The following is a 72089-nucleotide window of genomic DNA, read 5'->3' as shown; positions in this document are numbered from 1 at the left end:
GGTCGGGTCTTGCCTGAGAGGAAGAAGGCGACGGCGAGGGGCTGTTCTAGGGGCTCTACGGCTTCGAGACGGCACCAGAGGGTCTCGAGGGACGCGCCTAGGTGGCTGGTTGGGCTCTAGGAGGTCGGGGACGGGGTGGCTAGGCTACGGGTGTCGTCGACAAGCTCAGGTCGGGAACGGTGGCCAGAGGCCTGCCTGGCTGAGCTGTGGCTATGCTGCGTTTGTGTGATGGTTGGATGGTGCTGTGGGTTTCTCTGGAACAGAGGGAAGGGCTCAATTTATAGCCGGAGGGGGAAGCAGGTACGTGTCACCACCGGAGTTCTCTCAAAGACGGCAAGAGGCGACGAGGGGCATCAGCGAGGGCGTGAGAAGCTCAGCGATCACGCAGAGGCTGTCCACGCTCGCGGATGAGCACAGGGAGGAGGGGGAGAAGAAGACAGGGGCACATGTGCGCTGTGCCTTTTGGTCGCGACGCGCCCATGCTTGCTGCGGTGTCTCCGACGTCGGCGAGCACCAGGGAGAGGTCATGGGCGATGAGACGAAGGTGGTGGCGTGGTGCAGCAGTCGTCGGCGAGCTTTGGCTCGGGCACGTGCCAGACAAAGGCACTAGTGCGACGCAGAGTGCGTCGAACGCATGCCAGGCCCCGTGTCCACACGCAGTCACCGGTCTGGCATTGCCAAAATGACGCCCAAATGTTGCCAAACCTTGTATGGGCTAAAGTCCACGCAGTAATAAGTCTAAGAAAGGTGAAAACTCAAACCCAGTCCGACCAGAAGTGACTCAAGCTTGATTGCAAGTTTTTGGACAGAAACTTGGTCGCCAAGTTTGGGTAGCTTCTAGAAGGCCATTAGGGCTAATCTCCTGGGGTAAGGGTTTCTTAGGAGGGTGTCTAAGCTCAAGAAAGATGACCTCCAAAAGATTAAGGAAAAATGCACTTGCTGTACAAAGTGCATTTTTGGGCCAGAAAGGAAAAGATTTTCTGTAGCAAAAATATTACAAAAAGACATGCAATATTTTTACTATGGGAGGTGGGCCAAGGTTCAAAGAAAATTCAGGAATTATCTCAAGATTTTTGGAGCTATAAATATTGGGATTGCTTTGGAGCTCTAATTTCTAAAATGGGCTTTCAGAAAGAAAAATGAATATTTTCACTTAAGAAAAATATTCAATGGGCCATTCTAGGGTTTTGGAAAGAAATGGAGTTGGATGAGATGCAGATGGGTTTCTTGGGTGAAAGTCAAGGGCATGCCCAAGTGACAAGTCCATTTGAATTGATTCCAAAAACTCAAATCCAAGGCAAAGGTAAATCAAATCCGGAAAAAGAGAGAAGGCAAAAACCAGGCTTCCACAAACCTCCCCCACTTAGGATGAATCTCGTCCTCGAGATTTGGTTGCTTGGGAAAATAGTTCTAGGTAAGCAGTCCTTAAAAATTCCTCTCTTTCCCAGGTTGCCTCTTCCTCGGTATGGTTCTCCCATTGAACTTTGAAAAACCTGATTACTTTGCTGCGAGTGACTCTTTTGGTCTCATCCAATATTTTAACTGGTCTTTCCATATATGTCAGATCCTTAGCCAGTTCTATCTCTGCCATATCAGTCCTTTTCTCCAGTGGCGAGATACATCTTCTTAGTTGAGAGACATGAAACACATTGTGTACCTCTGACAGTTCTGGTGGCAACTCCAATCGATAAGCAACCGTTCCAACTCTGTTCATGACTGGGAATGGGCCAATATATCTGGGTGCCAACTTGCCCCGGGTCTGAAACCTCTTAATTCCTTTCATCAGGGTGACTCGGAGATACATGTGTTCTCCTAGTTCAAATCTGATCTGACGGTGTTTGGCATCATAGTAACTCTTCTGTCGTGACTTGGCCAACTGCAGTCTGTCTCGGATCTCCTTGACTTGCTTCTCATCTTCCATCATTAAATCAGTTCCGAACATACGGTTTTCTCCGGTTTGAGACCAGTTCAATGGAGTGCAGCACTTATGGCCATCCAGAGCTTCATATGGTGACATCTTTAAACCGGTCTGGAAACTGTTGTTGTAAGAACACTCGGCGTATGGGAGACAATCTTCCCACTTAGGTCCTTGAGCCAATACACATGCTCGGAGCATATCCTCGAGTATTTGATTTACTCGCTCGGTCTGTCCGTCTGTATGTGGATGATAAGCTGTGCTGTATTTCAGGGCAATCCCCAAGGCTTGATGTAGACGGGACCAGAAAGCTGAAGTGAAGAGATATCCTCTGTCAGAGGTGATGGTCCTTGGCACTCCATGTAAACTGACGATCCTAGACACATATAGTTGTGCAAGTTGATCGACACGGTAAGTGGTCCGGATGGGTAGAAAGTGAGCTACCTTGGTTAAGGTATCCACTATGACCCATATTGCGTCATTCCCTTGGTGTGTCTTTGGTAAGCCGGTGATGAAGTCCATGAAGACATCATCCCATTTCCATTGTGATACGGGTAAGGGTTGAAGGAGTCCGATGGGCTTCTGATGTTCTGCCTTCACTTTGTTGTATATGTCGCAAAAAGCTATGAAGTAAGCGATGTATTTCTTCATTCCTTCCCACCAGAATACCTGACGAAGACCTTCATACATTTTGGTGCCACCATGGTGAATCAAGTACGAAGATTCGTGTGCTTCTGACAATATCTTCTTTTTTAGACTTCCTTGGTTGGGTACGCAAATCCTTCCTCGAAACCTTAGCCTACCGTTTTGATCCTTAGAGAAATCCTTCGTCGGCTTGGCATATGATTGTAGTGAGTCTTCATATGCTTGAGCTTTGCGAATTTCTTCCTCGAGAGTAGGAGCCATTTCCAATATGCTGGCCATATGGGCATCCACTATTGATAAATTGAGCGGAGCCATTTCTTCATAGAGTCTGGGATGCAAAGAATCCAGTAGAGCATTCAGGCTGACAGGCTTGTGGCTGAGGGCATCTGCTACCACATTAGATTTTCCCGGGTGATAGTTTATCCTGAGGTCATAATCCTTAACCAATTCAAGCCATCTTCGCTGACGGAGGTTTAAGTCTGATTGAGTGAATATATACTTGAGACTCTTGTGGTCCGTAAAGATTTGACACCTCTTGCCAATCAGGTAGTGTCTCCAAATCTTCAAGGCATGCACCACCACGGCCAATTCCAAATCATGAGTTGGGTAATTTCCTTCATGAGGCCATAGTTATCGAGATGCATAGGCCACAACCTTGCCATCTTGCATGAGTACACATCCGAGTCCTTTCCTGGATGTGTCGCAGTAGACATCAAAGCTGCGGTAGATGTCAGGAAGAGTCAATATTGGCTTGGATGTCAGCCTAGTTTTTAACTCGTTGAAGCTCCTTTCGCAGTCCTTAGTCCATTCAAACTTCTTATCCTTCTTTAGGAGATCTGTCATTGGCTTGGCAATCTTAGAGAATCCTTCGATAAAACGGCGATAATACTCGGCTAATCCAAGGAAACTCCATATTTCTGAGACTGTCGTGGGTGCGGACCACTCAAGCACATCTTTCAGGTCCATGGCTATGCCTTCAGCTGTAAGAATATGCCGTAGAAATCCCACTTGATAGAGCCAAAATTCACATCTGCTGAACTTCGCATAAAGCTGGTGGTCACGGAGTCTTTGCAACATTGCTCGGAGGTGGTCCTTGTGCTCTTCTTTGCTTTTTGAGTAAATGAGGATGTCATCGATGAACACCACCACAAACTTATCCAAGAAATCCATAAATACCTTATTCATCATAAGCATGAAAAAGGCGGGGGCGTTGGTGAGACCGAATGACAAAACAATATATTCATAAAGACCGTACCGAGTGGTGAACGCGGTCTTGGGAATATCTTCCTTCCTGATTTGAGTTTGTGATATCCGGTCCTCAAATCAATCTTGGAGAATACTTTGGCCCCACTGAGTTGATCAAACAAATCATCAATTCTTGGTAGTGGATACTTGTTCTTGACGGTGACGTCATTCAACTGTCAGTAGTCTACACACATCCGAAGACTGCCATCCTTTTTATCCATGAATATAGCGGGTGATCCCCAAGGTGAAGAGCTTGGACGGATGTATCCTTTCTGCAACATTTCATCGAGTTGTTTCTTTAACTCCACCAATTCTGACGATGGCATCCGATAATATTTCTTATATATCGGTGCAGTAACGAGCACCAAGTCAATAGCAAACTCCAATTCTCTGTCTGGCGGCATTCCTTGCAATTCCTCAGTGATTCCACTTCTTCGGCCACGGCTGAGAACACCATATCTGTAACACCCACGACGCGGATATATCTCCCACGTGTCGAGCCACAACTTAGAGGCATAACCGCATTGTGGTTTTGTCGCAAGAAGGGTCATGTTCACACAATCCCATGTAATGAACAAGAAAGGGATAAATAGAGTTGGCTTACAATCGCCACTTCACACAAAGATCATATAATTCATACATCATTCAGAGTACACACATAGTCTGACTGCGGACAAATCCAAATGAAAAGAAGATAACCCCAAATGCTAGATCCCCGATTGTCCCAACTGGGCTCCACTACTGATCATCAGGAAACGAAACATAGTAACGACCAAGGTCCTCGTCGAAATTCTGGTTGAGTTCGGTAGCATCTCCTACACTGGTATCATCGGCACCTGCGACTATTTTGGTAGTAATCTGTGAGCCACGAGGACTCAACAATCTAAAAACCCGCAAGATCAAGACTATTTAAGCTTATGGGTAGGATGTGGTAATGAGGTGGAGTTGCATCAAGCGCTAAGCAAATATGGTGTCTAACATACGAGTACAAGAGTAAGATGAGAAACTACGCAATGGTCATGAAGCTAGAAGTGATCAAGAAGTGATCCTGAACTACTTACGTTCAAAGATAACACCACCGTGTTCTCTTCTCGACCCACTCGAAAAGAGACCATCACGGTTACACACGCGGTTGGATATTTTAATTCGAATCTGGTGCCAAGTTCTCTACAACTGGACATTAACAAATTCACATCTGTCACATAACCACGGGCACGGCTCTTGAAAGTTTAAACCCTACAGGGGTGTCCCAACTTAGCCCATTATAAGCTCATGATCCGTGGAGACAATCCTCCATCGCGGGATATCCGATCAGACTCGGGATCCCGGTGCACAAGACATTTCGACAATGGTAAAACAAAACCAGCAAGACCTCCCGGTGTGCCGACAAATCCCGATAGGAGCCGCACATATATCGTTCTCAGGGTACCATGGATGAGCTACGCGTATAGGTGCCAAAATAACCCAGGTTGGCCCGGGGCGGCCCCGCATAGTGCTCTAGTTCGGACCAACACTCAGAGGAGCACTGGCCCGGGGGGTTGATTCAAAATACTAGGGGGCCGGCGAAAATCCCTTTTTAAGTTTTAGTTGTTATTAGGCAAATGGTAAAACCAATGTTGGGCCTTGCTGGAAGAGTTTTATTCAAAGCAAACTGTCAAGAGGGTCCCATACCCCTCACCGTGTTAGGGGCACAAAATCAAGGAACATAACACCGGTATGACGGAAGCTAGGGCGGCAAGAGTGGAACAAAACAACTAGCATAAGGCCGAGCCTTCCACCCTTTACCATGTATAAAGATGCATTAATTAAATAAGAGATATTGTGATATCCCAACATAGTCTTGTTCCAACATGGAGAATCTTCAACTTCACCTGCAACTAGCAACACTATAAGAGGGACTGAGAAAAAGCGGTATCTTAGCCAAACAACAGTTTGCTAGGAAGGTGGGTTAAAGGCTTTACATGGCAATATGGGAGGCATGGTAATCAAATGATAGGTAGCGCAGCATAGCGATAGAACAAAGCAACTAGCAAGCAAAGATAGAAGTGATATCGAGGGTAATGTTCATCTTGCCTGAGATCCCGCAAGGAAGAAGAACGAGTCCAAGAAGAATACAAACGGACGTAGTCGAACGAATCCCAACAACTCCGAAACGAAACCGAAGCTATTGAGAGAAGCAAACCAGAAAGAAGTAAACAACACGGTAAACCAACAAGCATAAGCATGGCATGATGCACAAACAAGTATGATGCATGTACGGTGTAATAAGGCATGTCATGGCAAAGTGCAACAAACAATACTACAAATTAAGTGGAGCTCAATATGCAACAAGTATTGACGAAACACCACATCAAATTATTTAGTTCACTCCTGTTTAGGTACTCAACAATATTAAATGTTGGTTAGCATGGCAAGAAGTGAAGCATAATAAAACTACCTAGCTAGGCAATTTAAATGAGGCCGGAAATAACAAACAACAATTCTGGAAAATTCCCATGTCATTTAGCAGTTTTAATGCAAACAACAATTTTAAACATTTTAAATGTTGTTATCATGATTGAGATGGCATATGCAAGTTTTATGAAATTTTTATGAAAATCTTGACATAATATAAGATATGAAGTATTTGGTCACCATGGCGGAATGAAAGGGGTGCCACGGCAACGAATCCGAAAATGATGTGATGTGAACATATCGGTTCTAGTAGCTCACGGAGATACCGGTGCAAAAGGAAGTGGGCGTGGGCGTATCATGCAAGGATGGCGGGGTGATCCCGGTTACCGGGTTCCCACGGGTCGACGCTTGGCAAACGAGGAGGACTGTGCAATGACAATTCGGACACGATGCAAGCACAGGCATCCCATACAACAAAGCGTTCGTTCACGGGTGATCGTCTCGTTGGTTATTCCTTCAAAGCGTGCATATACGGAGCGGATCGAGTTGGTGCGAAGTAGAGGAAGTAGATGTTCTCGTGTCGGTCATAGTGGAAGTAGTTGTACACGGATCTTGTAGAATCCACGATGACGATAGTCGTACATGGTTCATAGATGTTCGGGTCAACGGTAGAGGTACTTGGTATCTTGTGGAACTTCATGGTTCGTCGTGGTACTTGGCGGTCTCGATCGGGGCAGCAACACGTAGTCGAACTTGGGGTCTCGGTACTGGCGATCCAAAGGGGTACTTGGCGGTCTTGACGAACTATAGCAGTACTGGGCGAGAAACACGGCCACGGTAGTCTTCGGACTTGGTTTTATTTAGGTGAGTTTTAAAAAAGGGTTGCATGATGACATGATGCAATGCAAATGATGCAATGATGAAATGCAACAAACAAAATAAAACCCACGAGAAACTCGGAATCCATGGAAGGCATCTGGAGCGTCGGTTGGAGCGTCGGTGTTGGGGCGTCACAACTCTCCCACACTAACAGAGTATCTCGACCCGAGAACCTAGGGATGGCACCGGAGTGAAGCAGAAAAGGAAGACGTAAAACACTCCATTAGAAGAGAGGAACAAGGAACATTACAAGAACCTTGTAGGTTGAAAGACATGAAACAAGAGCTTAACGAACCAAAAACAATATGAAACTGCATCGGTATAATGAGATAACCAAGGAACAAGACTGACAGAATTTGGACAGCACTCCAGTTGAAAAGAGATGGAAGACTTGATAAGATGAAAAGAACTTGAAAACAGGACACGACACTCTGATTAAATGGATAAGCATGAAAAGAACACGATCCTCAATACGAGAAGATGAGTGAAGAGAGCAACATCACAATGCCTCCGGAAGAAAGAATAGAAGATAGATCATTGGAATAACAGAATGGAGAAAGAAATGCCAATTTCTGCCACAACTGAGCTTGGAAAGCACCCTTCCAAGAGGGTTATAACGGAGTTGTTGGAAAACCAACAACGAAACAAATAGGCTTGTAGCGGGCTTATGGAAAACTTCTCAAAATTGAGGCAAAATTCTTCCACTACGGAAACAAGTAATATAATTGATAACACCAACGAGATGAAAAACTTCTTCCACCAAGATGATAGAGAGATAACCTGGACTATTGATAATTACCACAATAGCAACATTCCTTAGGGACGGCTTTAGGTGAACTATGACACAAGATAACTCCAACAAAGAGATTAATGGATTTAAAATACCTCATTCTTGACAACTGTCGGATTTCAGGATCCAGCAACCCGTGAGAGGTTAGAACACTGGGGTGCATGCGGAGATCTCAACCTGCCCAGCCTGCCTACTCACGATCCTCCCTAGCCTAGCGCAAAGAGCCCAAAGAGACACAAAGACACAGAGATTTATACTAGTTCGGGCCACCGTTGTGGTGTAATACCCTACTCTAGTGTGGTGTGGCGGATTGCCTCGAGGGGCTATGGATGAACTGGTTACAAAGGATGAACAAGCCTCAGGAGGTGAGGTGTTCTTGAGCTGGTGTGGTGCTCTACTTGTTCTGGTTTCTGTTCTTTCCCCCTTCTCTGGTGGTGGCTAAGTCCTATATATAGCTGCCTTGGTCCTCTTTCCAAATATGATCAGGAAGGGATTCCACAACGGCGGGATTTGAAAGGGGACAAGTAGTACAGTCTATCCTGACAAAAGTAGTCTTCGCCTGCGAAAAGCCTCTGGTCGTGACGCCGCGGTAGGCTCGGTGATGACCTCCGTCTTGCCGTCCTGGCGGTCTTGGTCTCGTTGCACCAGAATGGAAACTTTGGTTGATTCCTCGGGACTCAGCGCCTGTGGCTTGCCCCCTTGCACCAAAGAGGAAACCTGCACTTTGCACCCACCTGGCACCCACCTGGCGCCCGCCTGGCCTTGGTTGTCATGGCTCACGTCAGCTGAGCCTCCTGAGGTAGCTGCATAGAACTCTCCGCCCCTCAGGAGCCCTCCTAAGGAGGCCAATTCCTTTGGGGTCTTGGCATCACCCACCTCGCTAGGCTTGGCCCTCGCGAGGGTCTTGCTGTGTTGGTGTTGAAGCTGGGCCGTACCAGGCTGTTGATGGAGCCACGTGGTGGGCCGCAGGCTGGCAGGACTGGATACCCCCAAGTCCAGGACGCCGATAGTAGCCCCCGAGCCCAAGGCGTGCTCGGACTTGGCTTCCAGGCGAAGCCAAGGGTCAAGGGCAGAGCACCGCGGGCCCTAACCGTCTGCGGCTTGATGACGCGTGGCGATTGATTGGACGTGGGTGACTTCGTTTCCCCATGCTGCCTCGGCAACTGCTCGACGTGACAACTGCATGCTGCATGCAGAAATGGTCATCATCACTAGAAATCGTGGGAGGCCGACGATTTACCTTCTCCTAGCTCTAAACGTGTGAGCGGGTGGAGCCCCTGCTCATTTCTATTTTTTCTTGCTCCCACTCGCTTCTTTCTTCTCCATCTTGCTCCCATGGTGCCGATCAGGAGGTTTTCCGCGACAGAGAAAGGGAAGGCTCCTAAGGAGGTGCCGGACCATCTCCCACCGAAGAAGCGACTTCACCTCCATGATGACGCTGGAGCGAGGCGAGAGGTGGTCAGGCCCTGGCAATCAAGGCCTCCGCCTGGCTTCCCCCTCCCCTTGTACGCCCGGGCGCAAGGTGAAGGAGTGCACCGTCGAGCGGCGCCTCACAGAGATGGCAGGGCCGCCATTGCCCTGCCGGCCCCACCTCGGACCCACGCCTAGGATAACTCGCGCGAGTTCGTTATGTGGGCGGTGATGCCTCCCGATACCTGGATCCGATTCTCGCGGTTCTTCACCAGCGAACTGCCTCCGAGGGGACCGATGGAGTTGTGGCTGTAGCACGCTGGGTGCAGCAGCTTGGCCACCGGTGCTGAGGTCGAGGTGGTGTCGTCCAGAGACGTCTTCATGACGCGAGGATGGGGCGAGGTCGCCAGGGCTTGCCGAGCAGAGGGAGCCCTGGCGATCCACTTCGAGTACGATGGCACGGCCACCTTGTTCTTCAAGGTCTTCAACGAGTGAGGTGAGCGGCTGGAGTGCTACCCCGGAGGAGATAGCTCGAGGGACGCCGTGATGGGCGCCGGGTGTGTGGCTGCCCCCTTCAGTGCTTCGTCGAGCAGCAGCGACGACTCCTGGGAATCCAGTGATTCTCCTGAGCCCAGCGATTCTACGGAGTCGAGTGACGACAGCTACGTGCCACCAAGCTCCCGTCAGGGGAGGAATGCTGTTGCGGCTGCCGCCCGGCATCGTCAGCATCGCCGTAAGGCCCTGTAGTTGTCTCTCCTCTGCGAGATGAATATCAGCCCCTGTGGGGCTTGTAAGGACCGAGATGTATTCAATAGTATCGTTTGTCCTTTTGACTTTGTAATGGATGCACGTATTCCAGTCCGGCTAAGTTCGTCCCTTTTCTCTTCCCTAGACAGCATGTCGCTCTATGCTGGCAGGACCCAGTCCCCAGGCAGGCTTCAGTCGTCGCTAGTATGCCAGGTCGTGATGACGTGGTCAAGGCTAGGAGGTGAGCGGCCCAAGGTCCGGTAAGAGCTCATGAGACGCGATGCTCACGAGGTCCCCCTTGGCATGCAAGCAGCTGTATAGAAAATTGAAAAGGGGAGTTGAACCGCCCAAGTGAAACTGCGGGGTGAGGAGTGTGGACTGAAACTAGTGCCGTAGCGAGCCGAGACTTATCTTTTGCGGTCCGAGCACGTCGGAGTGGCAATGCTTGCCGTCTCACCTGTGGTGCCTTCAGGAGCATCCCGTCTTGGCCATTCCTTCCTCACTTGCCAAGGTGCTCTACGTCCTCGGGACCCGGCCCTCGAGCGAGCTCAGCCGCCGCTGGTATGCTAGGTCACGATGCTGTGGTCAAGGCCAGGGGGTGAGGGCTGGAGAGCCAGTAGGAGCTCCCGAGACGTGATGCTCGGGAGGCCCCCCTTTAACGTGCAAGCGACTCGCGAGGCTGGACGGTGGTCATCCGGGCCGACCCTTGTCTCATTGTAGAGTGATCCTGCAAGTTAGATGGCAAGGGGGGCGAGAGCCCTAGGCGTGAGATGGAGGCACCGAGGAATCTGTGAGGTGGTGTATGCGAAGCAGGCCGTGAACCAGAGCTCGATCACCGGGTTTATCAGCGTGCAGGGACGGACCCGAGCACAAGCGCCATGCCAATGTGTGTGTGTGTTGTTAAGAAATAGAGTTAGTCAGATGCATCAGGGCCATGAGGCGGAGGTCACGAGGTGACAACCATAGATAAATTCACAGAAATTATTAGATAGTCCTGGTGAATGCAAAACGGTACACACCATAGGTACGGACACATACGGACTAGGGATGATGCAGCCCGAGGGGCGCCCCCAAACTGAACGAACTAGGGAGATGTCACCTGATACCGTTGCTGAAGAGTTGTTGAAGTAGCCAAAAAACGCGCGCTGCTGAAGCCGTTCCTCATGAGCCGCTCCGGTGCCGGGCCTCGGGAGGCTCGGACGGACCGGGAGGCTCCTGAAGGTGCTCCTCCATATCCACCAGGATTGCCTGGTACCTGGCTTCGTAGGCCGCCTGAGAGTCCCTCATGCAGCGCTGGAATGCCTCAGCCGCACCCGCAAAGCCAAAAGGCATGCTGACGTAGCTGTGCGGCGGTCCCTCGCGTCGGTCGACATGAGATGGCAACATGAGCTGCCAAGACATGGCCCTGTTGAGCCCGGGGATGTCGATGTAGACGCGGTACTCCTTACCCTCGCTAGGGCAGCGAGCTCGGCCTCACGGCAGGTGACGGTCGCCTTGCAGAACCCTTCCTTCCTGAATCTCCTCGATCGCCTCGCTAATGAACTCCTGAACGCCTGATGACTCACGCCTGCTGCCTTCTCATATGAAGCGCGCTCTGAAGAGCGACTCCACATGGTGCCCGAGCGCCACTCTCACGACATGGGCTAGGTCTGAGGCCCTCCAGAGGAGAGCCCCCGAGCCCAGCCTGAGGGGGCGTCGGGCGTGCCTTCCTATGCGATAGGTGAAGGCACCGTGTCTGGAGACGCGAGGCTTAGCGCTGCATCCTCGGGTGTTGCTTCCTCACAAGATCCCTGGCCCAGCTGCAGCTTCTTTGTCTTGGGGGAAACCTCAGGAGGGAGGGCGCCGTCTTCGTCTTCAGGGTTTTCATCTGCTGCAGCCTGGAAGGCGTGCTCGAGGGAGCACACTGCATCCTTCTCCTGGCAGGCGACTGTGATGATGCCGCCGCTTCCTGTCATCCTAAGGATGCTGTAGCCGTGGTGCATGGCTGCCATGAACTTTGCCAGTGCTGGGTACCCTAGGATGGCGTTTTAGGGCACGCGAATGTCGGCAACGTCAAAGTCGATGAGCTCAGTGCGGTAGTTGTTTTTCTCGCCGAAGGTGACAGGAAGGCGCACTTGCCCGATCGGGTGTGTCGATACGTCGGTCACTCCTGAGAATGGCTCGGTGGGGTGCAACTGGTAGTATGGCACCTGGACTCTGTCGAACGTCTGGACGGAGAGAACATTGAGCCCTGCTCCGCCATTAATGAGAGTCTTGGTGACGGTTACGTTACTGATGACAGGGAAGCAGAGCATGGGGAGCGCGCCAGAGGTGGCCGAGGACTTGAGCCGGTCTGTGGAGTCGAAAGTGATGGCGACTTGATAACTTGAGATGGCGTGTCGCCTCAAGATTGGGGAGCTCTGCATTGACCTCACGCGCAAACTGCTTGAAGACACGATGAGAAGCTGGGGCTTTTGAGCCGCCCAAGATGCAGGCGATGGCTCGCGGCTCTTGAAAGCCCCCAGCCCCCTCATCCTGATGGTGATCTTCGTTCCTTCTTGGTGGTGGAGGCAGAGGAGGCAAGGCTACGTTGCCCTGAGGACAGTCCTCACGAGGCTGCTCCCTCCAGTTGCCCTCACGAGGCTGGTCGCGCCACTCCTAACGATGTTCGCGTCGGTCCCGGCGGCCTCCGCCTTGGCCACCTCCGCGACCGTAGCCCCGATCGTTGCGCTCGGGGCGTCGACCAAGGCGCCCATCACAGAGAGCCCTGAGTTCATGGTAGTCGCTGGTATTGTGGCTGTAGACGTTGTGGATGGCCCAGAACGGCCGCTTGCCCTTGGATGACTCGGGTTAGTCGCATCCGCGCTTGGTCTCTGGCTCTGTCGCAAGCACGGCTGGCCCCTTGCGCTTCGTGCCCTCGGTCTTGGTCTTCTTGTCTTCTGGATCAACGTCAGGGAGCTCGAAGAGGGAGAGGCGTCCCTCCTCAGCCCTCGCACATTTGTTCGCCATGTTGAACATCTCCAAAGCAGTGCAGAGGTCCTCGTGGATGGTGATCTCCTTCTTCATCTTGACATCACGGACGCCATCGGTGAACGCAGAGATGATGGCCTCGTCAGACACCTTGGGAATCTTGAGGCGGACGTTGCTGAAGAGTTGGATGTATTTATGCAGGGTCTCCCCAGGTTGGTGCTTGAGGCGGCGCAGGTCGCCCGTGGCCGGCGGACGGTCACGAGTGCCCTGGAAGTTGGCGATGAAACGGCCGCACATCTCCTCCCGGGAAGAAACCGACCCCTCGGTCAGGTTCAGGAGCCAAGAACGTGCGCCATCCTTGAGGGCCATCGGAAACCAGTTTGCCATGATCTTCTCATTGCCGTTGGCTGCCTCGATACTCAGCTCGTAGAGTTGTAGGAACTCAGCGAGGTCTGCGGTGCCGTCGTAGCGTGGAGGCAGGTCAAGCTTGAACTTGCTCAGCCAGACGATGTTGCGGAGCTCTGCAGTGAACACACGACATCCTGCCGTGGCCATCGGAGGACGTCGAGGGGATGGAACATAGTCTTGGTGCATGCGCGCTGCCACATCTTGTGGTGGCTCGCGAGCCTGGTGCTGGGGCGCTGGAAGCATGCGCGCCTCTCCTGGGGGACGTTGCACCACTTGCCAGCTCACGTCATCTCGAGCCGGTGCCAGGCGCTGCGGGTCGCGCCATGGAGCCATACGCCTTGGCTCGACGATGGTGCCCCGGGCCGGAGGAGGAGGAGGAGCCCCATGCACGACGTCACCCGCTGCAAGTGGTTGCTGAGGCAGCAAGAGGGCCAGCCCGTCGGAGCCCCCGTGCGCGACGCTGATGAGCTCGGTGATGCGCTCGAGCCACTCATCATAGAGATCACCCACGGGATGGTAGCAAAGGAGCTCCCGCGTCGTGAGCAGGGCGGCCTGCGCGTCCACCTGGCCGCGGCGCGCGTGCAATGATGAAGCTGCTGGGGTGAGCGACGGAGTAGCGGTGCGGCCATCACGACGCACCGACGGGTCCAGCGATGAAGCTTGCTGCTCGTGGCCGGCAGGGCCTGTGGCGACGTTGGCCACCGTAGAAGGAGCACGGCGGGCGCAACCGTCACCCATCGGAGCCGTCTGAGCGACGCGGGCGGACACCACGGCCCGACGCTCGGCGCAAGCCCTTCGCGCGTCGGCCATGGAGATGTCGGAGCAGAGGCAATTCGAACGACGGAAGAGAGGATCCGATGCACCCCTACCTGGCGCGGCAAATGTTGGATTTCGGGATCTAGCAACCCGTGAGAGGTTCGAACACTGGGGTGCGTGCGGAGATCTCAACCTGTCTAGCCTGCCTACTCGCGATCCTCCCTAGCCTAGCGCGAAGAGCCCACAGAGACACAAAGACACATATATTGATACTAGTTCGGGCCACTGTTGTGGTGTAATACCCTACTCTAGTGTGGTGGATTGCCTCGAGGGGCTATGGATGAACTGGTTACAAAGGATGAACAAGCCTTTGGAGGTGAGGTGTTCTGGAGCTGGTGTGGTGCTCTACTTGTTCTGGTTTCCGGTCTTTCTCCCTTCTCTCATGGTGGCTAAGTCCTATATATAGCCGCCTTGGTCCTCTTCCCAAATATGAGCGGGAAGGGATTCCACAACGGCGGGATTTGAAAGGGGACAAGTAGTACAGTTTATCCTGACAAAAGTAGTCTTCGCCCGTGAAAAGCCTCTGGCCGTGACGCTGTGGTGGGCTCGGTGATGACCTCCGTCTTGCCGTCCTACGGTCTTGGTCTTGTTGCACCAGAATATACATCTTTGGCTGATTCCTCGGGACTCCGCGCGTGTGGCTTTCCCCCCTTGCACCGAAGAGGAAACCTGCGCTCTGCACCCGCCTGGCGCCCACCTGGCACCCGCCTGGCCTTGGTCGTCATGGCTCACATCAGCTGAGCCTTGTGAGGTAGCTGCATAGAACTCTCCGCCCCTCAGGAGCCCTCCCGAGGAGGCCAATTCCTTCGGGGTATTGGCATCGCCTGCCTCACGAGGCTTGGCCCTTTGCGAGGGTCTTGCCTGTTGGTGTTGAAGCTGGGCCGTACCAGGCCATTGATGGAGCCATGTGGTGGGCCGCAGGCAGGCAGGACTGGATACCCCCAAGTCCAGGAGGTCGACAACAACAAGTGAATCGCGAAACATGAATGAAAATTGTCAAGAATGATATAACACCATCTCAAAAGATAAGGTAGAAGGGATTGCACTTTGGAATGCAAGATGAAGAATACTTGAGCTTTTCCAAGAATAATCTTGAAGAACACTTCGAGAATGAGTTAAATCTTTAGCGAACCACAATGTAGAGCCTCCATGAAGAACTCTGGTAATAAAAGAATGATCAAACGAAAGGAAAGTTGAAAACACAAGATGAATCCTTGCGATGATCTAGATGGAGCTTCGCGACGAGATAATGCGGAAAACTTGGAACTCCGGAAAAGAATAGATGAAGTATCTCGAACCGAGAAATGTGACATGATGAACAACTCTGGAAAGAAGAAACTAGATCATTTGGATGAACCAATAATAAGAATTACATTATGCGTATCCTTCACCAATTTAAATTGATGACAAGCAACGGATTTGGCATACTACTTATTCTCGAAGAAAGGATTAAGAGGGATATAGCGTAAACTTGAGAAGGTATTAATGGACCCACCGGTGGGATTTGGAAACAACGAATGAATTAATATGATAACGAAGGAAGTGAAATCTTGAACGAACCACCATAAGAATTTAAAATGAAAGTAGCAAAGGTACAATTACTGGGAAGAATTGGAAAACGAATGAAGATAATTGAGGGGATTTAGATACCTGAGAACGAAGAGATCATGAACTGATTAGAGGGTATTTGAATGATTCATCGGTAAGATTTGGAGAACGATAGCTACACCTGAGAATGAAGAATTATGACATGATGGCCTTCGGAGGAAAGAAATGGAAACAACTCATGAAATGCTCCGGATGGTAAGAAAAGAATTGTCACAATCAAAAACAATTATGAGGATGGCATGAAACTAGAACCATGAATCTTCAAGAGAATGGACAAAGATTTTTGGAGAAATCTCTTCCTCGGTCTTCTGTGCTGAGAATGACAATGAGAAACACCACCATGAATTGTTGAGATACTCCGGGAGAATGAAAAACAAAGAGGTTGAGCCAACACTGAAAATTAATTTGAAATCAATCTTGGAAAACATCTGAGTGATGAGATTCATTCTTACGTCAAACTTCGAAAAGAATTTGGGAATAGCTCCGGGAAAATTAGAAGAGTCAGGTAAAATCCTGTAAAAAGACCTGTGGGTTAGGGCCCACTAAAAATATACACGGATGAATGATTGATTGAAAGGGGGGGGATTGCACTCGTTGAATTAAATGTCTTGAATGAGATAACAACCTCAAAATAACTTGAACGGATTGAGAGTGGAAACACGAATCTTCCAAGATATCTTCAACACTCTGGATATGAACTGGGAGAGGTGAATAAATAAGAGAGCCTTGGATAAGAAATTCACATGGGAATATATGTGAAACAAAAGGAAGAGATATGATCAACACCGAAGCTTGAAATTAATCCACCGGAGAAGAAAAGAGACGAAGAATAATCAACTTGAAGCTTCATTAGTATCTTCCTGAGAATCACCGGATAAGAACATTGATGGAAAAGAATAGAGAGACTTCCCATCAATAAAATGGATACCCGATTAAGAAATATGAGTCCTTGAAGAAAAGGGTGGGAGAGCGGGAAAAACAAAGGCAACTTCGGGCAGATGGAGTGGATACCATTGAGAAAACTTAGAATTGATCTTGCGACTGTTGAAATGATCGGATCCACTTGAAAAGAAGCACACTGGTTGGAAAGAATTAACATGAAAACCTCAATGATCAAGAAGGATTAACACTCGCATAGAAATATGAGAACACCATTGATAGAAGGTATGGATCAACACTTGACATCGAAGCAACTCGAATACCACAACTCAAAACAAAACAAAGGATTTGGCTTGCAGGATAAGCCGGAAACAAACATATGATAGATATCTCGTCCGAAGTTTTCGTGGTGGGGCCCACATGGGCTCGATCGTACAACACCATCATGTACAAGGCAGTGAACATGACATACGAAGCGTCCCTGAGTCAGCATAGCCAAGGCCTCCTTAAGACACAACGAGACCACTGTAAAAACGACCGTGGATAGGCGGACCACTAGACGTCGAACCCCAATCTCATATCATGCATCTGTTGGAAAGAAAAAACTAGAGCTACTTGAATTCCCACTTATAAAGTCCCGAAACTTTCTGGTTATGAAATCCCGTGTTGGCGATACATGGGAAGCAATATATCTGACCCAAACTAACAATCCCTACATCCAGCTGTATCCATCCGTCAACACATAACCAAGAAAACTTCGGAAATCATGTACCTCAACCTTCGAAAAGCATCCGTTATACGAGCTATGGAAATACTCCCAAACTCTCGCCCCAGTACTGGGTGGCATCGAGGTTATCTCACCAACAACTGCATAAAAGAAATTTTCGATGTCGGCGAAAACTCAGGTATTCCAGAACTGCAACGATAAAATTATGATGACAACACCTCGGAGCTCAACTCCCCGGGACACTGCCACAACCCCGAAATGTCAGGAGGCACCAAGAACAATGTTCTCGTCATAAGAATATCGGAATGATCGCAAGATACCCGCGTTATCCTAAATTTGTTTTAGTGGAATTTGAGGAGAGGAAAGACAAAACATCTATGTCAGGAGGCCTCAGCAGAGCAATGAAGGGACTGCGGAGTAAAAAGAATCCTACTCTCCGATATATATAATCCTAAGGCTCAAAAGCTTTTTGTTCTAGACTCAACAACGTCAGCGATTCGATCAAGCAGGGAGCTCCTAAGTCGAGGATGGCTCTGATTACCAACTTGTAACACCCATGATGCGGCTATATCTCCCACGTGTCGAGGCATGACTTAGAGGCATGACCGCATTGTGATTTTGTCACAAGAAGGGTCATCTTCACACAATCCCATGTAATGAACAAGAAATGGATAAATAGAGTTTCCTTACAATCACCACTTCACACAAAGATCATATAATTCATACATCATTCAGAGTACACACATAGTCCGACTACGGACAAATCCAAATGAAAAGAAGATAACCCCAAATGCTAGATCCCCGATCGTCCCAACTGGGATCCACTACCGATCATCAGGAAACGTAACGATGAAGGTCCTCATCAAACTCCCGCTTGAGTTCGGTAGCAGTGCCTGCACTGGTATCATCGACACCTGCAACTATTTTGGTAGTAATCTTAGGACTCAGCGATCTCAAAACCCGCGAGATCAAGACTATTTAAGCTTATGGGTAGGATGTGGTAATGAGGTGGAGTTGCAGCAAGCGCTAAGCAAATATGGTGGCTAACATACGAGTACAGGAGTAAGATGAGAAACTACGCAACAGACGTGAAGCTAGTAGTGATCAAGAAGTGATCCTGAACTACTTACGTTCAAACATAACACCACCGTGTTCTCTTCTCGACCCACTCGAAAAGAGATCGTCACGGTTACACATGCGGTTGGATATTTTAATTCGAATCTGGTGTCAAGTTCTCTACAACCGGACATTAACAACTTCCCATCTACCACATAATCGCGAGCACGACTCTCGAAAGTTTAAACCCTGCAGGGGTGTCCCAACTTAACACATTATAAGCTCATGATCCACGGAGACAATCCTCCATTGTGGGATATCCAATCAGACTCGGGATCTCAGTGCACAAGACATTTGGATAATGGTAAAACAAAACCAGCAAGGCCTCCCGATGTGCTGACAAATCCCGATAGGAGCCGCACGTATCTCGTTCTCAGGGAACCATGGGTGAGCGACGCGTACATGTGCCAAAATAACCCAGGTTGCCACGGGGCGGCCCCGCACAGTACTCTAGTTCGGACCAACACTCAGAGGAGCACTGGCCCGGGGGGTTGATTAAAAATACTAGGGGCCCGACAAAAATCTCCTTTTTAAGTTTTAGTTGTTATTAGGCAAATGGTAAAACCAATGTTGGGCCTTGCTGGAAGAGTTTTATTCAAAGCGAACTGTCAAGAGGGTCCCATACCCCTCACTGTCTTAGGGATGCAAAATCAAGGAACATAACACCGATATGGCGGAAACTAGGGCGGCAAGAGTGGAACAAAATACCAGGCATAAGGCTGAGCCTTCCACCCTTTACCAAGTATATAGATGCATTAATTAAATAAGAGATATTGTGATATCCCAACATAGTCTTGTTCCAACATGGAGTAATCTTCAACTTCACCTGCAACTAGCAACGCTATAAGAGGGGCTGAGCAAAAGCGGTATCTTAGCCAAACAACGGTTTGCTAGGAAGGTGGGTTAGAGGCTTGACATGGCAATATGGGAGGTATGGTAAACAAATGATAGGTAGCGCAACATAGCGATAGAAAGAACCAACTAGCAAGAAAAGATAGAAGTGATATCGAGGGTAATGGTCATCTTGCCTGAGATCCCGGAAGGAAGAAGAACGAGTCCAATAAGAAGACACACGGATGTAGTCGAACGAATCCTCACAACTCCGGAACGAAACCGAAGCTACTGAGATAAGCAAACCGGAAATAAGCAAACAACATGGTAAACCAACAAGCATAAGCATGGCATGATGCACAAACAACTTTGATACATGTCCGGTGTAATAAGGCATGGCATGGCAAAGTGCAACAAACAATGCTACAAATTAAGTGGAGCTCAATATGCAACAAGTTGCATATTGACGAAACACCACATCAAATTATTTAGTTCGCTCCTGTTTAGGTACTCAACAATATTAAATGTTGGTTAACATGGCAAGAAATGAAGCATAATAAAACTACCTAGCTAGGCAATTTAAATGAGGCCGGAAATAACAAACAACAATTTCGGAAAATCCCCATGTCATTTAGCAGTTTTAGTGCAAACAACAATTAACAACATTTTAAATGTTGTTATCATGATGCGGATGACATATGCAAGTTTTATGCAATTTTTATGAAAATCTTGACATAATATAAGATATGAATTATTTGGTCACCATGGCGGAACGAAAGGGGTGCCACGGCAACGAATCCGAAAATGATGTGACGGCAACATATCGGTTCCGGTAGCTCACGGAGATACCGGTGCAAAAGGAAGTGGGCGTGAGCATGTTATGCAAGGATTGTGGGGTGATCCCGATTACCGGGTTCCCACGGGTCGACGCATGGAAAACAAGGAGAACCGTGCAATGATAATTCGGACACGATGCAAACACGTGCATCCCATACAACAAAGCATTCGTTCACGGGTGATCGTCTTGTTGGTTATACCTTCGAAGTGTGCATATATGGAGCGGATCGAGTCGGTGCAAACTAGAGGAAGTAGACTTTCTCGTGTCGGTCATAGTGGAAGTAGTTGTACACGGATCTTGTCGAATCCACGGCGACGACAGTCGTACATGGTTCGTAGATGTTCGGGTCGACGGTAGAGGTACTTAGTATCTCATGGAACTTCATGGTTCGTCGTGGTACTTGGCGGTCTCGATCGGGGCAGCAACACGTAGTTGAACTTGGGGTCTCGGTCCTGGCGATCGAAAGGGGTACTTGGCGGTCTTAACGAACCATAGTGGTACTGGGCGAGAAACACGTCCACGATAGTCTTCGGACATGGTTTTCCTGTACATGACTCCACGAGTCCTGGGGGGACTCGGCAATGGCCAAGGCAAAGAGGCAGAGGTAGATGGTGAAGCAGGGAGCAGCAGCTTGAGTCGTGGCAGCAGCAGTCGAAGGAAGCGGCGACGGCAGCTTGGCCCAAAGACGACGGGAAATGGGGGCGTCGGCCCCTGGTTCGAAACAGAGGAGAGGCGCTGGCCTCGAACCATGATGGTGGCAGCAGGAACTCTGGTGAGGGTGCTGCTTGGGGAGGCGGAGAGGAAGGAGGCACGATGCAGGACTGGATGGAGGCATCACGGATGAGGAGACATGAGAGGCGAGGCCCTCCTCGAGCGGTGGCGGGGCTCAGCGAGGATGGCGAGGGCGAGGCGACGAGGCAGGCCGACAAGGTGCGGGACAGGGGCGCCGCTGCATGGGGCTTGCGGAGGGGAGGAGAAGCATGGGCGAGTCGCGGGACTGCTCGCGGTGGAGGGACGATGCGAAAGGGTGGCGCTCAGGGTCACCAACGTCCGACAGGGCCACGGCGGCGGCCTCCTGCGAGGGAGCCGAACGGAGGTGGGGCGACGGTGGCACTAGAGGGATGGGGTGAGGGAGCAAGGGGGTCGGGCGCAAGGTAGCGGCGCTATGGGATCGAGAGGGAGAGGGGTGATGGGATTGAGCACGTCCTCCTGGCGCTAGCTGTGTGTGGCGGCAGCGGGCAGAGTGAACGAGGGAGAGAAGAGGGGTTCGAGCAGGGGAGGCTAGGGTTTATAGGTGCGACTGGGTCTTGGGCCAAACGGACTGCGAGGAAGCATGCCGGCCGGCTGCTGGGCTCTCCTCTCTCTCTCAAAAGAAAAAAAACAAAACAGAGATACGAAATAGAAGAAAGAGATGTTAGGGGTGGATCTTGAGTAGGAGGGTTTTTTCCCGAACTCATAAAAATGGGCTTGATCCAAGAAAAATAGAAGTGTGCATGTGTGAGAGGTTAGAATTCGAACTCATTTGAATTTAATTCAAATGGTCTTGCATAGGAAGTAGGTGCTAGGGAGGTCCAAAAATGTTGAGACTTTAGGAGGAGCCTCGATAAAAGAGATAAGAATTGATGGCAAAATTTGGGGACCAAACTTGAAGTAGAATGGGCATGCGAATTTTGCAAGTGTGTTACGGTTAATTCCAAGCTAATGGGATATTTTATAGTAGCTCCCTAAATATTGGGAGGATATGTTATAAAGAGAAATCACCATTTGAATTCCCTCGATTTAAATAGATCAATGATCTATGCAATTTATTTAGGTGACTTTTAAAAAAGGGTTGCATGATGACATGATGCAATGCAAATGATACAATTATGAAATGCAACAAACAAAATAAAACCCATGAGAAACTCGGAATCCATGGAAGGCATCTAGAGCGTCGGTTGGAGCGTCGGTCTCGGGGCGTCACAATATCCTTCTTGGGTATACTTCTGCGGGCATAAAAACTTGCTATGCGACCTTCCTGATTTACCATGGTGACTTCTCTAGTCGCACAGTTGATGCATACTTGGTATTGGGTCAACCAATTCATTCCCAGAATAATTTCCAATTTATCAGATTCAATGACTATCAAGGCTGTTGGAAACTTGACTCCATTTATCCCAATTTCCAAATTTTGGCAGACCAGATTACTTCGGAGCTCCAATCCTAGGGATTATACCATCATACTTTTCCCATAATCGAGCAAGGAAACTTGTTTTGGGCAGCAAAACTCCACGAAATAAAATAGTGGGAAGCCCCAGAATCAAATAAAATTACTGCAGGTATGCTATTAACAGGGAACATACCAATGACGACTTCCAGGTCTTCTTGGGCTTCGTCAGCGGAGATATGATGGATTTGGCCTTGGATGGCCCTCGGGTTGGAATATGAATCCAGATGGTTGACTTGTGGACGGTAGGAGGCTATTGGTTTGTTGTTCTTGGGATATTATCTGGCGTAATGTCCAGTTTGTCCACAGCTCAAGCAGGCGTTCTTGCACTGACAATCTTCACGCGCCAGACTGGTTACAACATTCTTGACTTGAGTAGTGATCTTGTTGACATTCTATTGCCAGTTGGGTTTGTACTCCACCTGAGTCTGTTGCCATGTATGAGCCTTCTACACTGGTTGCCTATCCTTCTTAGGCTCGATTTTGCGTTTGTGGTCATTATTTGCATGCCTGCTATCGTGCATGAGCTTGTGTTCCCTTTCTGTGATGAGGGCCTTGTTCACCAGAGTTTGGAAGTCCGGAAAATCAAACATGCTGAGAGTACACCTGAGGTGCTGGTTCAGTCCGCCAAGAAATCTATCGACCTTCCTTTCTTCGATGGCCACATCATAGAGAGAATACCGGGCCAAATGGTTGAATTTATTCAGGTAGTCACTGAATGACATGCTTCCCTGAACAAGGGAGAGGAATTCGTGCTTCTTGACCTTCATAATTCTGGTGGGTATATGATACTTGTGGAAATGATCCTTGAATTTGGTCCACGTAATTTCCTCTTCCATGGGCCACATAGCTTTAGCATTATCCCACCATATAGCGGCAACTCCTTCGAGATAATGCGTTGCGAACGGAACCTTGTCTCCTTATTCAGTGCGAGCAATTTCCAGCTTCCTCTCAATGGTCCTCAACCAATCATCGACTTTCAATGGATCAACAGCTTGACTGAAACTAGGAGGCTTGGTCCTTTGAAAATCTGACAACTTGGAGTAGTGACCTTTGTGATTTCCATTCTATCCAACCATAACTTGCACACTTTTCAACATCTCCATCAGATCGTTGTTTCTTCTTTCTTCAAACATTCGCATGATCTGTTCAGTGGAGGGCGGATGTGGCGGTGGAGGTGGTGGTGGCTGGTATGGCTCGGGGGAATGTCCTGCTTGCTGGGCGAAGCGACAAACAGGGACATCCTCACAAGCTTGGCTGCTGCTACCTCACCGCATCATCCTATTATTTATTTTCCCAGTACAAGGCAACCTTGACGAGAAATATCCAAAAATGGGAGGGAAAAGCCAGTGACAAACGCAGAAAAACACGGCGAAAAAAAACCAAGGCGAATAAAAAGGTTCCAACATAATTATACATAGACTCAGCATAAAATATAACATCATGCCAGGTTCACTACCCTCATACATGAAACTAAACATCATGACGGGTAAGACTACATCCATACATCATACTCATGATGAAGATGATACTCTAGCGATCCATTGCTCGGCTGGTGCTGCTGCAGGCTCCTCTCCTGAGCCGGACTCAGACCCTGAACTGCTAGTGGAGACCTCCAGATTAAAAGAAATGCGATGACGCTGCCTCGAGGACTCTCCCTCAGGGGCAGGTGCGGGACGGGACCTAAGCATAGGAGCTGCAGGAGTAGAGACGAGGGAAGACCACGCAGCAGGAGCACTACGAGGTGTCACTGCTGAAGGGTTGGTGGTACCCTAGGTGGACACCGGGGTACTAGAAGTGGGAGGAATGTATGGAGTGAAACCGACAGTGGGTAGAGGGTTCCTATTCCGAGCTGCGGCAAGGGCTATCCGAGCTCGGATTAGCTCTCGAGCTAACTCATAGATCAAGAGATAGGTGGCAGTGATATAGCGAGAAAGGTGGCTAGAGGGACGATCGCACGCCGGATCAATAAGAGGGAAGAGAATACGCCCATTCTCGTACAGAGATGGGTAGTAGTAAAAACCTGGGTGGGTGTGCATGCGAACCTCGTTGTAGTGCAAGTCTACAAGAGCCTCGATAGCAGCAAACTGGACTGCCTGAGATGGCATAGAAGCAAAACCACCCTTAGAGGAACGAGTGTAGGCGCCGGAAGGGGAACTGTGGTGTAGAGTGACCTCAGCATAATACTCATATAGCGAACCGACCAGCTGCTCCTGATACACCTGATACACTGGATTAGCACCCTCTGGATAGAGTCGTCGCCACAAGTTCTGAAGCAGGTGTGGCAATGTGTACGGAGCTAGATCCGGATGGTACAAGATCAGAACTGGTGCCATCTACACTCACAATCACCAGATGATTAGTAATAACAACAAATAAACATGCATGCAATGCAACAATCAATTTCTATGACTACCGACACTCATACGCAACTATCTACCATTTTACTAACGCGCTAACGGTCTAGCGTGTCCTACAATCAGCACGGCTCTGATACCAAGCGTTGTGGCACCCCGGCTCAGAGTAACCAGTTTACCTTGCATTGCCATCCAAGAGATCAAGTCTTCTGGCAACACACAATAACATGGTACAGAAACAACCGCTTTATTGATGCTAGTGGATACATAAGTCTGATATTACATCGAGATAAGAGGCCAAGCGGCACACACGATGCAGCCGAATAGTATGTACATTATTTAATGAACATGAAAGGGGCCTCGATCATATCAACTACGCGGCAGCGGAATAACGACGAACTGGAACTCCATAGTACAGGGACACCGACGTGGACATGATGCTAGACGCGGGATGCTCTCCAATCCAATCAGTCTTGCTTGAAAGCTGGCATGACACGCCAGGTCAGTACATTGAATGTACTTGCAAGCTCACAACAAACATAAGAACAATGACAAACAATACCATGACAATTAATCAGGTTAAATGCAATGCAAGTGATACTACGAATCCAATTAAACCAACATGTGCACCGAGTCCCTCCGACTCGCTTACCAGACGAGTTACCACTGTAACCGAACGGTGATCATACCCAGATCAACTGAAGCCAACCACTTACGATCATCGCATGATCCACAAATCATCATGAAACCAGTGCCACAATAAATACTAAGTGTGCAAGATTAATTAAAATTGTTGATCCATGGTGTGACTTACTACCAAGTTGTGTTCATAACCGAGGACGCGGCTATCGATAGATTAAAATACACTCTGCAGAGGTTAGCACACTTTGCCCACACTACGGAACTCAAGGGCTTCGCACTCCCATTCGGGTGGACCACGGAGTTCCGACGAAACCCTTCCCTTGCCATGACACTCTCCTGGCCACTCCGACTCACTCCCTCTCAGGGCTAAGTCATGGGTGGCCCATGCCTACCAAAGGCATCTTTAGCCACCGTCATGGCAAAACGGTCCCAAACAGGGACAAGGTACCATAAAAACAAACGAGCACACAAGGTTATGTCTTCTTACCGGACCAGGGTACCCCACGCCCATAACCTTCCCTCGTTGGAGGTACCAGTAATAGGCATGACAAAGGACAGAATCAAGACCCCCCATAAAGGTAAATGTGGTCGCACTGAAAAGAACTCGATTCAGAGGCACCATGACTCGATCAACTTAATATTCAAGTTGGATTATCATCAGGTTTAACTTGAAAATAAACTCACTACAAGTCATACGATGCCATGATCATGCAACTATTCGATATGCTCAGCATGCAACTCCTAAGAACGGGTCAACATCATAGAAAGAACTTTCTTGCACTACTCATCAACAAAACTACTGATGTCACTACACTGGTTATTATCAAACCTAATTTCTTGTCACTTATCTATTATTTGAAAATTTACTTATCAAAATAAACTACTGTTATTTATCAAAGCATTATCATACAGCCAAAAACTTTACTCTACTTGATTAAACTACTCCATGCAATCAACCAGTAACTAGAACATTCATAACAAGCATGACAAAGTAACTAAGCATTAAATCATAATTATTTAACTATTTTAAATGCATGAAAATTAGCTCATATTCAAGTAGAAATCATATATATTGAGATGACACCATCCAATCGTTATTGTGGCTTGCCTTAGTGCAGAGGAGGTTCACACTCCTCCTGGATAGCTTCAAGACAAGTCTCTCCCTCTGAAAATATTTAAAAACCACAAAACAAAATATGAAGAACCACTCTGAAAATCACCAGAAATTCCAGGCAGCAAGGAAAAATTCACACTTTGGTGTGCTGCTAGAGTTTTCTGAAACAAACCAAATGCAAAAAGAATCAAATCATTTTGACTTATAGGCTAGGAGATATTCATGGTCAAAGTTTTGGTCAAAAATATTTGAATTAAATTGAATTAACAAAAACCAGGGGGTGACGTTGATGGCGTAAAGCCAAAAGACGCCTCCACTCGTACCGCTTCATGTGCGAATGGAGAGACTGACATTAGGCCCCACCAGTCAGGACAGAGGGGAGGGGGAGCAAAACAGAACGCGGCGGTGTTTCGCCGGAGCTCACGCCGGCGAGGAGGAGTCCTTGGGAAAAACTGTGGGATAGAATTGGAAAGGGACTACGACGCACCTGCCTGTACCCGCGACACGATGAGAGACGGCCAGAGCTGCTCACAATCAACCTCGCAAGCGGCAACGGCGGTCAGGTCTTGACGGAGAGGAAGAAGGCGACGACGAGGGGCTGTTCTAGGGGCTCTGCGGCTTCGGGACAACACCAAAGGGTCTCCAGGGACGCGCCTAGGTGGTTGGTTGGGCTCCAGGAGGTCGGGGACAGGGTGGCTAAGCTACGGGTGTCGCCGGTGAGCTCAGGTCGGGCACGGCGGCCAGAGGCCTGCCCGGCCAGGCTGCGGCTATGCTGCGTGTGTGTGAAGGTTGGATGGTGCTGTGGGTTGCTCTGGAACGGAGGGGAGGGCTCAATTTATAGCCAGAGGGGGAAGGGGATACGTGTCGCCGGCGGATTTCTTTGGAATACGGCGAGAGGTGACGAGGGGCGTCAGCGAGGGTGCGAGAAGCTCAGCGATCATGCGGAGGCTGTCCATGCTCGCGGACGAGCACAAGGAGGAGGGGGAGAAGAAGACAGGGGCACGGGTGCACTGTGGCTTTTGGCCTTGACGCACCCGTGCTCGCTGCGGCGTCTCCGGCATCGGCGAGCGCCAGGGAGAGGTCAAGGGCGATGCGATGAAGGTGGTGGCGTGGTGCGGCAGTCGTTGGCGAGCTCTAGCTTGGGCACGCGCCGAACAGAGGCACTAGCGCGACGCAGAGCACGTCGAACGCAGGCCAGACCCCATGTCCACACGCGGTCACCGCCCTGGCATTGCCAAAACGATGCCCAAATGCTGCCAAACCTTGTCTGGGCTAAAGTCCACGTAGTGATAAGTCTAAGAATGGTGAAAACTCAAACCCAGGCTGACCAGAAGTGATTCAAGCTTGCTGGCAAGTTTCTGGAAAGAAACTTGGTCGCCAAGTTTGGCTAGCTTCTAGAAGGTCATTAGGGATGATCTCCTGGGGTTAAGGGTTTCTTAGGAGGTTGTCTAAGCTCAAGAAAGATCAGCTCCAAAAGATTAAGGAAAAATGCACTTGCTGTACAAAGTGTGTTTTTGGGCCAGAAAGGAAAATATTTTCTGTAGCAAAAATATTACAAAAATCCATGCAATATTTTTACTCACGGAGGTGGGCCAAGGTTCAAAGAAAATTCAGGAATTATCTCAAGATTTTTGGAGCTACAAAAATTGGGGTTGCTTTGGAGCTCTAATTTCTGAAATGGGCTTTCAGAAATAAAAATGAATATTTTCACTTAAGAAAAATATTCAATGGGCCATTCTAGGGTTTTAGAAAGAAATGGAGTTGGATGAGATGCAGATGGTTTACTTGGGTGATAGTCAAGGGCATGCCTAAGTGACAAGTCCATTTGAATTGATTCCAAAAACTCAAATCAAAGGCAAAGGCAAATCAAATCTGGAAAAAGAGAGAAGGCAAAAACTAGGTTGTCACATATTCTCCTTGAGCTAAAGTCACATAGACCTCTTCCAACACTCGTGGTTAGTCTTCACAGGTGACTTCCAAACCTTCATAGACTTGATCACTCAGCGATCCACAATTCCTCTTGCATGCTCAGACCATGATGCCTAACCGTCTGGAGGATAGACAATCCTCGAAGGTAACAAGCATCGGTTCCACACAGGAACAATCTCTTCACAGGTGACTTCCAAACCTTCACAAACTTGGTCACTCGGCGATCCACAATCTCTCTTGGATGCTCAAACCATGCGGCCTATCCGTCTGGAGGATACACAATCCTCAAAGGTAACAAGCGTCGGTTCCACACAGGAACAATCTCTTCAGTGATGCTCAATATCTTTGGGTTTGTAGGTGTTTGGGTTTGGGTTTTGGGTTTTCCTCACTTTATGGTTTTCGCTCAAAGTCCTTGGAGGATGGGATGCTCTCAATGATAAGTGTTAGTTTCTCTCGGAGAAGCCAACCAGCTAGTGGTTGTAGGGGGCGGCTATTTATAGCCTAGGGAGCAGCTAGACATGATAAGACATAAATGCCCTTCAATGATATGACCGTTAGGTGGTAGGATATTTTGGACAGCTGGCGCGTAGCACAACAACGGTCGGATTTGAGGTATCAAATTCCTCAGGGCTATCATGTTCCTCACTTTGTAGGCAACCCGCACCGGCGAATTCCTAACTCCTCAGTCAAAACAAATTCCTTAGAGACCAGAAGAACTTCATCTCTATCACTGAAGAAATTGACTGAACTAATATGAGATTTCCAACGGCTTCACTCAAAAGGATTGGGTAGGTGTAGGATTTTGAGATGAGAATCACTTGGAAATCAGTTTCCTTAGTATTACCTTGACCCCCTTTAACAGTACGGTGTTTCCTATGACTCAAGAAAGAGAAAATGAAACTACGAAAACAAAAGTCTTCACGGTTCATAATCCTTGCATGAATATCCAAGTCTTCAAGGTCACACCAATTTCTTCACTTCCAAAATCTTCAGGAGAACGAAAGTCTTTAGCTGAAGACATACATTTTTAGGGGTCGACATTCAGAGTATATATCAAACTCCTCATCGACTTATAGAGCCTTTGTACACTCACAAACATATTAGTGCCTTAACCTATAAGGCTTCAATACTCCAAAATCACCAAGGGGCACTAGATGCACTTACAGGTTCCACTCGGATACCCCAATTCCACTCGACCGCATGAAGAAACACGCGGAGTATAGAAGATCTCTAGTCATCCTAGGATGGCAACGGTCAGGCGTTCACTCTGTAGTCTTAATGGTCATTTATGGCAGGCATTACGAGTAACGCCCCATCTTAACTCACATTGAACCCTGTGTAACGGAGGTCAGAGAGGGTCCTGGCGCACTCTATATAAGCCACGCTCCTCCTATGGCACAAGGGTTTGCACCCCTTGTAACATTCACGCATATCCAGTCGACACAGCCTCAGGGCACCAAGACGTAGGGCTTTTACTTCCTCTGAGAAGGGCCTGAACTCGTAAACTTGCGCGTACAACCTCATCGTAGCTAGGACCTTGCCTCCTCATACGTACCCCCTATTCTTATTGTAAGACTTACTCCCACAACAGAGGCCCGCTGCACAGGTACCGTAACGCTTGAAGTAGTGTTCGGATCTCCGGATAACTTCCGAACTGAGGACTTGATCTTCGATAATGCACCTTTTTGCAGCGGTTATCACGCCCTCCTCGCCCGAACAACGTTCGCCAAATTCAATGCTGTTCCGCATTACGTGTACCTCAAGTTGAAGATACTTGGTCCCTCGAGCATCATAACTTTCAACGGCAACATAGAATGCTCACTTCGAACAGAAGAGCACACTGCGGTCCTAGCGGCTGAAGACCACACCGACCCGTATAGGCCTGGATGCCGACCTGTCATAAAGGCCGATGACAATAGTAAACGGGTTCGAACCCGTTCCCAGTCATGGGAACCTGCATGCGTTCGCCGCAAATAGGGACGCGTGGCCCATGGCACACCCGCATGCTTCACACTCTATGTGCCTCGCCAGCACAAGTTCACACTCAAAATACCATGGGCAGCCATGAGGCATATATCAACAAATCCAAAATATATGTTCTGCTAACCCGAACTTTGAAACTACCTCGCCCTCGGACGAACCGGGGCCAAATCTAGAAACCCCCCAAGCTTAAAGCTCATCAAAGATCCTCACCCCTCAAGGTCTCATCGAAGGTCCCAATCCCAAACTCCCAGAAGAAAAGGTGCAGACGTGCAGCGGGACAAAGTGAAGGCTTCAACTCATGCATTGAGGCCCTACATAAACCTTTACTCTGTAAAACTCTTCTATTTTTAATAATGCTTTGGCAATTCTAATTGTACAGTTAGATGACTTGAGATCACGAGAAATAATAAAAGCACCCTTTATGGTGTTTGGATATCCGCATCTTGCAATTCTTTTGATCCCCTTTCTGATTCTCCACTCGCTTTTCGAACAGCCTGGCATGATAATATATTAACTAATCAAGAGTTTGATTTATATATCAGCTAAATATCTTCAAGTCCAGCACCGCTTTCCGCTAGGTGTTCGGCACCTCAGATATTGCATTATATGCATCTGTTTTGAACTATGTCTTGGGTCAATAGTTGGGTTTCCCGGCTCCTGTGCTTGCCTCTTATGTTCCGCACATTCGGCTAAGAGGGCAAAGGGATAACCCCTGCAATTGTACTTCTAGTTAGCCCTGTCAAGTACCTTAGGAGGAAAAAGCCGAAAACTGACCGTCATAGTAAGCGCGAACTGGTCTGCGATCCGATGATGAGGTTTGACTCCAAAAATCTTTTGCGATTTCGCCGTGTTACACAAAGGGTTCATCTTAACACAAACCATGTGATCGAAAAGGGCAGGTTTTGATCCCCAAGTACATAGCAATACACCAAGGGCTAGTCCCTAGTCCCCACCGTTAAGCTCCTAAGGCTAAGTGAAAGCAGTAAAACTGAATAGTCTGATTGCCTACTTTCGTTCCTGCAGTACCGCCTCCGGGTACCAAGATGTTGGCTGAGGGTAACAATGTGGAGATGAAACACCCCTCGTGATATTCACTTGGGGCTGAAGCCAACGACTGGTAGCTTTCGGAATAAACATACGACTGCACATGAGTCAAAATTAAATCATGAAAATATAAAACAAGTCAGGCGGGAGCATGATAAAGCACAAGGTCCACTTGGTACATACTTAATACAATCACTCAATCATTACATCTTTTGAACACCAGCCTTCTATTTGCCGTGCGCCGGTCATCATCTGCGCGAAGTATTGCTCAGGGCGGCGATGCTCCTTTCCCTTGGGTCGAGGACCAGTGGCCATGTCCATTGGATTAATCTTCGACCAATCCACCATGGTCTTTGCAAATGCAAGCCTCACCCCCTCAAGGCACGCTAACCGCTTCGCATCATCAATCTGAAGTAGTGCTTCCCGCAGCTTCTGTACAAGGCCGAAGTAGGTGTCCTGAATGGGTTCGGCAGGCCACGGACTGACATAGAGGTCCTTCACAGCTAGCTCGGACATCTGATGCATCTCCATCAGTTGCTTCATCTGATCATTGAGGAGGGGAGGACACCTGGAATCCGGAAACTCTGGCCAGAAAAGCGGTTGCGTGGAGTCCTCCTCAAGGGTGGCATAGTGCCTTGCTGCGGCCGCCACATTATTCGGAAGTTCGACGAATATGCCTGCGGAGCGCCAGACCCGCGTCAACAGGGTGACATGTTGCCTCCGAACACACTCTACAGTAAGTATTTCTTACCATTTGCAATTTGCATGACTTGGTGGAGCTCTTCCCGGACACCTCGCACGTCAGTCCTCGCCTCCTGGAGCCCCTTCCCTGCCATGGATAGCCAGGAGAATTGCTCCTCCTGCCCCTTCACAAGGGCCTCCAGCTTCTCGGCGGCATCCTGGAGCTCCACTTGGACTTCGATCACTTGAGCCTCGTGCCGCTTAGCAGCAAGCTTGGCCTCCTCAAGCTCGGCCACCACCTTGTCAGCGGTTGTCTTCTTCGCGGCCGCCTCGGCCCCGGCTTTCTTCAGGGCCTCCTTCAAGCCCTCCACCTCGGCGGTAGAAGCTACCGGATCATGAAGGTAAAGGATTAGCATAAATTCCGGATCGTCAATATCCGACGTCAAGCAAGTACACATCTTCTCACAAGGCTTACCTTGCACCTTGTCAAGCCGTTTGTTGACCAGGTCAAGCTCTCTATCGGAAAGGTTGAGCTTCCGACCCATCTCCTCTAATGTTGCGGCATTCGTAGCCGCAGCCACGGAAGATGCCTGCGTCAGCAAAAGAAATGTCAACATTATTAATTGGCCTACCGAATTTGATCCTCTGCAGGTCTCTCCGAGGTCATGGTAGAGTCTCGGGGGCTGCTATGTACATGGCCTACCCAAACTAACAATTACAACCGCATTATGAGGAATGAGCATTACTTGACTTACCTCAAAGCCTATTAGAAGGCCTTGGACAACATCGTTTAGTCCGGATTGGATAGAGCTAACACCCTGCATAACCGCACTCATAAGATTGCGGTGCTCGTTAATGATGGCGGAGTTGTCCACCAGCTCCTTCAGCATGTCCGGCCAGCCAGCCGCCTCCCATGTAGAGGTGTTTGGTGCTGAAATTGACTCCCCGGCCCCATCCCCGCTGGGAAGAGCATGTGCCATTGAGGGCCTGGGAGGCTTGGGAGCGATCGACGGATGGGTTCTAGACGGTCCGGACTCCTTTCCCATGTCATCCAGGAGGGACGCTCCCTCCTGGTCTTCGGTGACCGAGGTGTTAACCTCGGCCATTATGCGTCGACCTCTCCCTTCGTGTTTGGAGGGGGAGGAATCCTTAGGGAGCACACCTCCTCAACCTCTTCGGGGACCAGAGGGGGCGCAGAGTGCGCCATAGATCCACTATCCGCCAGAGACGTCCCCTCCGAAGTCTGCTCGGTGGGGCGTTCATGTGGGGGACTGCAATTCAGAAGGGTTAGCCAACTAAAATGAGTTACTGAGAACAGGATAGCTAAAGATATGAATGCCTTACTTGCTGGCTAGGGGATTGACCCTGGGTCCATTCTTCGGGATCTCCTCGGACGCCTCAGACTCCTTGTCGGAGTCTGAGCTATCGGACAGGACCATCTTAGGCCGGCATCGTCTCCTCGGGGCCAGAGAAGGTTGGACCTCCTCGACGTGCTCAGACACCTCCCTCCTTTTGGACCGCGAGGAGGGGCTCTCCTCCTTGTCCTCATCCTCATCCCCATCCTATACGGATGAGGCTGTAGCATCTTCGGACCAGTTGCCCAGATGAACCCTGCAGCGGAGGCCCTCCCTGTCCTCCGGTGCTTCTTTCTTCCTGCCCTTCTTGACGAGCACCTAGTAGGGCACTATGACCAGCAGCTTTTACAACTACTCTGATCAGTGCTCTTCTGGCAGTGGCACTAGGCCAATGATCTTCTCTTCCTTGGCAAGCCAGCCCTGTAAAATCTGCATATAAGGTCAGGCCGAATCAAGCGCAATACGAATATCCAAACACTCCTTAGAGAAGAAACCTACTCACCTCCTTTGGGGGGTTCGCGACATCAAGGCCGATGTCGTTCCCCTCGGCCGACCACTCCTTCTGGGGCTGGAATAGTTGGCCCCATATTTTGTGAGGAATCGTGCCGTAGAAGTGTCTCACGGTGGCCGAATCCTCGGGATCATGCTCCTACATAGGCTTGGCCCTCTCTTGGCAAGGGAGGAGCCGACAGTTGAGCATGATCCGGACCACATCAACTAGCTTCATGCCGGTCTCTATTATGCTGTCGACGCGCTTCTGCAACACCTTCGTGTGGGCAACACACCCGCAGTCCGCGCCCTTGGTCGTCCATGAGGCCATCCTAGTAGGGGTTCCGGACCTGAATGTAAGAGTCGGTCCCAGGAGGCCTCCCTCGGCTCGGTGATATAAAACCACTCCTTTTGCCACATCCTGACCGTGTCGACGAAGTGGCCGTCCAGCCACAGGACCCACGTCAGTTTACTGATCATGCCCCCGCTGCAGTCCGCATGCTCACTACCAACCACTTTGGGCTTTACATTGAACACCTTCAACCATAAGCCGAAGTGTGGTCGGACTCGAAGGAGTGCTTCACAAACGACGATGAAGGTGGAGATCGTGTGGTTAGATGAAGACGCCATTTACACTTGAATGATATTTATTTATTCTTGCCTTCGGTGTTAAGTAAAACTGCCGTTTCAGATCCAGGACATCACTTGGTTCCGAAAATGGGTAAAACATACTGAAGAACTCACCTCGCAAAGCCGAATACTGGTTGGATGAGCTAATGGCGGATACATGCCTTGGCGTTGGAGGCAAGTTCGAGGGCTACTGAGGGAGTCATGGACTAAGGGGTCCTCAGGGTGACAGCCCATTGTACATGGGTCGGACTGGCAAAGCCATATAGTGACAGGACATGTATGAAGCCGTGGTGTGCCCTCCAAGTCAAGAAGGCGCGGGATCTCTTTAAACCTTTATTGTAATCTATCTTCCGTAACCCTAACCCTACCGGTGTCTATATAAACCAAGGGTTTTTAGTCTTAGGGCTAGAGCTACATTCATCACCTCATCTCCTTAGGGTTTATCTCATGCTGATCTCGAGGTAGATCTACTCTGTAAACCACATTATACATCCAATACAATCAAGCAGAATGTAGGGTATTACCTCTTCGAGAGGGCCTGAACCTGGGTAAACAATGTGCTCGTCATCCCTTATTCCACATCAATCCTAGATCCACAAATCGGGACCCCCTACCCCGGAGTCTGCCGGTTTTGATAGTGACACAGACCATCTATGCTGGTTGATGAAGAAGAGGAGGAGGAAGAGAAACCAGTTGCACCTCCTGCCAAAACTCAGAAGCTCATGGCAGATGCCATGAAGTCTGCCGTTGCTCCCTCCAAGCCAAAGCCAAAATCCAAAGCTGCTGCACCCAAGAGGTCAACTAGGTACATCCCAGCTGCTCAGAAGAACAAGGTCCCAGGGCCAGAAGTTCAAGAGGATGATGAGCAACTAGTGCTCAGAAAGTTGAAGCCCAAGATCCCAGATGATGATGATGCTCATCCAGTTGCAAAGAACATGGAGCTCAGGAAAGACAGTGGTCTGAGAGAATGGAGGAAAATGGATCTGTATTCAATGAGGAGGAGGAAAGCTTGTGATTATCATTTTTGTACCCATGAACAACAAGATTTCTATGAGACAGTGCTACTTGACAACAATCCCATCATAAGCAACATGAAGTGGGTGGATTGGAAGTATATTGATGCAAATGAAGACTACTTCCCCCATGTTCATGAGAGCTTTAGACTTGCTGGAGTTGATCCTTTTGTTGGACAAAAGCTTACACAATGGAATGATGAGGTTGTCATGCAATTCTATTCCACAACACATTTTTATCCGAATGGGATAATTGTATGGATGACTGAGGGCACCAGATACCAATCATCTATCTCTGAGTGGGATGCTCTCATTAATGCACCAAACGAAGATGAAGATGATGTTGATATCTATGGGAAGCCCAGGATGGACCACAACACTATGGCAAATATGTACAAGACCATTCCTAACAAGGATTTGGAAACTCATAAGCTTGGATCAATATATCATTTGCTAGCTAGTTTGGCCACCACAAACTACATTTTGAGGCACACTCTGTTGCCCAAATATGGAGATGAGAGAATGATTCGTGGCCACACTGTCAACCTACTTCACTTGTTTGACTCCTGTAACACCCACGATGCGGCTATATCTCCCACGTGTCGAAGCACGACTTAGAGGCATAACTGCATGGTGGTTTTGTCGCAAGAAGGGTCATCTTCACACAATCCCATGTAATGAACAAGAATGGGATAAAGAGTTGACTTACAATCGCCACTTCACACAAATACTTAAATAAATCATACATCATTAGAGTCCGACTACGGATGAAGCCAAAAGAAAAGAAGATAACCCAACTGCTAGATCCCCGATCGTCCCAACTGGGCTCCACTACTGATCAAAATGAAACGAAACATAGCAACGACCAAGATCTTCGGTGAGCTCCCATCTGAGCTCGGTTGCATCACCTACACTGGTATCATCGGCACCTGGAACGGTTGTGATAGTATCTGGTGAGTCACGAGGACTCAGCAATCTCAAAACCCGCGAGATCAAGACTATGAAGCTTATGGGTAGGAAGTGGTAAAGTGGTGAGGTTGCAGCAGCGACTAAGCATGATATGGTGGCTAACATACGCAAATAAGAGCGAGAAGAGAAGCAAAGGAACGGTCGTGAAGCTAGCAATGATAAAGAAGTGATCCTGGACTCTTACTTACGTCAAACATAACCCAAAACCGTGTTCACTTCCCGGACTCCATTGAAAAGAGACAATCACGGCTACACACGCGGTTGATGCGTTTTAATTCGGATCTGGTGTCAAGTTCTCTACAACCGGACATTAACAAATTCCCATCTGCCGCATAACCGCGGGCACGGCTCTCGAAAGTTTAAACCCTGCAGGGGTGTCCCAACTTAGCCCATCATAAGCTCTCACGGTTAACGAAGGATATTCCTTCTCCCAGGAAGACCCGATCAGACTCGGAATCCCGGTTACAAGACATTTTGACAATGGTAAAACAAGACCAGCAAGACCACCCGACTGTGCCAACAAATCCCGATAGGAGCTGCACATATCTCGTTCTCAGGGCACACCGGATGAGCAGTCCATACAACTAAAACCAGGCCACAAGTTTCCTTGAGGGGGCGCTGCAAAGGGCTCTAGTTTGGACCAAAACTCAGAGGAGCATTGGCCCCGGGGGGGTTAAAATAAAGATGACCCTTGAGTCTGCAGAACCCAAGGGAAAAAGGCTTAGATGGCAAATGTTAAAACCAATGTTGGGCCTTGCTGGAGGAGTTTTATTCAAAGCGAACTGTCAAGGGGGTCCCATAAATCACCCAACCGTGTAAGGAACGCAAAATCAAAGAACATAACACCGGTATGACAGAAACTAGGGCGGCAAGAGTGGAACAAAACACCAGGCATAAGTCCGAGTCTTCCACCCTTTACCAAGTATATAGATGCATTAATTAAATAGGAGATATTGTGATATCCCAACATAATCCTGTCCATCATGGAGCAATCTTCAACTTCACCTGCAACTAACAACGCTATAAGAGGGGCTGAGCAAAGCGGTAACATAGCCAAGCAATGGTTTGCTACGAAGGGCGAAAAAGTTAGAGGCTGACATGGCAATTTGGGAGGCATGGTAAACAAGTGATAGGTAGCGCATCATAGCGATAGAACGGAGCAACTAGCAAGCAAAGATAGAAGTGATATCGAGGGTAATGGTCATCTTGCCTGAAATCCCACAAGGAAGAAGAACGAGTCCATGAAGAAGACAAACGCACGTAGTCGAATGAATCCTCATAACTACGGAATGAAACCGAAGCTAACAAGAGAAGCAAACCGGAAAGAAGCAAACAACATAGTAAAACACACAAGCATAAACATGGCATGATGCACAATCAAGTATGATGCATGTCCGACTTAATGAGGCATGGCATGGCAAAGTGCAACAAACGATACAATAAGTTAAGTGGAGCTCAATATGCAACGAGTTGCATATTGACAAGACACCACATCAATTATTTAGTTCTCTCTCGTTTAGGAACACAACAATATTAAATGTTGTTAAACATGGCAAGAGGTGAAGCATAAGTAAACTGCACATTTTAGGCAATTTAAATGAGGCCGGAAATAACGAACAACAATTCCGGAAATCCCCATATGTTATTTAGCAATTAAATGCAAACACAATTTTAAACATTTTAAATGTTGTTATCATGATGCGGATGACATATGCAAGTTTATGCAATTTTATGAAAACGTTAACATGAGCATGATACGAGGCATTTGTCGCCATGGCGGAAGGAAAAAGGTGCCACGGCGGTGAAACGGAAATGGTGCCACGGCACCATTTCGATCCCGGTAACTTGAGTGAGATACCAATGCAAACGAGAAGTGTGCGGATGTGTGGAACACGCAAGAGATGGGGAGTGATCCCGGATACCGGGTGTCCCACATAACGGTGGCATGGCTTTACGGCGAACATGCAAGGAACAATTCGAACACGGTCCAAACATAGGGTCCATCTCATACAACAAATGCATTCGGTCCACGGACGTCGTCTCGGGGTTATACCTTCGAAGCGTGCATTTTCGGGGCGGATCGAGTTCGATGCGGTGTAGGGGAAGTAGACGTTCTCGGGATGGTCGTAGTGGAAGTAGTTGTACATGTTCGTTTCGAAGAGGTACTTGATGAATCCAACATCTTCGAGGCGACGGTAGTGGATGTAGTGGTACACGTCGGCGGCGGTAGTTGTTCAGGGTCTTGGCGGGTCGTCATGTAGCCGTACATGTTCGTCGTGGTACACGGTATCTTGTGAAACTTCATGGTTCAATGTGTAGTCGTACACGTGGTCTTTGGCAAAGATGGTCGTACACGCATGTAGATGAACTTGACGGGTCATCAACCTCCTGCTACTGGGCGTCATCTCGGCCTTGACAAAGATGGAACGGAATGCGACGGTTGTGGTACGTGGCAAAAATCTCGAAGATGGCCTTGGCGTTCCTGGTTGGGTGGTTGTGGAGTCGAGATCAAGGACCTTCTGGTGGAGCAGGGAACTTGGCACGGCCGTGGTTTCACCTTGAAGACGAAGTCGAGGCAGTCGGCCACCAGTGAGACGAAGGCGAGCTTGATGACGAGGCAGCCATGGTCGCTGGCGCACGAGGAAGAGAAGAAGGAGGCGAGAGGGAGGTGGCTGTCGGAGGAGAGCATCTCACCCTCGGGAAGGAGGTGACAGAGGCAGGGCTTGCTGGCAGCATTGCAGCACGAGGACGACGACGCGGCTGCTGATGGAAAGGGGGCGCGACGGCGGCGAGGAGGCCGACGGGGCTCCGGCCTGGTTCCCTTCTCCGGCGAGGGCGGAGCGTGGGAAGGGCAGCGGCAGCAGGGCAAGCCAGGGAGCGGGGACGGCTCGGGCACGGTGGTCGCGGGGGCGCTCGATGCAGGAGGCGGTTTCAGCAGATGGCATCGGGGGAGGGTGCAGTTGCTGCTGTTGTCGACCCTGACGAAGGCGGGATCTGGTGGCGGAGCTGATGGGAGGCGGCCGAGGAGCCTGGCAGGAGAGGAGGAGGGCGCGACGGGGATGGCTGCGGGGTGGAGGAGGCGCTCTGGGAGATGTGGATCGGGCGCTGGGTTCAGGCGATGCGGGTGCGTGGCGGCGCTCAAAGGGAGCGAGGGAAGGAAGAGAGTGAACAGAGGGGATCGGGCTAGGGTTAAAGGGATTAGATGGGCTGTGGGGATGGATGGGCCAGCCTGGGCTGGCTCTCTTCTCTCTCCCTCTAATTTTCTAGCAGAAAATAAATAGAGAGAGGAAAAGAAAGAGAGGGTTAGGGAAAGATTTTGCGCATGGGGATAATTTTCAAGTGTGTTATGGGTGATTCTGAATTAGTGGAATATTTTATAATAGCTCCATAAATATTGAGAGGATATGTTATAAAGAGAAATCACCATGTGAATTCCCTCGATTTAAATGGATCGAAGATCCATACAATTTATTTAGTTGAGTTTTATAAAGGGGTTGCATGATGACATGATGCAATGCACATAATGCAAGGATGAATGCAACGAACAAAACAAATCACACGATGAATCTCGGAATACAAGGAAGGCATCTGGAGCGTCGGTCTTGGGGTGTTACAACTCCCCACCGTAGAGATTCAAATTCATGAGCTTAATTGTAGAGACTATAAAAGGACAGTTGCTGACCAAAAAAGGTCATGTGGATACGCACCACATATTCAGATGCTTATCAACTCCAAGGTTGGTACAGATACATATCTACTCGATCGTGAGCACCTTCCTCTTCAGCCAGAGTTTGAAGACAATGAAGTTGTGATGGATGCTTCACACCCTACTTCAGTTGAGGCTCAGGAGAAGGCTCGGGCAACAACAACAGCAAGAGCAGAGAAGGAAGCCAATGAATCCAATGCACCAATAGCAAATCTCAAGTCCAAGCAAGACCAAATGACATATTTGCTGAATCAACACTAATGATTGAGTGAAGTCTGGCCAACTTAACCAAGAACCAGGAGAGCTTAGAGCGGATTGTGGAGAACAAGATATACAATCTTGATGTCAAGGTCACTGAGATTCAGTCAATTGTTGAATATCTTAGAGATGATGCTGAGAGTGGAGATGACAGACAGACTACTGAGAAGTATCCTACTGTGCCAAGGTGATGTAGGGTGGAACCCTAGATTCCCGATCTTTCACGGTTGGAGGGGATCCTACGACGAACACGAAGAACACGAGGGGAAAACGAGGGGAAACACAAGAGAAATCACTCAACCAACAAGATCCGGTTATACATGTGCTAGATCCTCGAAACACAAAGAGATACAAGATCCGAATCCAACAAGGGACGATACAAGTGGCGGTAGTTCTTCTCTGTGAGGAGGTCTTGAAGGTCTTCCCATGATGGGGTCTTGAATCCGCTTGGGGGATCTTCTCCGAAGAGGTCATGAGCTCCGAGGAGAAGTAACCAAGTGGATGAGCAAAGCTCTATCTCAAATATGAGCTATCACAATGCTAACCCTAGAAAGAGGGCAGAGGAGGAGTATTTATAGTCTAGGGGGAGAAGGGATACATGGGCTCGGCCCTTTACACTGTGCGCAGACAGGGGTGGCCGGACGTCCGGCCGTCGGGCCGGATATCCGGGTGCTCGCGAGGTGCCGGATGTCCGAGCTGGCCTAGTGCCGTCTTGGAGCTCCTGGATGGGGCTGGTCCAGATGTCCGGGCGTCGACCGGATGTCCGGGGCGTCGTGAGGGGCCGTTTATCTGGGGTTGTGGCCGGATGTCCGGGCTGGCGGATCGGGCTTCGATACTCCTGGACGACTTGTTCGGATGTTTGGGCTGGGAGCCAGATTTCTGGGCCTACAGGCCAGATGTCCGGGCTGGCCGCTGGATGTCCGGGTCCCGCAGCTTTGGCTGCTGGTCCTTGGCTGCAGGAGACACCTCCAGGGGCCGAATGTCCGGGGACATGGCCGGATGTCCGGGATCTGGGAGCTGTTCTTGTCTCCTTCCGTTGGTTCTCTTTATACGTGGACTTGGGAGCTTGACCATCTTCATGTGCATCATCCGGAGGGCTCTCTTGGTACCTAATCATGCACAACATTCCAAACTTAGATAGTAGCCATTTCTTGAGTGAATCATATGAGATATCACTAAGGAAAGAAGTCACCTTGGTCTCGAGAGCTATAGCTTGTGCTCGTGTCATGGGTCCTCTTCGCACTTGGTGAGACGATGGTAGGTCCATGGGGATGACTATAGGATGCTCCGCATCATCTCCCCTCCCTAGGGAAAGATCCGACCTCTGATCGAAATCATCATCACCATGGTACGGGGAGAGATCTTTGATGTTGAAGATGTCGCTCACGGAGTACTTGTCGCGTGGGCTATCAATCTTGTAGGCGTTGTTGTTTAGGCTTTCAAGCACCTTGAAGGGTCCATCAACTCGTGGTAGAAGTTTGGACTTGCGTTTGTTGGCTAAGCGCTCCTTGCGAAGGTGTAGCCACACAAGATCTCCAATGTTGAATATCATGGGTTGCTTGTTGATGTTGAGCTTTGTCGCGAGTCGTTGTACTTGGCGCTCGATGGTGTGCCTTGTATCTTCATGCATCTTCTTGAGGTAGTTCACTCAGGCACTCCCGTCCATGTTGATGCGCTCTTGTAGTTGTAGAGGAAGAATGTCCAATGGGGACAATGGGTTGAAACCGTAGACGACCTCGAAGGGGGACTTGCCGGTAGTGGAATGTCTTGCGCGGTTGTAGGCGTACTCGTTGATGGGTAGACACTCCTCCCACTCCTTGATGTTCCTCTTGATCAACACGCATAGTAGAGTGGAGGGTGTTCGGTTCGTCACTGAGGGAGTCCTGGATTAGGGGGTATCCGGACAGCCGGACTATCTACAATGTCCGGACTATTGAAGCGTGAAGATACAAGACTCAAGACTTCGGCCCGTGTCCGGATGGGACTCTCCTTGGCGTGGGAGGCAAGCTTGGCGAGCCGGATATTATATTTCCTGCCTTGTAACCGACTCCATGTAAACCCTAGCCCTCTCCGGTGTCTATATAAACCGGAGAGGTTGGTCCTTAGAAGGCCGATCACAATTACAACCATACCATCATAGGCTAGCTCTTAGGGTTTAGCCTCTATGATCTCGTGGTAGATCTACTCTTGTACTACCCATATCATCAATATTAATCAAGCAGGAAGTAGGGTTTTACCTCCATCGAGAGGGCCCGAACCTGGGTAAATATCTGTGTCCCTTGCTTCTTGTTACCATCAGCCTCGACGCACAGATCTGGACCCCCTACCCGAGATCCGCCGGTTTTGACACTGACTTTGGTGCTTTCATTGAGAGTTCCTCTGTGTCGTCGCTGTCAGGCTCGATGGCCCCTTCGATCATCATCAACAACGCTATCCAGGGCGAGACTTTCCTCCCCGGACAGATGTCCGTATTCGGCGGTTTCGCACTGCGGGCCAATTCGCTTGGCCACCTGGAGCAGATCGATAGCTACGCCCCCAACCACCAGGTCAGGTTCGGAAACTTGAACTACACAGCAGATATTCGCGGGGACTTGATCTTCGACGGATTCGGGCCAGCGTCAGGAGCGCCGAACAATCACGATGAGCACGACTTAGACCTCCTATCAGACGATGCTCGGGATATCACCCCGGCAAAAGCCTCGGATTTAAATCCGGGACAGGTTGCATTGCCTAAGGATGGAGGGCTGGACCCCGCCCCGCAGGCCGTAACCTCATCGGCGATGGAGCCGAACACAGGCCTCACTTCTGAGGGAGCCTGTGACTCCGGACCCCCTGATTCATGTCCGGTTGTAGATTCCAGTCCGCGCGTCCCCGAGCCCGCCGAGCCTGGTTGGGCTCCGGTGATGGAATTCACCGCGGCGGACGTCTTTCAGCACTCGCCCTTTGGCGACATGTTGAACTTATTGAAGTCTCTCTCTTTGTCAGGAGACTCTGGGCCGAACTATGCCCGGCTTGAGTGGGAAGCAGACGACGACGGAATTCGTTGCCCACCCACCACCCACTTCATTGCCACGATCGATGACTTAACCGACGTGCTTGACTTCGACTCTTAAGACATCGACGGTATGGGCGACGATGTAGGAGAATTACAGGAGCCACCACTCACAGGGCGGTGGACGGCCACCTCCTCATACGATATTTATATGGTGGACACTCCGAAGGAAACAATAGCGATGAGGCAACGGAGGATAACCCCTCGGGAATAAAAACAAAGCATGGGCGTCGTCGGCGCCGCTCCAAGCCCCGCCACAGCAATACCAACCCCGGAGACGAAAATAATCCGGATGGCGCTGAAGAAGAATATGACCTTGATCAGCCCGCCTTCGAGCAGGCCAAACAGGAAGATGAGCAGGTCAACCCAGAAAAACAGGTGACGGACGGATACCCGGAGGAGGACAACTACATGCCCCCCTCCAAAGATGAGATTAGCCTCGGTGACGACAAATTCGGCGTGCCTGAGGACCCCGTGGAGCAGCAGCGCTTCAAGCGTAGGCTTATAGCCACTGCAAGGAGCCTGAAGAAGAAGCAACAGCAACTCCAAGCTGATCAAGACCTGCTCACAGATAGATGGACTGAAGTCCTGGCAGCCGAGGAATATTGACTCGAATGCCAAACGGTTGACCGACCACCCTATGGCCGGGATAAAACGGGATATCAACCCGGATACCAGCCCGCACCCCCACGCCGATACACTACGGCCCAGGGCAACAGGCAAGACCTGCAAGATATTCTGGAAAACAAAGCAGGACAGCCAAGATCGATCTACGGATCGCGAGGGCGCGCCCCAGCGCGCGACGATGATCGTCGCGCCGGATACATCATCAACAAGTCCGGCTGGGCCGAACACAGCAACCCAGACCAATTCGAGATGCGTAGCCACAAAGCCTGACACAGAGGCGCCGCACACCCCCTCTGCTTCACCGACGAAGTGATGGATCATGAATTCCCAGAAGGGTTCAAACCCGTAAATGTCGAATCTTACGATGGCACAACAGACCCCGCGGTATGGATCGAAGATTTCCTTCTCCACAATGACATGGCCCGCGGAGATGATCTACACGCCATCAAGTATCTTCCCCTTAAGCTCAAAGGACCAGCCTGGCACTGGCTGAATAGCCCGCCAGCAAATTCCATTGGCAGTTGGGAAAACCTGGAAGACACATTCCTCGATAACTTCCAGGGCACATATGTCCGACCACCAGATGCCGATGACCTGAGTCACATTACTCAACAGCCCGGAGAGTCAGCCCGGAAATTCTGGACTCTATTCCTTACTAAAAAGAACCAAATTGTCAACTGTCCGGACGCCGAAGCCCTGGCGGCTTTTAAGCATAATATCCGTGACGAGTGGCTCACTCGGCACCTCGGCCAGGAAAAACCCAAGTCCATGGCGGCCCTCACAACCCTAATGACCTGCTTTTGTGCAGGTGAGGATAGCTGGTTGGCTCGCAGCGGCACCACGCCACATTCCGGCACTTCGAACGGGCGCGATGCTAACGGCAAGCCACGGGTAACAGACATAAGAGGCGGAACAACGGCGACAGTACTGAAGACACGGCGGTCAACGTCGGATTCAGCGGATCTAAGTCCGGTCAGCGGAAAAAACCGTTCAAAAGAAATAATCAGGGACCGTCTAGCCTGGACCGCATACTGGAGCGCTCGTGCCAAATTCATGGAACCCCGGACAAGCCAGCCAACCACACCAATAGAGACTGCTGGGTGTTCAAACAGGCTAGTAAGATAAACGCCAAAAACAAGGACAAGGGGCTGCACAGCGACAATGACGAAGAGCCCCGGCGTCCGAATACGGGGGGACAAAAGCAATTCCCCCCACCCCCCCAGGTGAAAACGGTCAATATGATCTACGCCACTCACATCCCCAAGCGGGAACGGAAGCGAGCACTACGGACGTCTATGCGATGGAGCCAGTCGCCCCTAAATTCAACCCATGGTCAGCTTGTCCAATCACCTTTGATCGTAGGGATCATCCTACTAGCATCCGTCATGGCGGCTCAGCCGCATTGGTCTTAGATCCAATCATCGACGGATTCCACCTCACGCGAGTCCTTATGGACGGCGGCAGCAGCCTGAACCTGCTTTATCAGGACACAGTGCGCAAAATGGGCATTGACCCTTCAAGGATCAAGCCCACTAAAACCACCTTTAAAGGTGTAATCCCTGGAGTAGAGGCCCGCTGTACGGGCTCTATAACACTGGAAGTGGTCTTCGGATACCCGGACAACTTCTGGAGTGAAGAGTTAATCATCGACATTGTCCCTTTCCGCAGTGGTTACCATGCACTGCTCAGACGAACCGCATTCGCTAGATTCAATGCAGTACCACATTATGCATACCTCAAGCTCAAGATGCCAGAACCATGCGGGGTCATCATTGTCAATGGAAATACGGACCGCTCCCTTCGAACAGAAGAGCATACGACAGCCCTCTCGCCAGAAGTACAATGCGGCCTACTCCGACAAACCAATCCGGCGACAACTTTGAGCACAGTCAAGCGAGTCCGGAGCACCCCGCAACAGGATCATCAGGAACGCCCAGAACATGATTAGCAGTCCGGCCTCTGCCCAAGCCCCTTCAAAGTAGCATTCGTGCCACGCGCACACAATTACGCACTCAAGATACCATGGGCATAGGCGGAGGCGCATCAACGATTCAGTCAATAGTGCAGGTAGCCACCAAATACCTTCATACTCTTTCCCTCTTACCTTTTAGGACACCGCGTTAGTGCAGCATCCTCAAAAGAGCCGAATTGCCGGGCTTATATGGAAGAGACATCCAAGGAGGCAACAGACGTTGTGCACAGAAGCAAAATACCCAGGTGCAATCTATTTACGATCATTATACCTGCTTTATCTATCTGTACACAGCCTGCCCCTGGATAGGACATGTCAAATAGTCCTATTTTTATCTCAGCTTAATGCATCCATTGTAAACATACGCTTAAACGTATTTTTTGTCAATGGGAGATTATATATAGCGTCAGCTTATTATTCTTATTTGAGCATTTTTTTTCTCTTATAAATATTTATTTGATATTGCATCCATACACCTTGGTGCGGTCAGTTTGCCAGGGGCTTCTCATGGCACCCCGTAATATGGCAAATATAGTCCGAACAATTTCAACAGCGCGGCACCCCGAACTTATAGCACTATATGCATCAGCACCAAATCTTGTCTTGGGTCTACAGTTGGGATATCCCGGCTCCCTTGTTTTGGTGCCTTACGTTCCGTTATATCGGCTAAGGTAGCGCAGGGAGAACTACTACGATTGTGTCCCGGTTCTTCCGGACGAGCACCTCAGTAGAGAAAGCCGAAAACTGACCGGCATGATGTGGCGAGAGCTGGTCGCTGTTCGAGATGTCTTAAAATCCTTAAAGATTTTCTGCTTTAGGCGATATATCGGCTTCGTCCGATCCAGGTGTATATAGAGCCCCAATTCGGCCTTCCGGATTCTAGGGGCTTCACCGAAATTTAAAATTGTAGATTTCTATGGATAAGTGAAAGTTATAAGCCGCATAGTCCGATTGCCTTGTTCACTGTGCCGGATACCTCCTTAATGGACCAAACATTTGGATAAAGAGTGTCCGGGTTTTCCACGAACACCCCAGTACTAGTTACGTGGGGGCGGAAGCCGACGACTGGCCTACTTTCAGAATTTTATAAAAAGCCGCACAGAAGGTAATATTTTAAATAACAAAAGCACTACATAGTGCAAGTAACTTCGTCTTTAGATTACAAACATGACAGAAGTGAATTCATTCTAAAATGGCGTCCTTGGTACACTCATCGGCGACGAGACGAGCACCCTTCATCACGCCATCATAGTACATCTCGGGATGGTGATGCGCCTTGCCCTCCGGCGGCCCGTCCTTGACCAGCTTCTCCGCATCCAGCTTGCCCCAATGCTCCTTGACGCGGGCAAAGGCCTGGCGGGCACCCTCGATGCAAACGGATTGCTTGATCACTTCAAGCCGCGGGCAGGCATCCACCATCCGCTTGATCAGGCCAAAGTACCTACTGGGCAGGAGCTCACCAGGCCACATCCAGACTATGAAGCCCTTCATAGCCAGTTCGGCCGCCCTATGGAGTTCGACCAACTGCTTCAGTTGGTCGCTCAGAGGCATCGGATGTTCGGCCCCAGCATAGTGGGACCAGAACAGCTTTTGAGCTCCCCTCCTGGGCACGGTAGAACTCCGCATCGTCGGATACGCTGCGTGGTAGATCTGTGAATGCCCCTGGAGAGCTCCGAATTCGAGTAAGTAGAAGAAACACCTCCTCCACATGTTTGCTTTGCATAAAGAACTTCTTACACGTTGCTATCTTTTTGGCCTCCTGGATCTCCTGCTGTGCTTTCCCGGCTTCGGCCTTGGCGTCTTTCAAATTCACAAGGGCCTTCGCAAGCTCGGCCTCTTTCATCTTCAGATCATGCTCCACGGACTCGCACTTCTTGCTGAGGTCCTGGAGCTCTTGTTGTACCTTGCCTACTCTAGCACTTTGCTTTTCACGCTCCTTGCATTCCAAGGCCGCTTTCTCTTCGGCCTCGGATAGCGCTTTCTTCAGGGACGCCACTTCGGCGGTGGCCCCTGTTACACAGTCACGACGCTTTGACGTTAGACTGACCAATTTTGTCTATCTTGAAATACATGCGAGCAGGGAATCTCTTACCTTTATTCTCCTCGATCTGCCTCTTCTTGAGGCCGAGATCTCCCTGCGCCTGCTCCAGATCCCGCTTCAGTTCGGCAACCTCGGCCGTACGGGCAGCAGCAGCAAGTAGCACAGCCTCCTTATGCACATGATTATTTATTGTTAGACTCTTGCGGATTATAATTGACCCTCCGTTTGGTTTTTCGTTCCGAACACCAAACAGAGTATCAGGGGCTACTACCTATCGGGTGGTAATTTTACACATATTTACTACTCACCTCAAAGCCTATCAAGAGGCTGGTGCAAGCTTCGGTTAGTCCGCTCTTAGCAGACGAAACCTTCTGAATCACCAAACTCATAAGAGATCGGTGCTCCTCATCCATGGAAGCGCCGCGAAGCGCTTCTAGTAGACAATCCGGCGCCTCGGGCGCACCGGAAGTCCTCGATGGGCTGTCCGCCTGAGTTTGGAACCATTGAAGGTTCCGAGATAGTGTTCGGCTGAGAGCCCGGCCTATTGTGGCTCTCATCGACACGATCCGCGGGGACCTTGAACCCCGCGTGTCCGACATCTGGGACCCCGCCTCGGGGCATCTCCAGAGTCACCTCCCCCCGCTCTGGAAGCCTCCAGGACAACACCTCCGTGTCGTCCGCGGGTTGAGGAGTAGTTGCTGTCGGAAGCGAATTCATCTTCGATCGCTCAGAGACCCAAAGGAAGATACCTCAGGGTGATCCCTGGCCGGACTGCACATATGTTCGGCGTTAAACAAAAGCTATAGAATGAAGTTATGATGGAGTGCAGACACTTACGATCGCACTGGGGGCTTCCCTCTCGGCAGCCACCCCTTCTCGCTTAGAGCGGCCGTGGCGGAGTAGTCCGGCAGGGACATCTTCCCCTTCTTGGATGCCCCAGCCTCCCCTCCGCGGGAGGAATCTGTCTCGTCATCGTTAGACGACAGGGGTATAACGGCCTTGCGCCAAGGGCCTTTTTCGGCCCCCTGGTCCGGCTCCCCGGGCCCCTCATCCTTTTCGGATGGGGCGTCTTCTTCTTCCTCCTTTCCTTTGTGGGAGGAGTCTGCCTCGTCATCTTAGGACGAGGCTTCTGGCACAACCTTACGCCGGAGACCCTTTCGGGTCCCCGGAGCCTTCTTCTCGGCCTTCTTCTCCGGCACCTTGTACGGTGCCGGGACCAGCATCTCCGTAAGGAGAGCATCAGCTGGGCCTTCTGGCAGCGAAGCCGGACAGTAAACCTGCTCCGCTCTCTCCATATAATCCTGAAGCGAATATGCATAACTACTTAAGGCTCTCCTATGGATATATTGGGAAGAACCGGGTCTAGTGGCAGTCTGAGAACTCACCTGACTAGGAGCCCATGCGGCGTGAAGCCCGCGGTCCTTGGATGTGGGAGGAGGTACTTCAGAGGCGTTGAACAACACCTTCCATGCGCCTTTGCGTCATGTCATAGAGCTTCCGGAGCGTCTGATGTTCGGCCAGGATGAACTCCCACAGATTGACTGCCCGCCTTTGGCAGGGCAGGACCCGGCGAACGAGCATGACCTGGATCACATTGACAAGCTTGATGTTCTTGTCCTTCATGCTTTTGATGCATGTCTGGAGTCTAGTCAGCTCCGTGGAATCACCCCAGGATAGGCCATTCTTTTCCCAGGAGGTGAGCCGCATGGGGGCTCTGGATCGGAACTCGGGGGGCCGCTGCCCAGTTGGCGCCGCGTGGCTCGGTGATGTAGAACCACCCCGATTGCCACCCTTTCACGGTCTCTGCGAAGAAGCCATCGAGCCATGTGACATTAGGCATTCTACCCACCATGGACCCTCCGCACTCCGATTGTTGGCCGCTTACGACCTTTGGCTTCATGCAGAAGGATTGCAACCATAGGCCGAAGTGAGGCCGGATGCGGAGGAAGGCCTCGCATACGACTATAAATGCTGAGATGTTGAGGACGAAATTCGGGGATAGATCATGGAAATCTAGCCCATAGTAGAACATGAGCCCGCGGACGAAGGAATGGAGTGGAAATCCTAGTCCACAGACGAAGTGGGAAACGAATACGACCCTCTCGTGGGGTCCTGGGGTCGGAATGACCTGCCCGGCGTCCGTTAGCCGGTGTGCTATGTCCGCGACCAAGTATCCGGCCGCCCGAAGATTTGTGATGTGCTTCTCCTTGACGGTGGAAGCCACCCACTTGCCTCCTGCTCCGGACATGTTTAGCTATGCGAAGGAGACTTGGGCTTGGGTGCTAGAGCTTGAGGGGGCAAGAGTGGGCGAAGGAGGAAGAAGGCGTGGGTAAAAATGAGGAAATCTTATCCCTTTATAGAGGCGCCGAAAGCGGTACACCTCCCCACTTGCCCGTTGGGAAACGCTTGCTTCCCAAGCGCCACGATTGATGGCGTGGTGGGATTAACCATACCCATATTGATGAGAATCACGTGATAAGGGGACATGATCTCTGCTTCGACAAGACGTGTCAAAGAAACCGCCTCGTAATGTGCGGTATAGCTGGTTGTGGGAAAATGGTTCGAATAATGATCCGACCCTAATAACAAGACGCGTCATCAGAAAAAGTTGCCAGCAGATTGCATTTGTGAAATATCATTCTCTCTACGGTGGCATATGAAGATCATCTCGCAGATCCGGACAGGGTCTAAGTGTTCGATGATTAATTTGGAGTATTCGGAAAAGGAACCCACCTTGCAATGCCGAAGACAATACTACGCGTCGGACTCATTGTCATTGAAGCCTGGTTCAGGGGCTACTGAGGGAGTCCTGGATTAGGGGGTATCCGGACAGCCGGACTGTGTACAACGTCCGGACTATTGAAGCGTGAAGATGCAAGACTCAAGACTTCGGCATGTGTCCGGATGGGACTCTCCTTGGCGTGGGAGGCAAGCTTGGCGATCCGGATATTATGTTTCCTTCCTTGTAACCGACTCCATGTAAACCCTAGCCCTCTCCGGTGTCTATATAAACTAGAGAGGTTGGTCCTTAGAAGGCCGGTCACAATTACAATCATACAATCATAGGCTAGCTCTTAGGGTTTAGCCTCTACGATCTCGTGGTAGATCAACTCTTGTACTACCCATATCATCAATATTAAGCAAGCAGGAAGTAGGGTTTTACCTCCATCAAGAGGGCCCGAACCAGGGTAAATATCTGTGTCCCTTGCTTCCTGTTACCATCAGCCTCGACTCACAGATCGGGACCCCCTACCCGAGATCCGCCGGTTTTGACACCGACAGTCACCTTTGTTTGGCTGTTGGTTTGAGGATGGTATGCCGAAGAGAATAAGAGCTTGATTCCAAGCTTGGATCATAGAGTCTTCCAAAAGTAACTCAAGAACTTGACGTCGCAGTCCGAGACAATCGTCTTGGGCACTCCATGTAGGCGTAAGATTTCCCTACAAAAGATATTTGCAATATGTGAAGCATCGTCTATCTTGTTGCATGGGATAAAATGAGCCATCTTATAGAATTGGTCCACAACAACAAACACAGAATCCTTTCCATTTTGAGTTCTAGGGAAACCAAGTACAAAATCCAAGCTAATGTCTTCCCAAGGTTGATAAGGAATAGGAAGGGGCATGTAAAGACCATGGGATTGAGCTTTTGACTTAGCTTTGCGACATGTAGAGCATCGGTTGGTGAAGCGTGAGAGGTTGCGGAACATCTTGGGCCAAAAATAGTTCTTGGAGAGCATAGCGAATGCCTTGTCGCGTCCAAAGTGTCCCATGAGTGCGCCTTCATGAGCCTCCTGCAAAAGGAGCAAACGAAGAGAAGACTCGGGGATGCAAAGTTCGTTAGCTCTCATAAGATAATCATCCTTGATGTAATATCATTCCCAAGATGTATGTGTTGAACACTTAGCATAAGGAATAGCAAAAGTAGGAACATGCGCATACAAGTCTTTGATGTGCTCAAAGCCAATGACATTCAATTCAAGTTTAGTGACAAGCATGCATATGTGGGATAGAGCATCCGCCACTACATTTTCCTTACCTTTGATGTACTTGATGACATAAGGAATAGACTCAATGAATTAACTCCATTTAGCATGATGCTTGTTCAACTTAGTTTGACCCTTTAAGTACTTAAGCGTTTCATGATCAGTATGAGTGATAAATTCATGAGGGCGAAGATAATGTTCCCATTCATGCAAAACTCGTAATAAAGCATATAGCTATTTTTCATAGATGGGATAATTGAGTTGCGCTCCGGAAAGTTGCTCACTAAAATATGCTATGGGGCGCTTCTCTTGTGTTAACACACCTCCAATGCCATTACCACTAGCATCACAATGAATTTCAATATGTTGTCAAAGTTGAGTAATGCAAGCACGGGAGCATGAATAAGCAAATTTTTAAGCTCATTAAATGCGGTATCTTGGGATGGTCGCCAAACAAATGGCACATTTTTCTTACTCAAAGAATGCAAAGGTGAAGCAATGGTGCTAAAATCCTGCACAAATCTACGATAGAAACCGGCTAAACCAAGAAAACTACGCACTTGTTCCAAGTTGGTTGGTTGGGGACAAGTTTTAATAGCATTGATCTTATATTCATCTACATGAACAGCCTTAGAAGACACAACGAAACCAAAGAAAACAAGTTTATCAACACCAAAAGGCAGTCGTCCATATTAGCATAAAGTCACTCTTCCCTAAGGGTTTGCAACACAGTTCTAAGATGGGTGACATGATCTTTGAGAGATTTGCTAAAGACAAGAATATCATCAAAATAGATCACAACAAATACACCAATATAGGGACGAAGAACAAAGTGCATAACTCGCATGAAAGTACCGGGTGCTTCGGATAAACCCATAGGCATAACTAGCCATTCATATAAGCCAAATTTGGTCTTAAATGCGGTTTTCCATTCATCACCTTCTTGGATGCGTATTTGATAGTAGCCACTCTTAAGATCAATCTTAAAGAAAATGATGGCTCCGCTAAGCTCATCAAGCATATCATCTAAGCGTGGAATAGGGTAACAATATCTAACGGTGATAGCATTGATGGGATGGCAATCAGAAACCATGCGATAAGTACCATATTTATTTGGAACAAGAATGACCGGAATGGCACAAGGGCTCAATCTTTCACGTACTTGACCATTATCAATGAGTTGTTGTACTTGCCGTTGGATCTCCTTAGTTTCCTCGGGGTTGACATGGTAGGGAGCCTTGTTAGGTAGAGGTGCTCTGGGGAAGAGGTCGATTCGGTGTTCAATGCCTCGTATTGGAGGTAGACCCGGAGGTAGCTCGTCGAGGAAAACATCTTGGAATTCCTGCAAAAGAGAAGACAACACTAAAGGTAGATTGTGAGAGGTGTTAGTTTTTGGTGCTTCGTCCTTGCACACAAGGACATAGTGCATACCACTTGATGGGTTCTCACACACTTCTCTCATCTCACTTTTGGTGGCAAATAGGACTAAGTTTTTCTTGTCGCTCATCGCGGAGGCACTCGATTTTGGCTTGTGGCGCTCACTCTCTTTTGGGTGGGTCACTCTCTCACTCTTTTCTCCATGATGGGTGACTTTCTTGTCGGTGATCACTTGACTTGGAGACATAGGTCGTAGCACGTACTCCTTTCCTTTCATCTTGAAGCTATAGTGATTGGTACGCCCGTTGTGGATGGCGTCGTGGTCAAATTGGCATGGTTGACCAAGAAGGAGGTGGCAAACGGACATCGGGATGACATCACACTCCAAATTGTCTTCATATGCTCCAATTTTGAAGGAAACTTTGACCATATGGTCAACTTGTATAGTGCCGGAATCGCTTAGCCATTGGACCTTGTATGGGTGCGGGTGCTTTATCTTGACCAATTGGAGCTTGGAGCATAGTTATTCACTTGCCAAGTTGTGACAACTCCCTCCATCGCTGATGACCTTGACGGACCTTCCATTGATGCCGGCCTTGGTGTGGAAGATGTGGCATCTTTGGTCTTTGTCTTGTTGATGTTGAAGAGTCAAGACTTTGGAGACAACGAGAGCGGGGCTCGAATCCTCATCACAAAAGACTTGATCATCTTCATCTTTGTTCACACATCGGTGCACGGCCACTCGCTCAAGGGCTTCCATCTCCTCTTCACTCATGGAGTCATAGGTTCCGTCATCATTGAGGATCATGGTGCGCTTGTTGGTACACTCAAAGGACTTGTGGCCTTGGCCGCCGCATGTGAAACACTTGATGGAACTTGTCTTGACGGTCTCATCGGTTGGAGTAGATGATGAAGCACATGGCTTGAAGTTGCTTGTAGTAGGAGGACGACTTGAGGTTGTCGAAGTTTTCTTGTAACTCGACTTGTCTCCTTTGCTTGTAGATGGTTTGGTTGAGGTAAGAGTTGTTGGAGTCATTGAAACTTGGGTGTTGGAGAGGCGGTAGCTCTTCAAAGAGTACTTGGCGTACTTGAAGTCATCTCGCACTTGGCGTTCCGCGTTGGTAGATTTATGCATGAGCTCGATGAGGTTTGAGTATGGTGGGAAGTCGGCAATCTTCTTGATGGGATGATTGAGGCCATTCAAGAAACGTGTCGTGGTTTTCTCATCATCTTCCATGACATTGGCTCTTATCATGGCAATATCCATTTCCTTGTAGTATTCTTCAACACTCTTTGTTCCTTGCTTGAGGAGTTGGAGTTTCTTGAAGAGATCGCGGTTGTAGTAGGTTGGCACAAAGCGTGCGCGCATGACATCTTTCATTTCCTCCCATGTGGTGATTGGTGGTTCACCTCTTGCTTCTCGGCGCTCAAGGACTTGTTCCCACCATATGAGCACATAGTCTTGGAACTCAAGGGATGCCATAGCGATCTTCTTCTCTTCCTGATAGTTGTGCAAACGAAAGATCTTGTCGACCTTCAATGCCCATGAAAGGTACTCTTTGGGATAATTGCTTCCATTGAGCTTGTGCATGGTGAACTTGAGCTTGCCGTAGCGTTTCTCTTCATTGTGTTGGGGTCGAGGGTGATGATGATGCCCTTGACGTGGAGGATTGTCAACCTCATATTGCTCTTGGCTTGGAGGATTTCCCAAGTCATCTTGCTCTTGATGAACTTGAGGTTGTGGAGGAGCTTGAAGAACTTGACTATGCACTCTTGCTTGGTAGTTTCGCTCTTGAACTTCTCCCCGAAGTGCTTCCTCTTTATTGCGCCTATCTCGGTTGTGGTTGGCAATGGCTCGACTTGATTCTTGATAGGCACATTGCGCCTCAAGAGCTTGTGCTTCACGTTGTTGTTGTTGAAGACGTTGACCCTCGGCGTCTTGTTCGTCTTGATGTTGTCGCGCTTGCTCTTCCTCTTGGAGACATTGACGTTGCTGTTATTGAGCTTGTGCAAGAGGAGCTTGGTGTTAGCGATGACGATGTGGTTGCTCGTTGAATGCTCTTGTGGATGATTGCCGTGTATAGGATTGCGAGTTGCTTGATGGTCTTGGCGCGCGGCTCGACATAGAGTGTTCGATATCGGTGTACTTGAGCCGAAGAAGGTGTCATCGGAGTGTCGACTCGAGCGGCTCCATCTTGAGTAGGATGAAGTGGAAGAATGGCGGTTGACCGACAAGGCACGAATCTCGTCCACTATCGCATTGTTCTCTTGTTTGTGAGCGTTGAGCTTGTTGTCGAAGTAGTCTCATGTTCGTTGCTCAGAGAGTCACAAGTCGGTGGCAAGATTGTCGATGCGGTCGCTCATTGCTTGTTGTTCTTGATGCAAAGCTCGTTGTGCACTGAAGAGGTGGCTCTTGGTGACATAGGATGACATGCCGTCGTCTTGCTTGATGAAGAGTGGGTTGGTAGAAGAACTTGTCCTATCCATCATTCCAAACAAATATGTGAGTGGGAGAAAGAGAAGAACTTATACCAAATGTACCTTGACCGATGTTGAAGATGGATCAATGATCACTCAAATGTGGAACAAGGAAATAGCACAATTGGTACCAATTCTTGTCGGTTCTCACACCTACACAAGTAAAAGCTTATGGTGGAGCTCGGTTAGGATGGTGGCACAAAATTTGATGCAATTGTTAGTGAGCCGAAATAATGTTGGAAAAGATGCACAAATTTGCAAATGCAACAAGTAGACCAATAGCAAGATATGGTACACGGAAACACACACGCAAATAGATAAATGGGGTCGTGCAACCAAGGAATGAGCCAAAATGTGGAACCACGGAAAATGCTCTTGTTGCAGAACACTAGAGAGACGCTAGCATGATTGCACAGTAGGCGGATACGGAACTTGTGCACAACCTACTAAGCAAAAATGCAACGACTTCTATCCCAAGTATGCTATATGTATTGTATTCCGATGGTATGATCGAAGATGATCGGATATGACAATCTTAATGTAGTATGATGCTATGGTTCTTGCTTATAAGCTCTTTGCTTACCTTTCCTTCTTGCTTAGAAGCTTGTTTGGCTCTTTCTCTTTTGAGCTCTTTTCTCATGCAAAACTTCATGAACCAAGATAGCAATTGTGTATGCGATGACAACTTTGTGAAAAAAAGATGATACCAAGATATGCACCACTATGATATGGTATGTATGCTATAGAAAGTATGATCACTAATGCGCACAAGTCACGTTGCCGGAAATACTCAAAGGCTAGTCTCAACGGGTAAGCAACGCAAAAGTAAGGCTATGGTGGTTATCAATGCAATGGCAAGGAATGTATCATGAAAGGATACCATGATACCAAGATGAAATAGAGGTTACTGTTCTTGCTTACGGTCGAGGTGTCAAAATTTTATAGCGTTCGATGTCAGAGATGATGAGTCCTTGGCGAAGATGAGCGGTGGTGATGTTGATGTTGCACCGTACCTATATAGCCGAAACACAATAGGACACGGGAACCACAACTCAAATGCCCAAAGACCAAAATGGGTCAAAATTGTTGGAGTTGATAGCGGGTGAGCGATGATGGTGTTTGTGGAAAGCGGTGGTGGTATGTGGAAGTGTATGTGGGCACCCGAAAAAATTTGGAGAAAGTTAGGCGGGAAATGGTGCAGTGGATGGAGTTTTGCTGACAGGGGCCGGATGTCCGAGGTCGCTGGATGTCCGGGGTTCACGGGCCGGATGTCTGGGCTCGGGATCCATGGACGAACTCGATGAACTCCGCAGGGAAAAAGTCAAATCCGGGCAAAAATCGGGGGATTTTGTGGGTGGAAATTGCGGAGAAGATGGGGGAAAGCTAGATCCACACGTAGCAAAGCAAATCCATGGATCAAATCCAAGAAAACTTCATCACACCAACAAATCACAAAAAAATTTAGGGCTATTTTTGGTGGGGATTTTCGAAATTAGGCAAGAACACACAAAATCAAGCTAGAAAACAATGGGTAGGGGCTCCAAATATGTGATCAACATGGCTCAGGATACCAAGATGATGTAGGGTGGAACCCTAGATGCCTGATCTTTCACGATTGGAGGGGATCCTATGAAGAACACAAAGAACGCGAGGGGAAAACAAGGGGAAACACAAGAGAAATCACTCAACCAACAAGATCCGGTTACACATGTGCTAGATCCTCGAAACACAAAGACACGATTCGAATCCAACAAGGGACGATACAAGTGGCGGTAGTTCTTCTCCGTGAGGAGCTCTCGAAGGTCTTCCCGTGATGGGGTCTTGAATCCGCTTGGGGGATCTTCTCCGAAGAAGTCGTGAGCTTCGAGGAGAAGTAACCAAGTGGATGAGCAAAGCTCTATCTCAAAGATGAGCTATCATAATGCTAACCCTAGAAAGAGGGCAGAGGTGGAGTATATATAGTCTAGGGGGTGAAGGGATACATGGGCTCGGCCCTTTACACTATGCGTAGACAGGGGTGGCCGGAGGTCCGGGCAACGGGCCTGATGTCCGGGCGCTCGCGAGGCGCCAGATGTCCAGGATGTCAGGCCGGATGTCCGAGCTGGCCTGGCGCCGTCTTGGAGCTCCTGGATGGGGCTGTTCCAGATGTCCGGGCGTCGGCCGTATGTATGGGGCGTCGTGAGGGGCCAGATGTCCGGGGTTGTGGCCGGATGTCCGGGCTAGCGGGTCAGGCTTCAGTACTCCCTGGACGACTTGTCCGGATGTCCGGGCTGGGAGCCGGATTTCCGGGCCGACGGGCCGGATGTCCGGGCCTGCCACTAGCTGTCCGGGTCCTGTAGCTGTGGCCGCTGGTCCTTGGTTGCAGGCTACACCTCCAGGGGCCGGATGTATGGGGCCATGGCCGGATGTCCGGGACCTGGGAGCTGTTCTTGTCTCCTTCCGTTGGTTTTCTTCATCCGTGGACTTGGGAGCTTGACCATCTTCATGTGCATCCTCAGGAGGGATCTCTTAGTACCTAATCATGTACAACATTCCAGACTTAGGTAATAGCCGTGTCTTGAGTGGATCATATGAGATATCACTAAGGAAAGAAGTCACCTCGGTCTCGAGAGCTCTAGCTCGTGCTCGTGTCATGGGTCCTCTTCGCACTTGGTGAGATGATGATAGGTCTATGGGGATGACCATAGGATGCTCCGCATCACAAGGGCTCCCAGGTCTTCAACTGTGCCAATTGTAGACACGAGGCCTACTCACTCTGCACCTTCCACTACTGTTACCACGCCATCCCCATTATCTACACCAGCTCAGCAGACGTCAGCTGAAGCAGTTGCAGAGGCAGTTCTCTTGACGCCACTACGAACACTAGAGCGACAAGTCAGAAGACCCCTGCAGGAGCTCCAGAGGATCGTGCCTAGAGTGTCGTATAGCACTATACTTTTTCAAGCTTTTTGGTAAATTTTTGCCAAAGGGGGAGAAAATGTATAGATCATAGGCTGAGAGAGAGAGAGAGGGAGAGAGAGTCTCGTTCTTTTGCTCGTTGGTTTTTGTTGCCTGTTGCTACTTTGTCCGTTTTACTTGTGCTACTTATTGCTTTATGCTCGTTAGATACTACATTTGGTTGTGTGATTAATCATACTATGCTTAATGTGTGATTTATGCTTATCTCTATGATTATATATGTGTGATCATTAACTTACGTATTTGGTGATGTGTGCATGTTATTTCACTCTTATCATTTTGTGCACTCCGCAAGATGTATGTGACATGCAAGAGTGACTGAGGGAGTCCTGGATTAGGGGGTGTCCGGATAGCCGAACTATCACCTTTGGCCGGACTCCTGGACTATGAAGATACAAGATTGAACACTTCGTCCCGTGTCCGGATGGGACTTTCCTTGGCGTGGAAGGCAAGCTTGGTGATACGGATATGTAGATCTCCTACCATTGTAACCGACTCTGTGTAACCCTAACCCTCTTTGGTCCCTATATAAACCGGAGGGTTTTAGTCCGTAGGACAAACAACAATCATACCATAGGCTAGCTTCTAGGGTTTAGCCTCTCTGATCTCGTGGTAGATCTACTCTTGTACTACCCATATCATCAATATTAATCAAGCAGGAGTAGGGTTTTACCTCCATCGAGAGGGCCCGAACCTGGGTAAAAACATCGTGTCCCTTGTCTCCTGTTACCATCCGCCTAGACGAACAGTTCAGGAACCCCTACCCGAGATCCGCCGGTTTTGACACCGACATTGGTGCTTTCATTGAGAATTCCTCTGTGTCATCATCATTAGGCCTGATGGCTCTTCCGATCATCAACAATGATGCGGTCCAGGGTGAGGCTTTTCTCCCCGGACAGATCTTCGTATTCGGCGGCTTTGCACTGCGGGCCAATTTGCTTGGCCATCTGGAGCAGATTGAATGCTACGCCCCTGGCCATCAGGTCAGATTTGGAAGTTTGAACTACACGGCTGACGTCCGCGGAGACTTGATCTTCGACGGGTTCGAGCCATAGCCAAGGGCGCCGCACTGTCACGATGGGCATGATCTAGCTCTGCCGCCGAACAGTGCCCTGGAGGCCGCACCAGTGTCCGCTCCGACCCTTAGCTCGGAGCCGATTGCGCTGATCGAGGACGGGTGGTTGGACACCGCCTCGGGGGCGGCAATCTCTATGGTGATTGAGCCAAACACCATCCCTATCCTTTGCAAGGCTCGTAACTCCAAGGTGCCGGACTCCTCTCCGGACTCCGAACCTTCTGCGCCCCTGCCAATCGAATTCGATTGGGCGCCAGTCATGGAGTTCACCGCCGCGGACATGTTTCAACACTCGCCCTTTGGCGACATCATGAATTCACTAAAGTCTCTCTCTTTATCAGGAGAGCCCGGGCCGGACTATGCTCAGGAAGGTTGGGATGCGGACCACGAAAAAACTCAAAGCCCACCCACCACCCACTTCGTAGCCACTGTCGATGATTTAACCGACATGCTCGACTTCAACTCCGAAGACATCGACGGTATGGACGGCGATGCAGGAGACAACCAAGAACCAGCGCCTACAGGGCACTGGAAGGCCACCTCGTCATACGACATTTACATGGTGGACATCCCAAAAGATGGGAACGGCGATGGAACAACGGAGGATGACCCCTCCAAGAAACAGCCTAAGCGCCGGCGTCAGCGGCACCGCTCTAAATCCCGCCACAGCAAAAACGGTGATTCTGGCACGGGAGACAATAACACCTCGGAAAGTGCCGAAGAAAACCCCCTCCAGCAGGATTCAGCATAGGAGGATGGAGAAGCCAGCCCTCATGAGAGAACGGCAGATAGAGAGGTAGAGGACGATAATTACATGCTTCCCTCCGAAGACGAGGCAAGCCTCGACAACGACGAATTTGTCGTGCCTGAGGATCCCGTCGAACAGTAGCGTTTCAAACGCAGGCTTCTGGCCATGGCAAGCAGCCTCAAGAAAAGGCAGCAACAGTTTAGAGCTGATCAAGATTTGCTAGCTGACAGATGGACTGAAGTCCTTGCGGCCGAAGAGTATGAACTCGAACGCCCCTCCAAGAGCTACCCAAAACGCAGGCTGCTACCCCGATTAGAGGAGGAAGCACCCAAACCTACATCACCAGCGCATGATGCGGCTGACCGGCCACCTCGTGGCCGCGACAGAGAGGCCTATCGGCCCTCCACCCAAGCCGCACCCCGGCGCAGCTCAAGAAATACCAAGGCACGGGGAAGTGCGCCAGACCTGCAAGATATATTGGAGGACAAGGCAAGGCAGACAAGATCGATCTACGGATCGCGTGGGCGCCTCACTACACGTGACGACAACCGTCATGCCGGATACAACAAATCCGGTCGGGCCGAACACAGCAGACAAAACCCATTTGAGCTACGTCGTGATATAGCCCAATACAGAGGCACCGCACACCCACTATGCTTCACAGACGAAGTGACGGATCATCAAATCCCTGAGGGTTTCAAACCCATAAACATTGAATCATACGATGGCACAACAGATCCTGCGGTCTGGATCGAGGACTATCTCCTTCATATCCACATGGCCCGCAGTGATGATCTACACGCCATCAAATACCTCCCACTCAAGCTTAAAGGACCAGCTCGACATTGGCTTAACAGCTTGCCAGCGGAGTCAATTGGTTATTGGGAAGACCTGGAAGCCGCATTCCTCGACAACTTCCAGGGCACCTATGTGCGACCACTAGACGCCGATGACCTAAGCCACATAATTCAGCAGCCAAAGGAATTGGCCAGACAATTCTAGACACGGTTGCTAACCAAGAAAAATCAAATCGTCGACTGTCCGGATGCAGAGGCCCTTCCAACCTTCAAACATAACATCCGCGATGAGTGGCTTGCCCGGCACCTAGGACAGGAAAAGCGGAAATCCATGGCAGCCCTCACAACACTCATGACCCGCTTTTGCACGGGAGAAGACAGCTGGCTAGCTCGTAGTAACAACATGACCAAGAGCCCTGGTAATTCGGATACCAAGGACAACAGCGGCAGGTCGCGTCGCAACAAGCACAAGCGCCGCATCAATGGCGATAATGCTGAAGATACGACAGTCAATGCCGGATTCAGAGGCTCTAAACCCGGTCAGCGGAAAAAGCCATTCAAAAGAAATACTCCGGGCCCGTCCAATTTGGACCGAATACTCGATCGCTCGTGCCAGATACATGGCACCCCCGAAAAACCATCCAACCACACCAACAGGGATTGTTGGGTGTTCAAGCAGGCAGGCAAGTTAAATGCCGACAACAATGACAAGGGGCTGCATAGCGAGGACGAGGAGGAGCCCCGACCGCCAAACAATAGAGGACAGAAGGGCTTCCCCCTACAAGTGCGGACGGTGAACATGATATACGCAACCCACATACCCAAAAGGGAGCGAAAGCATGCACTAAGGGACGTATATGCGATGGAGCCAGTCGCCCCAAAGTTTAACCCATGGTCCTCTTGCCCGATCACTTTTGACCGAAGGGACCACCCCACTAGCATCCGTCATGGCGGATTTGCCGCATTGGTTCTAGACCCAATCGTTGACGGATTTCACCTCACTAGAGTCCTGATGAACGGCGGCAGCAGCCTGAACCTGCTTTATCAGGATACAGTGTGCAAAATGGGCATAGCCCAAAAAGGATTAAACCCACAAAGACAACCTTTAAAGGCGTCATACCAGGTGTAGAGGCCAACTGTATAGGCTCAGTTACACTTGAAGTGGTCTTCGGATCCCCGGATAACTTCCGAAGCGAGGAGTTAATCTTCAACATAGTCCCGTTCCGCAACGGCTATCACGCACTGCTCGGACGAACCGCATTTGCAAAGTTCAATGCGGTGCCGCACTACGCATACCTCAAGCTCAAGATGCCAGGCCCTCGAGGAGTCATTACGGTCAACGGAAACACCGAACACTCTCTCCGAACGGAGGAGCATACGGCGGCCCTCGCGGCAGAAATACATAGCAGCCTCTCAAGGCAATTCTCGAGTCCGGCTATTAAACGTCCGGACACCGTCAAGCGCGCCCGAAGTAACCTACAACAAGACCGCCTGGCACGTCCCGAGCACGCGTAGCAATGCAGCCCCAACCCCAGCGCTCACGAAATTGCGAAACCAGTACTACGCGTACATAATTACGCTCTGGAAATACCATGGGCATAGGGGGAGGGGCACGACCACGGCAGGCCCAAAATGCGGCTCAACCACAGCAGGGGCTCCCAATTGTGTCATTCTTTTTTTTATTCTCTTACTTTTAGGACTCCTTTCTTATGAAGCCCTGTCCGGCAGTAGAATCGCCGAACGCACGATGCAACAGCCAGGGAAGCAGAAAGCTATGTCGAGTGTCCAGGTGGTCTCTATAACGAGCAGTATACCTGTTTTACATATCATCCCACAACTCGCTTCTGGAGGGGGACATGTCAAATAGTCCCGTCCCTTGCTTATCACACTATTTGTATCGTTCTGCTTTTACCACAGCTTTTTTGAATAAACAATGCATAGCTTTTGCCTATTACTGCACTCCTTTTTTTATCTATATATGTTCACTTGTGACATGTTGCATCCGTACGCTTTGGTACGGCCAAATACCCCAGGGGCTTAAGTACCCCAAAATATGGTGTGATAAGTCCGAACACTTTCACAAGTGCGGCACCCCGAACTTATAGCATTATATGCATTGGCTCTGAATCATGTCTTGGGTCAATAGTTGGGTTTGCCCGGCTCCCATGTTTTGGTACCTTACGTTCCGTTATATCGGCTAAGGTAGCGCTGGAGAACCACTGCGATTGTGCCCCGGTTGAGCTGGGTTGAGCACCTTAGTGGAGAAAGCTAAAACTGACCGTCATGATAGGGAGAGAGCCGATTGCTGTTCGAGAGGTTTTCGAGTCCCTAAAGACTTATGCCGCTTAGAGCGAGGAGTCGGCTTTTCCCGGCCTAGGCGTGGATAGCGCCCCAAATTCGGTCTTCCGAATACTAGGGGCTTCGCCGAAATTTTAAATTATAGAATTTTATGGCTAAGTTAGAGTGTTCAAGCATTATAGTCCGGTTGCCTTGTTCGTTGCATTGAGCGCCTCCCTCGAAGGACCCAACAATGGGAAAAAGAGTGTTCAAGTTTATCCCAAACACCCCAACACTTGTGGCATGGGGGCAGAAGCCGACGACTCGCCATCTCTCAAATTTAATAAACGGCCGCACATAAGGTAATATTTTAAATTCACAAGCATTGCTTAGCGCATATGAACAAGTTTTCAAGCGTACAGGATAACAAATGCGAGTTTACTCAAAAATTACATCTTTGGAGCATTCACCCGCTATAAGGCGGACACCCTTCAGGACGCCCTCATAATACATCTCGGGCTTGTGATACTCCCTGCCCGGCGGTGGAGCGTCCGTCACAAGCTTCTCAGCGTCCATCTTGCCCCAGTGTACTTTAGCACGGGCAAGGGCCCTACGGGCACCTTCGATACAGACAGAGCGCTTGACGACTTCAATCCACGGACAGGCGTCCACCAGCTTCCTCACCAGCCCAAAGTAGCTCCCAGGCATGGCTTCCTCAGGCCACAGCCGAACTATGAGGCCCTTCATGGCCTGTTCGGCCACCTTATGGAGCTCGACCAACTGCTTCAGCTGGTCGCTCAAGGGCACCGGGTGTCCGGACTCAGCATACTGAGACCAGAACACCTTCTCCGTCGAGCTCCCCTCCTCGGCCCGGTACAATGCGGCAGCATCGGACACACTGCGGGGCAGATCTGCGAATGCTCCTGGAGAGCTCCGAATTTGGGTAAGTAACAAATAATTCACTTTCACGTGCTTGCTCTGCATGGAGAATGCCTGACCCGCCGCTATCTTCTTCATTGCCTCAATTTCCTGGAGGGCTTTCTGGGCTTCGGCCTTAGCGGCTTTGGCGCTCTCAAGAGCCGAGGCGAGCTCGGACTCTCGAGTCTTCGAGTCACGCTCCAAACTCTCGTGTTTTTCCACGAGAGCCTGGAGCTCTTGCCGCACCTCCGCCACCCGCGCCTCCTGCTTCTCTCGCTCGGTGCGCTCCGTGGCTGCATTGCTTTCGGCCTTGGACACCGCTTCCTTCAGGGTCACCACCTCATTCGTGGCCCCTACAATTCTCACGTTATTACTGCTATTGTTTGCAACCACATCTTTTATATACTTCCATAAGGTATTACTTACCTTCCTTGCCCTCGAGCTGCTTTTTGGCAAGGACGAGCTCGCTCTCGGACCGCTCGAGGCTCTGCTTCAATGCATTGACCTCCGCAGTCATTGCGGCAGAGGTCAGCAGCGCAGCCTGCATTCCCCATATTGACATACTTATGTTAGACTCCTGCGTACATCTTTTTAGATCCTTAGTTCGGCTTTTCTTTCCGAACACCAAACTGAGCATCAGGGGCTACTATCTATGCGGTAGTATTTTTACATATCTTAAATACATACCTCAAATCCTGTTAGAAGGCTGGCACAGGCTTCAGTCAGCCCGCTCTTGGTGGACTGAACTTTCTGGATCACCACACTCATAACAGTGCGGCGCTCCTCGTCGATGGAGGCGCCGTTAAGTGCCTCCAGCAAATTATCCGGTGCCTCCGATTGGACAGAGGTCACCGATGTCGCAGTCCCGCCCTTCTTATGAAGGGGCCGCCTACCGGACTCCGGAACCACTGAAGGTTCCGGTATGGAGTCCGGCCCAGGGCCGGACTTAGAGCCCTTTGGGGTTTGATCCCCCTTGTGCCTGGAGTCCGGGAGGTTGCCTTGCGGCGCCTCCTGGGCCTCCTCCTCCTGGCTGGGCCCCTTTTGGGACCCCACCTCAGCGTCATCCATAGCGCGAGGAGAGGAGGCAGCTGGAAGTGAAGTGCTATTCACGTCCGACGAAGCCAGGGAGCCACTCGTTGAAGCGTCGAGCTCGTCCTTGGGCGGGCTGCAGGGTTATATTCGGCGTTAGGAGATTCTACACGACAAATGAAACGCCATGAGTTATTCTGGTGGCCGGACACTTACGATGTCGCCAGGGGCTTAGGCCTCGGTGGCCATTCCTCTTCGCCGTCATCGGCGTTGGTGGAGTAGTCCGGGGGAATGCCCCTTCCCTTCTTGGACCCTCCGGCCTCCCCAGTTGGAGCGGCCTTCCTTTTCTTCTCTCCCCCCGCTGGGGGAGAGGCCTCTTTTTCCTCCTCCTCGTCTTCGCGGGAGGAGTCCGCCTCGGAGTCATCGGACGATGAGTCCAACAACACCTGGCGCCGGGAACTCCTTCGAGCTCTCGTGGCCTTCTTCTTGGCCTTCTTCTCCGGCACCACGTGAGGTGCTGGAAATAGCAGCCCTGTCAATCGGGCGTCCGCAGGGTCTTCTGGCAAGGGAGCCGGACAGTTAACCTGCCCGGACGTCTTCTGCTAGGCCTGTCAAAGGTAAGGGGATTTAGATCACCCATAGAGTCAAACTATGGATAGCAATAGTCCCGTAAAGGGTAAAGTAGCTTACCTCACTGGCTAGCCACTACGAGCTGTATCCGCGATCTTCGGTAGCGGATGCGGGAGCCTCGGCGCCCTTGAACAGCACCTTCCAGGTATCTTCGTACGAAGTGTCAAAGAACCTGCTCAAGGTTTGGTGTTGTGCCGGATCAAACTCCCACAAGCTGAAGGCCCGTTGTTGGCACGGGAGGATCCGGTGGATGAGCATGGCCTGGACTACGTTGACAAGCTTGAGCTTCTTGTTCACCAGGCTTTGGACGCAGGATTGAAGTCCGGTCAGCTCTTTTGAATTACCCCACGTCAAGCCCGTCTCTTTCTAGGAGGTGAGCCATGTAGGGAAACCAGATTGGAATTTGGGGGCCGCTGCCCATTTCGGGTCACGCAGCTCAGTGATGTAGAACCACCCCGATTGCCACCCCTTTATGGTCACCATGAAGGAGCCCTCGAGCCATAAGACGTTGGGCATCCTGCCCACCATGGCACCTCCGCACTCCGCCTGGCGGCCGCCCACTACCTTCAGCTTGACATTGAAGGTCTTCAGCCATAAGCCGAAGTGGGGCTGGATGCAGAGGAAGGCCTCGCACACAACGATGAACGCCGAGATATTGAGGATGAAATTCGGGGCCAGATCGTGGAAATCCAGGCCGTAGTAGAACATGAGCCCCCGGACGAATGGGTGAAGTGGAAAACCTAGTCCGCGGAGGAAGTGGGTGAGGAACACCACCCTCTCATGGGGCCTGAGGGTAGGGATAAGCTGCCCCTTGTCGGGGAGCCGATGCGCGATGTCGCTGGACAAGTATTCGGCCTTCCGCAGCTTTTTGATGTGCCCCTCCGTGACGGAGGAGACCATCCACTTGCCTCCCCCTCCGGACATGGGAGGGGAAGGTTGAGGCGAGATGTGCGGACTTGGGCGCTGGAGCTCGAGTGCGCGGAAATGGATGAGAGAAGGAGGAAGAAGGCGTGTGTGAAAAAGTGGATCCTTATCCCCTTATATGGACGGACGAAGCTATGCTTCCCCACTATCCTGGTAAAACTCGCTTATCTCCCAAGCGCCGTAATTGATGGCGCGGTTGGGTTACCCACGCCCGTATTGATGAGAATCCCGGAATCAGGGGACACGATCTCTGCTTCGACAAGACGTGCCAAGGAAACCGCCTCGCTAAACGCGCTGAGGTGGGACCGTAAAAACGATTCGAATGAAGGCTTGGCCGCGGTGTGATGTCACGCCACGGAATACGTCAACAGATTGAGTTGGTGTAAATATTATTCTCTCTACGGTGGTATGTGGAATTTATTTTGCAGAGCCGGACACTATCCTTGTGTTCAAAATCTTCTATGAAGTATTCGGAGGAGGAACCCACCTTGCAATGCCGAAGACAATATGCGCCGGACTCGTCGTCATTGAAGCCTGGTTCAGGGGCTAGTGAGGGAGTCCTGGATTATGGGGGTGTCCAGATAGCCAAACTATCACCTTTGGCCGGACTCCTGGACTATGAAGATACAAGATTGAAGACTTCATCCCGTGTCCGGATGGGACTTCGCTTGGCGTGGAAGGCAAGCTTGGCGATACAGATATGTAGATCTCCTACCATTGTAACCGAATCTGTGTAACACTAACCCTCTTCGGTGCCTATATAAACTGGAGGGTTTTAGTCCGTAGGACGAACAACAATCATACCATAGGCTAGCTTCTAGAGTTTAGCCTCTCTGATCTCGTGGTAGATCTACTCTTGTACTACCCATATCATCAATATTAATCAAGCAGGAGTAGGGTTTTACCTCCATCGAGAGGGCCCGAACCTGGGTAAAAACATCGTGTCCCTTGTCTCCTGTTACCATCCGCCTAGACGCACAGTTCGGGACCCCCTACCCGAGATCCGCCGGTTTGACACCTACAGTGACCCATTATCCTAATCGATTGTGCATTTGCATTCAAACACAAATTTGAAATAATGCACAAATTTAGGGGGAGCTCTTGCTTATCACATACTTCTTAAAGCGATGATGTATTTCATTCATCTTATCTTTTGTCGAAGCTTTGATCTATATGTTGTCATCAATTACCAAAAAGGGGGAGATTGAAAGTGTAACTAATCCCTGGGTGGTTTTGGTAATTCATAACTACATATAACTCACTGAACTAATATCCATTCAAGATAAATATTTCAGGATGTTCAACAATTGGCATGGCATGGACTAGAGATGTGGACCCCTCAAAATGCTAAGGGCAAAGATTGGCAAAAGCTCAAGACTCTTCATATTTATTTTAGTGATTCAAGATCACATTGAGTCCATAGGAAAGCTAATACGATTAAAAGGGGATGAGGTGTTGCTTAATGCTTACTTGCTCAAGTGCTTAGTGATATTGCTCCAAAACCCTTACCCACTTTCTCCATCCAAATCTCTACTACTATTAAATAAGCAAACATATGCATTGCTAAGTGCACCCAGTCTAAACTACACAAAACAACACGGATCAACTACAACCTCATGATCAGGATCACTTAATCTAATCTAACCTCTAAGATTACACTAACCCTCAGACAAAATCGCGTTCAACAATTTTTGTGGGCAGACGAAAACTCTGTCATCCCACATTTGCGATCTCTACCACCGCACAAAAATAGGAAACTGATGGGAATCAGATCTCCTTAATTTGTACCCTGCGATTGCTGGTCCTTTTTCAAAGCAATTACCCCGTGATGCATGCTGTACAAGACGTGAATGGATGAGCGCCTTCCCATCTAGCAAACCACAACAAAGATCATATGCTGCGATGTTGCGACCTATGGGACATGACTTCGCTGCTGGCAATGCTCCTCGGTGAGGCGATGCTAGAGATCGGCTAGGCTAGTCAGTTCGCCCGGGATATCATTGCGCGAAGGCTCATCAGCCCAATATTCCGAAGCGGCTGCGCCCATCGGCCATCGCAAGGACCTGGAAGGCCAACGCAGAGCAGATGCCGCTCTGGGCCAATCGCACCAAGGAAAAGCAGAGCCAGTAGGGCACAGTGAGAGCCGAGGCTGGCACACCTCCGTCGCGTGGGCACGTCTTGTACCGCGTATAGTTCAAGCCCACCTAGCCCCGCTGGCTACCCATCTATGTCGGCGGCGAATAGGATGTCCCCCAAGAACTAGTTTTCGCTCCCTCCTCCATCGCGTACGCCTGGCTGTCGGCGGGAAAGAAACAGAAGCAGTCCTACACTACTCGGTGCCTTGTCTTGGTCGTGCAAATGCTGCACAAGTTCCTAGGTTAGTGATCTATGGATCTATTGTATTTCTTTGGATCTTATGCTCGTATTTATCTTTCCAGGATGCCGACAGCTGTTGGAGCTAATGGCCGAATGGCCTAATGTAGATCGGAAAAATATCAACGTAAGAGGAAGGCTAACTACTTCAGTTAGATTTTATTTTTCTCATGGTGCTCCCCATTGACTAATGTTTTCCCGTTGAGTTAGCTCGTACATAGATGTATTTCCTTCTTATCAGATGAGATGCAGTTTGTTACCACATCCAAGAATCCATGTTCCTCCACATGAGGAAACAATGTCCTGCATGTTCAAATCAGTTATCTTGTCATTCCCCAAGTTTCTTACTTTCTTTTGACCTTGTTTTGCAGAGATGGAGATAGTTCTAGGGGGAGATATGATGTGTGTTGAGGTACAGTAGCTCACAGATGCATCAGGGCTTCTTTTTTATTTGCTGGTACATGACAAACTGTATGAGCTTTGATCGTGGATTGGAGACATTATTAGCTACCTCCAAGTCGATTCTTTGATTTTTATTTTGACTTTTTTGCTCATTCTCTGCTCAGTGTGCTGGATCGGTGCAACGTGTTGCGAGCTTGTCCCATAATAACGCACATCTCCATAAAGGTTCGTGACCTCTTTCTCTTTTTCCATACCTATCTTTTGAGGGGGTTTTGTGTCGAATTATCTGGTAATCATTGAAAATTTCATTATGGTCATGTTCTGCTTTATGATTTGTTGATTAGCTCCGATCATATTTTGAAATAATTTTGATTGAACCATATTGATCAAAAATTGGTACAACTCTTTACACCTTTCCTTGCTCATTGTGGTGAATTAAACATCAAGTTGATAATATGATATGCTTACATATAGACGTCATTCAATTGATATGACTGCATGAGGGCGGAACAAGCAGCAAGTCAGAGCTTCAACGACAAGATGAGGTTTAACAGTTGAGTGGTATTTTTGCTAGATGTATTTCTTTCAATTTTGATCTGAATAGCCATAAACATATAACCACAAATGGTATTAAGCAAGCTACTAGGAGTCCTGGAGCAAGCATCCAAATTTACCTGCTCTATCTGAAAGGCCACCTTAGACTCGAAGGACTCTTGGGATCCTCGCAACGGCTTGCCTGACTAATGGGTTGCTATTCAATTCTCAGTCTCAATTGGATCAGAGTCTTCAAGGCGTGCATCTTTAACTCATTATTCTGTGTGTTTGTTTAGTATAGTTGGATTGAGTTACCTTATGTGCTGATTCCCAGTTGACTATGCCCAACTCAGTTAATAGAATTTTGGATTCAATTTTCAGAAATTTTCCATATGGAGAAGAACTGAGGCACATGTGTGCTCATTGGGTGACTGATGTGCCAAGTTGTGAATCTTCATGTATTTAGATAGGTTGATATGAGCATTTCCTTTCAAATGCATCAAGTAAGGAGCTACCGGGTTTGATTCATGGTGATTTGTGTTGATTAATGTCCGAATGATCAATATAACAAAGCCGGCATCCCCGAAACTCGGGGCCTCCATCGTTTCGTCTCATATATTGTGCATGACTTATTATTCTTTGATCATAGGTCACTTGGGGGCTTCCAACTCATCAAGTTTAGTGATTAACATCCTTCTTGACCCAACATATGCCATTATGAAGGTTGGTTAAACCTGCCTGTCGGCTCGATGCTACTCCGCAAAGGTAACCCAGTGTACTCTTGACAGTCAATCAATAATGACCCTGAACTTCTCAAGGTTAAAACACCGACTTGAGTCACGTGAGAGCCAACTTACAGAAAGTGAGGATAAACCATGGCTATTATGCCAGCTTCATTGAAGCAAGACTAGTGCTCAAAAGTCAGTCTTATGTCGAGCCTCGAAAGCCGGCTTAATACTATGCGTACAATCATATATTTTCATGTATTTATATTTTACACGAACCAATTTATCATGATCAATTCCCGACTCAACCAAGAGATCTGGGTTATTGTTTTTGTGCCAGGTTATAGACATAATCCTGTGCTGGATTGCACCATGTTCGATTAAACATTATGTTTACCTTTCTACAAATACTTCATAATATTTTTTATCAGACTTATATACATATTGATTTCAACAAAAACCAGGTAATCCTTTAACAGCAGCTCATTTCTGAAGGAGGGTGTATGCTGCAAGTATACTTATGAGAAAACAGATTATCCAATTAAGCACCAACTCGTTTCCTTCAAAAGATGATATTCCACAAAGTATTACGTG

This window comes from Triticum dicoccoides, chromosome 4B (genome assembly GCF_002162155.2).
Source record: "Triticum dicoccoides isolate Atlit2015 ecotype Zavitan chromosome 4B, WEW_v2.0, whole genome shotgun sequence".
Taxonomy (NCBI): Eukaryota; Viridiplantae; Streptophyta; class Magnoliopsida; order Poales; family Poaceae; genus Triticum; species Triticum dicoccoides.
This window is presented reverse-complemented; position numbering follows the sequence as displayed.